The following is a 72,089-nucleotide window of genomic DNA, read 5'->3' as shown; positions in this document are numbered from 1 at the left end:
GAATTCCACTGGTCCACTATTAATATTTCATTGGTCCATCAACCAATATTTGGTTCGTCGCTCGACCATTATAGTCTTTCTTAGTCATTCGAAAACTCATGACGCAGACACATTCTCAACAACATTTTCTATCAACAAGTGCATGGTTGAGCAATCACATTGGACGCTCGTTGATTCAAGTTATCAAAACATCATTATTACCTCAACAAGTAAAGTGATATATCACAATTCATCAAGACTCAATATCTTTCCATTATTTTGTCTCAGCGGGCAGCTTATGCTCAATCCATGAGTCTCAAAGCATACTACATTCATTTATTATGCTCGACTCATCAAGGCTAAGACTCATATCTAGTCGAGTCAACAATTGACCAATTAAATACATGTCTTCCTTGCAGACCTCCCCGGCTATGATGTGGTCGGGCCACATCAATTTTATATGTGTCCCCTCTTCATTTTCTGACACCTATTTAACAAAACAACCTGCCCCCTCCAAATCCCCTTAACTGTTTCACTTTTTGAGAAAAAGTAGGAAGTTATGGAAAGAAAAAAGAAAAACAGTTAGGTAATAAAACTATTTTCCAAATTTTTTCTTACTTTATACGACGTGTCATCATTTAGAGAGGGGACACATACTTGAAGTATGTGGCCCGACCACATCGTAGCCACACCGCTTGCAGACTCCACATTTATGAGACATCAATCATGTCACATGGGGGGATATTCACTAGGGTTTTAGTTTGGAGGCCTAAATCATGTGTGTACACCCACGATGACAAATGTGAGTAAGTCGTGCAAGCAGTTGAAGGAGTTGGCAAAGTAATGGATGGACAATCAACCAATTCTTCCAAGCATGTGGAACTGATTTGACCACGATTTCCCACTCTTTCTCTTCAACAATTGTCATACTTACTGGGATCGGTGTGTTTACTATTCTTGCAATATAAATAAGTTCCCGGATCCACGATTGAACAACAACAATTTCGATCTACAAGAAATTATCACTCAATCGATCAGAACTTATCTCGTCCGAACTCAACAGTTCTCAAACTTGCAGAAACCTTCAACACATACACAATCCTCGATTATCATTGATTTCACACACTTCTAAGCTTCCCTCCTACAGAACGACCCTCATCCCTCTTTGTGACTGAATTGACTCTGGAACGACCATTGTCTTGGTTCAGGCCGGAGTCTTACAGATTGATCTCTCGAACTCACAGCACTCCCGTGCAGTGCATCTGTTTGCAAAAGGTTTAGGAAATTTTCTCGGTCGAGGAGTCTCCGCCCGTACGCTCGAGTCTCCACTTTCCAAAAAAAAAACAGTGAATCGTTTTCACCCATCAACAGATTGGCGACCACAGTAGGAGATTAATCTCTCGGTTGCAATCCCAATTTTCACAAAAAATGGTTGATTTTATTTCAGGTTCAGTTAAAAATCCTAACCCAAACAATGCTAGCACTAGCAACAGTAGTGGTACTCCAATTACTCCTCCCGTTTCCAACAGTGGTGCTACTGATACTACCCCTCCTCAAACTAACATCAGAAATAACCCTCACTTTGGCCGATCTCCTGAAGAAATCAGAGAAAATCCACCTACCATAATTGATCTCATAAAGATTCAGGATATTCTCTCCAAGAATCAAATAAAAATGGCTACAACCTAGAAAGAGTTATGCACTCATCTCAAGAATCTCATAAACAAGTTGTCGCCTGAACGAACTCAACCCGTTAGTCGGAGAAAGGAAAATCCAAGGAAATATCCTCGGCCGTTGATCCTGAAATCTCCCCAATCCATATTCCGGAAGATGATGAAGTCCGCTATGCTGCAGAAAACCAACCAGCGAAATAACCATCCAGTTTCATCACTCATGAAGATTTGGAGCGCCTCTTGGAGAATCGTGGAAAAGATAAGACATCCTCAGTCTATCGTCACCAACCTCCATACCCTACTTCCACACAGAGAATTCCTCTTCCGAATGGTTATACTTCTCCAACATTCACACTCTATGATGGAACGGGCAATACTCGAGAAGATGTTTCTCGATTCCTGGAATTATTGGGCGAACATGAACACAACCATGTTGTCCGTCTGAAGGAATTTTCAAAATCTCTGATAGGACGAGCATGAACCTGGTACAATAACATCACACCAGGAAGCATCGCCAGTTGGGGAGAAATGATTAACGCTTTCTACTAGAAATACTTCTTCGTCTCAAAAAAAATTACTCTCTCTGATCTGGAAAGGATATTTTAGAAGAATAATGAGCATCCGAACGACTATGTGAAAAAATTCAGAGTCCAAGCTTTCGATTGCCATGATCCAAATGTCACTAAACAACTTTTAGACTTGTGCATTAATGGAATGATCCCGGTCCATAGAGTTTTACTGGAGAATCTTCGATTTCAGAGCTTCATGAAGCAGCCAAACGGTCAGCAACTACTTCCCCAACCTTAGTGGAAAGGGAAAAAGCTATAAAGGTGGAGGAACCACGAGATACTCGAGGAAGCAGCAGACGCCTGATCAATAAGAAATACAACCTTCAACCTTCGACGAATGTTATTGCAGAAGGGAGCAAGAGAAAAGCCGAGACACAACAGCATAAAAAAGCTTCTCCAACGTCCCATGCTCCTCCAAAAGCATTAAGGAAGGACAACCAAACTCGAAATGCACAAGCACCTACTCAGCGTCGGCAAAACGATCAGGTAGACCCAGACTTTCCTTTTCCCATTGAAGAGGTGATTGAGTTATGCCCAAAAAGGATTCACCTTCTGGAAGAAGAACTTGACAATTCTAAGCAAAATTAAGCTCTCAACAAGTTTGCTTCAAGGAAAAAGAAAATACTCTTCTTTCTAATGTAAAGCAAGAGGAAATCCTTACCTCTTCTATTGATAAAAATAAATCATTAGAAGAAGAAATCACTATGTTAAGAAAAGTTACTGAGAGCACAAACAACTTATCCTCTTTGTTGGAAATAGGAAGAAGTCATGCGGATACACGTGGCTTGGGTTATGAAGCTTGCAATACCTTAGTTCATAACAATGAGATAAAGTTTTTCAAGTCCTCTTGTACACAAACAGAGGTCTATGAAGTCAATAATACTCATTGTTGCTTTGAAGAAACTAATAATGACAAACCAACGATTGATGATCAATCAAATCAGGAACTAAAGAAAAAGGCTTTTACAAAAAGGAAGAGATCAAAACGTCCAAATGTGCAGAAAAAGAAAGGAGCATGCCAAGAATATCCACAAAAAGGTAACAACAGAAATTGTAATTCTTTCAATTCTAAACATTGTTATTATTATGGTAATAAAGATCATCTACGTATAAAATGCAAGATTCGCAGGATGCAAAATGCTCTTCCTTTTGTGTCAAAAGAACTGGGAAAAACTTCTTTCTATGCAAAGAACTTTGATCCCCGTCTCACAACAAACAGACAAAGGAACTACTATGTTAATCCATGGTCTGTTCAGCATGCTCTAAAGTCATTTAAAAAGGATACAAAAAAAATGAGTTTAAAGGAGCAAGATCTGCTTTGCGTCCCTTAAAAGTAACGATTTTGGAAACAATTTCTGAATATGATGATGCTCCATATCTCAAGAAATGGAAGAGGAAAAACAGTCAAAAATAATGTACTGTTATAAGAACAATCTCTTCTCACCCAAACATTGTCTTGTGTTCCATTTGATTCAATCTTCTTTCATTTTTTTTATCTTCTCCGATAAAATTCTCGCTAAAATCGCTCTTATCCATATTTCGATCTCCTTTGACAACATCATCCAAAATCAAAAACCCCTCCTACCTTTTTCTTCTATTTTGATACCACTCAATTTGAAAGGATTTCCTTTTTAGATTTCCAATCTCATTACTGAGTCAAAGATCGATCCGATTCGTAGACATTCTCACTATTGCACTTGTATCATGTTGTTGAAGATGAAGTTTCTTTGCCCTACCTAAATTGGACGAATAATCCTTGGAATCTATAAAAAAAAATGTTTTTTTTCGACCGGTCATCAGACAAAAATCCTATTTGGGGGATTGTTATTTTTAGTTTTTGTACATAACTATTAATGGTGGGTTTATTTGTAGAATTCACAATTTCCAGGAATTTATAATCCCACGGGATTACAAATTCTGGGATTCATGTAAATCCCTCATATGTTTGGTAACTCAATTGAGATTCCTAGGGATTCATAAAATTTTCTTGTATTAGTCCATGTATTGTTTGGCATTGCATGAAGAATCTTACAATTGTACATATATGAGATTTGGAGTAAAAAGGTGGGTCCATAAATTCCCTCATAAATTTCCCAGCAAATCTTAGGGGGAGGGGTCGCACTCCATATGGAAGATTTGCTGGAATAGTAAATCCCGTCGGAAACGTAATTTCAGAAATTTGGACAACCAACCCCACCATAAGAGAAACGTAATTGTACCAAATCCTCTGAACCCATAAACCCCATCATTAAAACCCTACGTCCAACCCCACCATAAGAGAATCCACGATCTTATATGGGAAAAGCTAATCCTAAAATGGTACATATACCATTTGAAAGTAGCAATTTTGGTACATATATAACTATCCTATTTTGAGTGGATGATGAACTAGGATCACACCTAGAATTTAGGCGATGTTATGAACTGTGCTTGTGTTTTGGATGGGATTACACCTAGAATTTAGGCGATGTTATAAACTGTGCTTGTGTTTTATACCGGACGCCCATTTTTATACAAATTTTTGGTTTTGGTAGTTGCTAATGATATATGTCACCGTACCCACCTGGCTGTGCCTGTTTTGATTTTATTTTTTCTCCTTCAGTTTCTTTGGAACAATGTCCACACAGACTCGTACAAATGTGAGATCAAGTTAAAACTGATCCTATCAAGGGGAACAGCCTCAAAAAGTGCATTTTCCGTATTCCTCCATAATAACAGTCACCCACCACTGTTACTGTTACTATCCAGCAACAAACAAGAAAAACGTATCGAAAAGAAAATCATCAAAATCATCTACCCTTATTCCTGTTACTATCCAGCTAGAAGATGTCTAAACAGTTGTTTCTCAAGCAAGCTAGTATCTGAAAAATATGCATCTCAAGCAAGCTAGTATCTGAAACATATGCAGATTAAGAAAGAAAAAAGATACTGTGCTCCCACCTGAAGGCCAGTTTTGAACTATGAAATTCTAAAAGTAATCTGATACTGTCACGTTTTAACCATAATCACGCGTTCATACATATCCTAAGTTGCCATTCCATCTCTATCTATTCTCTCGCTCACTAAAAAATGAAAACACTAGACAAAACCAATGGAATTGATTTAAAACACTAGACAAAACCAATGGAATTGATTTAGCATCGGCATCTATCATTGAGGATTCAAAATATACTGTGCACAATGTACTGCTTTTTTCACATGTTGAATCTCTGGGGCACATTATCAAAGTCGTCCATTTCAAATCTCTGATTACGATGTCTCTCAGCCTGAAATAGCCAGCACCATCTATCAGTTATTCTCACTCAGTTCAAATGAAAATAGAAAATGATGGATTAATAAACCATAGTACATACCTTTCCTAGGTAAGCAGGGTCACATGATATAACTTCATGCACGGAATTCAGCTTCTTTGACAACAACATAATCCTGAAATCAAGTCCCAAAAACACATCAGCACAACCAGTACTAACTAAATTTTTCAAGTCCAATATGACCTAACATACAGTGTGGTAACTATTGTTCACTACTTTTCTTTGCAACAACTTAAAGCAGCGCATACCTCTGAATTGAGGTATCAATACTCTCAATCATCTCACAACTTCTATATTGTTCTGGATCCTCAAGGAAGCCGACCATTCCATCCTTCTGGTTTATGGTTGCAAATATCTCACCATCTTCAATCTAAGAAAATCATACACACGCTTATATATAAACAACTAGCATTCAAATTGCTATTATTAAAGATAATGTTGCAACTGTGTACATACAAAAACAGTATATTACCATTTGAAGAACACGCATCTCAGCCTCCTTTGGTGTATTCAGCTGGACAGTGTTGGCTATGTCTTGAAGAGACAGAGTTAGATATGTCTGAGTCAGCCTCTGGATGTTACGCTTGTACAGAGACGTTACAACCTGATTCACCAGTCCAAGATTGGTGTCCTGCAAAAAAGGTCCAGAAAGTTGTCAGACTACTTGAAAACTGAAGGAGCTCATTGTATTTGTTTAAATCTTAAATTCCCTCTTCACAGACTTGTGAATAATAAAGATGAAGAGATCGAAACTCACAGATTCAAACTTCTCCCTATGTGTTGCCACACAACTCTCTAACTCGGCAATTTTCCCAGTGCCATAACTGGTTGCCAAATCAAGGTAAGGCTGCAAAAGAAAGTGTTAGGGAAATTATTCACACAGAAAGTAATGACATTTCAGAACTGGCCCAAAAGAACTGAGGAGGTAACATCATATGCGCAAATCAATCTCGACATACTTGATCAAGTGAGACAAGAACAAAGAACTTGACAAGGGTCCCTCAGAAAACCAGTGAAAATCATACTGGACAAGCTCAAGTTACTAAATTACCTGACTGAAGTGTTTTAGACTCCTCTGCGCAGCTGAAGAAGCATACTTGGGGAAAGTAGCAGAAAACTGTCACACAAAGTTCTTACGCTTAATAAACCATAAAACATTCTCAAGTCAAACTTCTATATGCGAAGTTTTGGGACTAGTGAAGAATGATATAAACGCGAAATAGAAAAAGAAACAGCCCCTGAGGGCTACCTCAAATTAATTCTCATAGTAAGAAACAAAGCAATTTAACAAACGCTAATCAATCCTTAGACAGAAGGTGTTCAGTTCTCTATGTGAGTTTAAAAACGCAAGAATCAAGGAAGAGTGACCACTAAATTCCTATTTTATCATCATATGCAGAATTTGAGCAAGGAACTCTGTCATAGTAAAGAAAGCGGAAAAAGAATATAAAGTCATATAACAGGGTTAAGAACACAATCCACCATACCTGTCCGTTCTGAATGAGATTAACCAAAATGTACTTTTTGTATGCTTCAACAGCTATACAATTTAGAGATTGCATTGGTGCTGTAACGACCTACAGTAAGAAAGTGTTCAAATGTAAGAAATCATTATTCTCCTTCTCCACATAAGGTTAATGGACGCAAAGTATAGAATTTGCAGTATTTACATACACTGTGTAGGAGTTGAATGGCTCTGCGGAATTGCTTTTGGCCAATGCATATCATCCCCCTGTAAATACAAAATGCAAATATACTTCAATACACCATGAAGCAAAATTTAAGGCGATATACTATTGGTTTCTCCATAGAATCTGTTTTCAGAAGCTGGAAACAAGAGGCAATCCACCAACAAGTTTAAATTGAAGTGGCCTTTATAAATTATCATAGAGGGCAACAATTTCTTCGTTTACACTTATTTACCGATGCTATCCCAAGCTTCCATTCATCAAAAATATAAACACAGATAACCCACTCCATATAGAGAAAAGTGCAAACCTTAGAGCAATTCACAATTCAAATATGTAAAAGACAAAAATCTGTTGAGAAAAATCACCCATAATAACAGTAGAGGAAGAGGTTTCTTGGCTGATCAACCTCAAAGATATCGTCCTTCAATATGCTATAACCAGTTTTGTAGCACTTTGCGAGCAAGCAAACAAGAAGAAACTCTGAATGTAAAGCTGTTAAGTGTTCAGAAGAAGGCTGGAGCTTCCGAAGTGCAATTCGTAGGGGAGCTACCCCCATTATCGGCACTTGGCGCTGCACAACTACATCCGTGAAAGTCTTGCAAATGTGAGTAACTGCAAGTAAAAAAAAGCACAATGTTAATTATCATTTTAACTCGTAACCTACAAACAAAACTAAAAAGAAGATACAGTCTCCTTTATTATAAAACAGAAGAACAAGATACAGTTTCAGAAATACATTTTCTAGGTTCCAGTCGTATCTGCTCTGCCGTACAAGAATTGATAAACCGAGCAACAGATGGAATAAGCTCAGCTTGCTCTTTTGCTGCTGGAGTTGAAAGATATGCTTCCCTATAAAATAACAAAAACATAAAAAACAATTTAGTGCAACCAATAAACTGGATAACAGTATAGGGAAATCAGCTGAATGAGCTTGACGCCAATCATAATTAAGGATTTTCCACAAAATTAACTCATAATTACAACATGAAAAATTTGATTAGTTTTCCATAAAGATCCTAAGAAAAACCAATGATCCGTAACACAACGGATCTAACAAAAATCATTCCTCCACGACGGAAATCATCATACTCATAGTATCAACCAGCCCTTCATCCTCGTCCTCCACAACCTGCTCCTGCACCAACTCCAAAGGGGGCCACCTCCACAAGATCATAATAAACCATCCCCAACACCATTTCCACAATATACCGCAGCACTTGCACCACCTTAAACTGCTCGGCTGCCTCCCAGAGGTGGTGCTGGTGCAGGTGGAGGACTTGAAGAAATTGGAGGTGGTGCACGTTTTAGCATGTATAGATTTTGGTGTGGGTCTTGATAGCAGTGGTGGTGATAGCCAATAGAAACTGTCAACCAAAACCCACTTTTCTAACTCTATGACCAACTCAACATCATATTCAATTCTCAAAACCAACGGAACCAAAACCATTCTACTCCAAGATTAACCTCATCCGCAGGTAATCTCAACTAGGACCAAAAACCCTAATTCCCGAAACAAACATAAAACCATATATTACACAATAAACCAAACCCCTCTTTTCACAAACCCTAATCCCCAAGATAACACAAAACCACTGTACATAACAACTCAATAACAGTATCAAACCACAAAAAAAAATTCAAACGAAAAAGAAAGAAGAAATACTCACAGTAAGAATAGATAACCAAGAGAATGCTTCTCGGGATCTAGTTGATCGAAAGATTGACCTAACTGAGAAGCCATATTCTGAATAGAATCTTCAGATTGTTTCAATAGGGTATGAAGTTGTGTTGTTTTACCATCTGATAAACCTATTATATTCGCAACTAGGGCTTCAATCGATTCCATTCTAACTTGCTTAGGTCGTTGGTAATAATGTTGTTGATCACTTTCGCCTTCTTCGTCTCGTCGTTGTTGATGTTTATGTGATATTTCATCACCAAACAACATCAAACCAGGTTTATTATACTTGTTATCCCGGAACCTCCCCATCCTCGAGACCTAAAAAAGACTGTGTCTGTGTGGTTGGTTCGTACTGAAAATATTAAAATATTAGACAGGGCCGATTTATTTACTGAGGCGTTGTATTTATATATATCCCCACCAAATACAGAATTGACGAAAGGGTAGTTTTAGGAGTTTTTAAATAAAAAATAAAAATATTTCCCATATATAAACAAGAAAAAAAAAAGTAAGAACAATGTGAGGATAAATTTGTTAAATTTGGTAGAATTTTATTTTTTTTTTCTTTTTGATCGGTAAAGAAATTTGGTGTTAGAGAGTTCTTAAAATTTGGTGTTAGAAAAACTTTTCGGATCATTATGTAAGGGGAGTGGTTTCCATGTGAGATGGAGTTTTTAATCCATATGAGTTCTTTATATGCAAATTTGGTATATGTATCCTATCTTCCATCAATAGGCTTAAAAACTTTTATAATGTCAAAAGTTCATTCATTCTTTTATCAGTACATGCATATCGACATACGAAAGACTTAAATTTTGACAATACATGGGACAATCATAGTTTACGGACGCAAACACACATATCCCATAACAAATTGCAATATATAAAACCATAAAGATTAATACTGCAAAAATCATCTTCCAAACAAATTTTTAGAATTTAAACAAATAAACCTAAAAACATGAAGATGAAAAAGTTGGACATGGCTATGTGTAATCACAATAATTGCTATTCCAAACTCTAGTAATCCTTCTCAAAAACAAGAATAAATTCTCATAAGAAGTTTCCTAGGCATCAAGACAAACTCGTAATGCATATATAAGATGATTTGTCCTTAGAGGGTAGAATCAATCTTTATCGCCCGGATTTATACCAAGAATAGCTACCAAAGGCGTATAAAAAGTTTTTCTTAACAAAGAAGAACATACAAAGTCATTAACGACCATTCGTAGTTCACATAAAATGATTGTGAACATTCAAGAATCTCATAGTAATGTGTACTACTGCCCATTCTTGAATTTCCTTCTTTGTGATTCACCAACAACATTCTTGTAAAATCTACAAATGAGCTTAGAAGAGCAGTACTGCAAGAATCCAGGTGCCCAAGTACAAAACAAGTGGAACAAGTGCGACAAAACGGAGCAAAACACTCAAAAACAAGAGACAAGACAAATACCAATCTCAACTCATCCAAATTCGGGACTTCTCATCACCATTTTGAATAGAATACAAAGAGGAATAGAATGCAAAAAGAATGAGGTCATTCCGAGTTCGGACGAAGAAGTTACGACCAATTTTTTTTAGCGAATATCGACATCAAGTATGCGTACGGGTTTGCAAACAAATTTTCATATCCTGGAGCAGTATGCAGACGGGTATACGTACTTAAACCCCTGAATTTTGATTTTAAATGATGTTATGCATACTTGGTATGTGTACCATGTAGTCCAAATATCCCAAACTAGTATTTTCAAACGTAAACATTTAAGAACCTTAAACACAAATCAAATTAGGTAGAAATGAACGGTAAGAAAGGTATTGTATCATTATAAGTTCTCTAAGCAAATAAAAACACAAATCTTGCTCAAGTTTATAGACATACCTTTTTAGAAGAATCCAGTTGAATTCTACATCCTTACCGAACATAATCTGTGCGCCTCAATTTTCATGCTTCCCTCACCGTATACATAACAGGTGATTCCTTGGTGAGGATGCACTTACAACACACTCAAGTTGTGTTGAGGTGAACAATGTCTTTCTCACCACAAGTGACTTTTAGATTATCATGAAATAGATCGTTATTAAAACCTTTCACATCCAAATTCATCTTTCCAAAGAACTCTTTAAGTTCCAACATCATGGATACTGCCTTCTCCATAGTCATGGAAGTTTCTAGGAGATCATTTCTTTTCACACTCAAAGCGTCATTGACTTTCTTTGGAACCAACTTATGAGTTTCGTTTAGAGACAACCGAACCTTCTTCCCGTTACTCTCTTCGAGATTTCTCGAAAGAGAATTGGATTGATTATTCTTTTGCAAGTTAGTCTTTCTCCAATCGGGAGCATCGGATCTTGTGTTCGTCTTTACGAAGTTATCCTTTTGATATCCATTACGATTGTGAAAAGGATTCGTATGACGTTTATAGGCAAATCTAGGTTTATCCCAGCATTGATTCCTTTGCCTAAAGGTTGGACAGTTACAACCTGTAACGTTAAGGGGATTAATCTTAACATATGATCTTGGTTTCACAACTTCTTGTGATGCCCAAACAAGAACATCATGAAATTTCTCATTCCTTATACGGAAAAGACATCTCCTTTTCAAATGACCTTTATTTCCGCAATAGTGGCAAACATAAGGAATGTTCTTACCTCGATCTGTATGTGTTGTCTTTGGAGGTTGATATATATTGCTCTTTCGAACTTTAACTGTCGGTGAAGGTATTTCACTTTTGCCATCAGTGGAAACCTTTTGTTAAGAAGAATCACTAGCCTTGACAAATTTTATCTCTTTGTTAATACTTGGAGCATCTATTCCCTTATAGCCCAATCCTCGTGTATCACGATGATTTTTACTTGCTCCTAGCATAGTGGTTAACTTGCTTGAACTAGTATTGAACTTTTTCAAGTCATCTTCCAACATCTTGATTTTATCAAGAGCAGTAGCTAAATCAGCCTCAAGATGTTTTTCTCGAGCGAGAAAAGCGTTTTTTCTATCATCAAAACTAACTTGTTGAGAGTTAATCCTTGCTTCAGATTCTGCAAGTTTCTCTTCTAACAAAGAGTACTTTTGATAAAGATTATCACATTCAAGTGACTTCATACGTAGGTTTTCCTCAGAATCCTTGAGGATCGATTCGTTAAAACGATTCGAAACATAAACACCTGCATAACATCTTCTCAATTGCTTGTTTTTTCGACAGAGAGGAGTCAGAAGAGGTGTGACATGAGAAGTTGCCATCTTCTTCTTTTCCAACGAATTCAAAACCTTAACATACTCTGAGACTTCCTCATCAACCTCTCAATCAATATCTGAATCACCTTCATCAGAAAGTTCATCCAACTGTTCTTCGAGGAGTGTTTCCCAGTTATCAACAGTTTTTACATTAAGAGAATGTTTAGATATTGACATAAATGTGACAGTTCTCCCAGGTGAATCCAATCTTTGAAAAACATCTGGTAGTTTCTGACCTGGTACGTTATTAGAGATAGACTCTTCCATAACCAGATCGCCACAAACACAGACCTATAAGGTCTTTAATGTGTTTGCCTGCTCTGATACCAATTAAAAAAGCGGGGGTCTAACAACCACACTCAATATTTCGATTAACAATCTATATGGACTAACTCCAATATACTTTTAAGAGAATCAACTAGACAGTCAGACTCAATCTTAATAAAAGTATATCAAAGAGTTATATCTCACTTTCTCGATTCAATACTTACTCAAGCAAATAGAAACTGCGAGTCTAATTGAATACAAGAGAAATCACTTGAACGGTACCAAAGACCAATGTTCAAGGATCAATCAATTTCAATCAACAACCAAAGTTTGGATTTTCCAATTGATCGATTCAATGCACAACCTATGATATTTCAATTATATATAATGCGGAAAAGAAATAACATAGACACCAGAAGTTTTGTTAACGAGGAAACCGCAAATGCAAAAAAAAAACGGGACCTAGTCCAGATTGAACATACACTGTATTAAGACGCTACAGACACTAGCCTACTACAAACTAACTTCGGTCTGGTCTGTAGTTGAATCCCAATCAATCTCACACTGATCCAAGGTACAGTTGAGCTCCTACGTCTCTGATCCCAGCAGGATACTACGCACTTGATTCCCTTAGTTGATCTCACTCACAACTAAGAGTTGCTACGACCCAAAGTCGAAGACTTCAATAAACAAATTTTTTGTTTGAGGGTGAAAACAGTTTCTGCTGGTTTCGGTAATTTCGTTTGTTGTGGGTGAGAAACGAGTCTAAACCCTAAACAATGTACTGCAAGGGAGTACTTTAAATTCGAGAGATCAATCTGTACAAATCCGTCCTAAACCAAGAAATGGTCGTTCCAGACTTGCTTCGGTCACAAAGTGAAGGAGAAGGGTTGGTTTTGGGAGGGAAGCGAAGAGAGTGTTGAGACCAGAATAGTTGATTATGGAAGAGTGGTTGTTTGACTCGTATCAGAAAGTGAAAGCTAACAGATGGGAAATCTAGCAAGTGATTTCTGAGTATTGTATGCTCCTGAGCCAAAACTTCTGGTCTGGTGGAAAATAAGTAAGACCTATTTATACAAGTCGTAACATAACGTACTCTGGTCTCGTAAGAAATGGAAACGGGTGAGTAAAGTGGAATGAGGTGGTAACGGGTAACGCCTGGAATTGATGTTCCATAATAAAAGGAGCGTTTCACCATTATTCCTTGTATTTACTAACCGACTCATTCTTATGACACTTTCATGTAACGGGCCTAGTGTACTCCGCACGCTGTAAACCGCCAAACCAATACCCTTTATGAGCATCCCCCAGTTTGTGACATGTGTTAATGTCTCGAGTGTTTTCATGGAAAACGTGTAGCAGGTTGCTACGTGTGGCATGCCAGTAGTTGTGGCATAGCGACGTGCCAGTGGCTGTGGCATAGCGACGTGCTAGTAGTTGTGGCATGGTGGCATGCCAGTATCCGCGGCATAGCGACGTGCTAGCAGCTGTGGCATAGAGACGTGCTAGCAGATGTGGCATGGTGGCATGGCCAACATGCTCGCGCATATTTTAGGCGCGGCCAAATTAGGGGTTTTGGCATAAACCATGGAATTTGGCATTGCGACCAAAAGTTGCCATAAGTTTGGTGGCAAACTTGTACGGCTGAAATTTGCATCTCAAGAGGAGGGAGGCCGTTGATTGTTGCAGCCCTTCGTCTGGTAGCCAGCGGCATGGTTTAGGGACGGCATGGCATAGTGTGGGCGCGACCAAAATTAGGGTTTTGGTGCAAACCGTGATGTTTGGCTTTGGGCCGCAAGTTGCCATTTGTTAGGTGGCGAACTTGTGTGGTTGAGATTCGTATCTCAGCAGGAAGGGCAGCCGTTGATTGTTGCAACCCTTCGTTTTGGCACCAGCGTCGTGTATGGCTTAGGGTCGTCATGGCATAGTGTGGGTGTGGCCAAAATTAGGGTTTTGGTGCAAACCGTGATGTTTGGCTTTGGGCCGCAAGTTGCCATGTGTTTGGTGGCGAACTTGGACGGCTGAGATTCGTATCTCAGCAAGAAGGGTGGTCGTTGATTGTTTCAACCCTTCGTTTAGGCAGCCAGCGACATGAAGGAATGGCCGGCATGGATTTGGCACGGTTTAGGTGTGGCCAAGCTCGGATTTTGGCATAGTTTAGGTGCGGCCAAGAACTAGGGTTTTGGCATGGTTTAGGCGTGGCCAAGCTCGGATTTTGGCATAGTTTAGGCGCGGCCAAAAACTAGGATTCTGGCATAGTTTGGGCGCGGCCAAAACTAGGGTTTTGGCGTTGGGCCAAAGGTTGCCGCGCGTTAGCTGGCGACTTTGGATGGCTAAGATCTGCATCTTAAATGGAAGGGAGGCTGTTGATTGTCGCAGCCCTTCGTCTGGTAGCCAGCGACATGGTTTAGGGCCGACATGGCATGATGTGGCTGGCATGATTGGCATGCCTTGGCGCGGAGATGTGGCTGGCACGGCATGCCATTGGAACATGTGGTTCGACTGGCATGGTTGGCATGCCTTGGCGCGGAGATGTGGCTGGCACGACATGCCATTGGCACGTGTGGTGCGGCTGGCATGGTTGGCATGCCTTGGCACGGAGATGTGGCTGGCACGGCATGCCATTGGAACGTGTGGTGCGGCTGGCATGATTGGCATGCCTTGGCGCGGAGATGTGGCTGGCACGGCATGCCATTGGCACGTGCGGTGCGGCTGGCATGATTGACATGCCTTGGCGCAGAGATGTGGCTGGCACGGCATGCCACTGGCACATGTGGTGCGGCTGGCATGGTTGGCATGCCTTGACGCAGAGATGTGGCTGGCACGGCATGCCACTGGCACATGTGGTGCAGCTGGCATGCTTGGCATGCCTTGGCGCGGAGATGTGGCTGGCACGGCATGCCATTGGCACATGTGGTGCGGCTGACATGGTTGGCATGCCTTGGCGCGGAGATGTGGATGGAACGGCATGCCATTGGCACATGTGGTGCGGCTGGCATGGTTGGCATGCCTTGGCGCGGAGATGTGGCTGACACGGCATGCCATTGGCACGTGTGGTGCGGCTGGCATGGTTGGCATGCCTTGGCGCGGAGATGTGGCTGGCACGGCATGCCATTGGCACGTGTGGTGCGGCTGACATGGTTGGCATGCCTTAGCGCAGAGATGTGGCTGGAACGACATGTCATTGGCACATGTGGTGCAACTGGCATGGTTGGCATGCCTTGGGGCGAAGGTGTGGCTGGCACGGCATGCCATTGGCACATGTGGTGCGGCTGACATGGTTGGCATGCCTTGGAACGAAGATGTGTCTGGCACGTCATGCCATTGGCACATGTGGTACGGCTGGCATGATTGGCATGCCTTGGCGCGGAGATGTGGCTGGTACGGCATGTCATTGGCACATGAGGTGCGGATGGCATGATTGGCATGCTTTGGCGCAGAGATATGGCTGGCACGTCATGTCATTGGCACATGTGGTGCGGCTGGCATGATTGGCATGCCTTGGCGCGAAGATGTGGCTGGCATGGAATGTCATTGGCACATGTGGTGCAAGAATTATGGTTTGGTATATACGAAGATGTTTTCAGTCAAATACTAAGGGTTCTGCTGTGGAACATGACACATGTATATAAAAAAAAGGTACCCTGGTAATTCTTACGTAGGCATGCTGATTGATTCAAATAAATGCGATAGTGGTCATAGTGACGTCATGTCAGATGTACGGTTTTACGATTTTAACCTTAAGCTAAAAACCACCATCAACATTAAGTCCCCTGCTTAGCTCGGAACAGGAGCATTGTTGCGAGGTAAGCATAAGATGGTGACAGACAAGGGAAAAATCGAAACGGCGAGTCATAAAAGATGGCTTAGGAAGATTCGTCTAACCTTTTTGAGAGTGTTTTGAGGATCCGTGATTCTTGCGTTGGCGGCCTTGCATGAATTCTACTTGCATTTTTACTGGCTAGACCGTGAGGTGGTAGAGGCGGTTGCTGGTTGAGACGCAGGCTGTCAGCTTGGTTTGGTCACGCATTATCTTGGCTGCTAAGGAACGCGGGGGTGCTGTCTTAGCGAGTTGTTGGCGGTGGTCGGCTTGGAATAGGAGTCAGAGGCATTGTGCGGCTTGGAATGGAGCCACCAGCGTAGTATCGGCTTGGAACAGGGCCGTTAGCATAAACTTGGCGTGAAGGGAAGCTGCTAGCATTGGATTGGCTTGGAACGAGCCGTCACCATTGGTCGGCTTGGACTTGGAGCCGTTAGCAGTGGATTGACTTGGAAAAGAGCCGCCAGCATTGGTCGGCTTGGAGTGGAGCTAGCTTGAGTTCCGTGGAAGAATGACAACCCGCTTCAGTTCCGTGGAATGATAGCAACTTGCTTCAATTCCGTGGGAAGGTGACGACTGGCTTCGGGGAGATAACAACTTGCTTCAGTTCCGTGGGAAGGTAACAACTGGCTTCTGGAAGATAACTTGCTTTAGTTCCGCGGGAAGATGACGACTGGCTTCGGGAAGATAGCTTTCTTTAGTTCCGCGGGAAGGTGACGACTGGCTTCGGCAGATAACAACTTGCTTCAGTTCTGTGGGAAGGTGACGACTTTGTCTAAATTAGGGTTTGACATGGCGAAACCCTAATTAGCGCCCTTTGCTAGAATCGGTGTAGAATTCTAGTACGAACTCGGATTTTGACGGTCCGACCCTCCATTTTAATCTGAAAAGAATTTCCTATCTCCCCTCTCGAGAATATTTAGGTTTTGAGCTCGTTTAAGAGGTGAAAACGGCCCGACAGTGAAACTCATGAAGAATTCAGAAGGGATGTTGCGGGTCTGGGGTAACATAGTCGCGCCGAGTCATCTATTCCCGTTCATGGAGCAAGAAGGAAACTTTATTCTGGCAAACTCTAGAAACTCCGTTCGTATGAAAGGAGGTATTGACCTTCTTCTATTTTTTGTTACTCGTCTGGATCCGTGCTTTAGTCTGCAGTGTCTCTCCAATGGATTCCAAAATTTACCAAACTCCATTGCATTCTTGGGACGGATGGATGTGGTTGCGTTGTCGGTCCCTCCTTGATTTTAGGTTGTTCAGTGCCTGGACCTTCTGATCACGATGACAGTATGTTGTGGATACTTGTATGGTCGAAATCTTCCGGAGCCACTGGATGAAATAGATGAGTTGGGAGACGTTTCGTTACCGACGTGCTGCTATCAAGTCTTCTAGGACTTTGTTCCAAGAGACATCCTTCGAACCATCTTCTGAATCTTGGACTATCGTATGGAATGGGATGCGGTGAGAAGTCCCCAATTATATTTCTGTTAGATCTGACGGCACGGCCGAACATGTGAATCTATCTCTGTGGCGTGCTTTTGGAGTCTTCGATGCACATGTACGACTTCGTGTTGAGAAATTCCTACGGCTCGTAAAACTTCGACAGTGATGATGTTGAAATCAGAAATAACCTGGTTGAGAGGGTGAAAGCGCCCCGTGCTGGTAGTCCCCATGTGTAGCCTACTTTCATTGCATCGCCTTGAATCCACGTCCACAGGATTTGATATAAGCTTATTGTACTCTTCTGGATGCGACGCTGGGATGCTCAAAATATCACATGGATGAAATACTCTGGATAGTGGAGTGGTAAAAATGAGAGAGTTATGTTGTTTATCGTGGCTCCCTCTACTTCTTCAGGAAAATGTTTCAGCCGCGTCTCTGGGGTTATCTCATGAACTTTGATGGTCATCGGGATGGACTGCGATGAGCAGTCCCCTATCGCACTTTTCTTTAGTTTCTGAAGTTGTTTCTTCTGAGCAGGCTTGGGATTCACCGCGGCCTCGTAAAGTGTTGCAGGCGTTTTCTAGACAGAGAGGTGATGATATTCTTACGTTGCACCCTTGAAGAGTAAATGACCTCGTCGTGACTATGACCTTTTGGTTGACTGTGTATTCTGAACTTTGACAGTGAAGGGATTCCGTGTAGAACCTCAGTCCCCAAATATGGTTTACATATTTTCATCTTTGTAGTGATCGTGCTTTAGTGAAGCTCTCGCTGGTATCAACAAACGAGCGGCACCGGTTCTTGGCAGCAGATGTGATCAGAAGAGACTACATTGTCATGGGAACAAAGTAGGCTGGATGCGTAAGCGAGCAAACTGCCCATGACCACGAGCTTTGGCGGGAAGAAGGCGTTGAAGTGGCTTCGGTTCTTGGAGAGGACGTTGAAACTTATAGAGAAAAAACGCTAAAGCTTCGTCTTCGGATCCCGGAGCAGCTTATGGAGAGAACTTTGAAGCGGAGCGGCTGCTGGAACGAACGAAGCGAATGTTAAAGCGGAGGGGCTGCTGAAGCGAGCGTTGAAGCGGAGCCGCTGCTGGAGGACGTTGAAGAGGACAGGCTGCGTCAATCAGTGTGCTATCAAACTGGACACCCTTCAAGCGAACAGTGGTTAGGAGTCCCCAGTTCCATCTATCAATCGTGCTTTCCAAAAGAGGTTGGGAACGGCCTCCTGGCTGGAAAACAACTGCTTTCCTGATGCAGTGCGGTTGAGGGCTGCAAATATGTCTTGACGTTGCGCCTTGGGGAAATATAGAATCTCACATAAATGTTTCATCATAGACTGCACGAAGTCCCCAGAAATCATGCATCTCCTGACAGGAAAAGAGTCTTCGTGAACTCAGGGGGGTTGCTGATTTTCTTTGCTTCGATTTTTGAGAAGTCGTTCCTGATCTTTACGTTTGATGAAATTAGATTGCTGATTCCCTTCTACTGGGCGTTCAAGAGCAACGCTGGAAGGATGCAAGATGCTGGTGCTGGAAAGATACAAGATGTTAGCGCTAGATCGGCTTGGAATGGGCACTGGCTTGGCGTGGACGCTGGCTTGGCATGGAAGTTATCTTGGCGTGGACGCTGGCTTGGCATGGACGCTGGCTTGGCGTGGACGGTGGCTTGGCATGGACGCTGGCTTGGCGTGGACGCTAGCTTGGCATGGACACTGGCTTGGATTTGGTATGGTGCAGACTGTTGGCTAGGCATGGCGCGGACTGTAGGCTTGGCACGGCGCTGGCTTGGCGTGGCACGGACTTGTTCTTGCGGGCCCAGTTGCCTCTTTCCATACGTAGCTCAAATAGGAAATCCTTTCCCTATTCAAATTCCAAAAGTGTTATGCGTATGAAAGGGGTTGGCTCTCCTTTTTATCTCGTATCTTTGTTCTTACATCATGGTGTTAGCGGTATCAATAAAGTGGGCAAGCATATTCCAGCTATGTACTCCAGCGTTTCTCTTTCAATTTTTTTTTCTTGTTTTCTTGTGTTGGTGCAAACCCTAGCCATAGGTATGCCTTCCATAAATCTGTAGAAATATTGTTCTTCTGAACTGGTTTAAACCCAAGACGTGGGTATGCCTTTCATAAACTTGTAGAAATACTTCATCATAAATAATTCCTCTTCGAATATCACCGTAGTAACGTTGGCTACCTCATGAATAGTGACGGGTAATCATTATTATGCAAAGTAGGCACGTACGGGTAGGTGACCTTTTTTTTTTGAAAGGAAAACAAAGCTCCTGGTTTATGGTTTGATTTGAATTGATAGGTAATTGTTATCTATGAGGGTTTTGGATTATTCTTTTGTAATGAATTGTTTTAGAATAATGTTGTCTTGGTTACGATTGCAAGTGACGCAAACATCCCAGGAAAACCATGGAACCGTGAGTGTTGCGTGTCGGTAGAGAGCATGGAATGAAACATAACATGGATATCAGTTTTATCATTCCCGTGAAAGCTTGAAGTAGTAAACCATGTATTTTTTCTAGGAAAGACTTACTCGGTTTTTCTGGATCTCTTGACGAAAAATGAATCTTCCGGGTGTAAGTCCGATTTTTGTGGGAAGCACCGCCGTGATTGTGGAAAGTCCCCAGTCGTCCCTGAGTCACCTGATAACCGAGTCGTCGATCCCTGAGCAGATCGTTTGCTTCTACCATCTTGGAAGTCCCCAATCACCTCTTGTCGTGTCATGACTGGTAACTGAGTCGCCTGGTAACTGAGTCGTCGATCCCTGAGCGGATCGTTTGCTTCTACCACCTTGACGTTTGGGTTGAAGTATGAGATTGGGAGTTGGAAATCGATATTGCAACTGCTAGATTAATCTCCCACTGTGACCGCCAATTGTTTGAGGGTGAAAACAGTTTCTGCTGGTTTCGGTAATTTCGTGTGTTGTGGGTGAGAAACGAGTATAAACCCTAAACAATGTACTGCAAGGGAGTACTTTAGATTCGAGAGATCAATCTGTACAAATCCGGACTAAACCAAGAAATGGCCGTTCCAGACTTGCTTCGGTCACAAAGTGAAGGAGAAGGGTTGGTTTTGGGGAGGGAAGCGAAGAGAGTATTGAGACCAGAATAGTTGATTCTGAAGAGTGGTTGTTTGACTTGTATCAGAAAGTGAAAGCTAACAGATGGGAAAGCTAGCAAGTGATTTCTGAGTGTTGTATGCTCCTGACACAAAACTTCTGGTCTGGTGGAAAATAGGTAAGACCTATTTATACAAGTCGTAACATAACGTACTCTGGTCTCGTAAGAAATGGAAACGACTGAGTAAAGTAGAAGGAGGTGGTAACGGGTAACGCCTGGAATTGATGTTCCATAATGAAAGGAGCGTTTCACCATTATTCTTTGTATTTACTAACCGACTCATTCTTATGACACTTTCATGTAACGGGCGTAGTGTAAGCCGCACGTTGTAAACCGCCAAACCAATATCCTTTATGAGCATCCCCCAGTTTGTGACATGTGTTGATATCTCGAGTGCTTTCGTGGAAAACGTGTAGTAAGTTGCTACATGTGGCATGGTGGCATGCCAGTAGCTGTGGCATAGCGACGTGCTAGTAACTGTGGCATGGTGGCATGCCAGTAGCCGCGGCATAGCGACGTGCTAGCAGCTGTGGCATCGCGACGTGCTAGTAACTGTGACATGGTGGCATGCCAGTAGTTGTGGCATGATGGCATGCCAGTAATCGTGGCATAACGACGTGCTAGCGACTGTGGCATAGAGACGTGCTAGTAGCTGTGGCATGGTGGTATGACAATAGCCGCGGCATAGCGACGTGCTAGCAGATGTGGCATGGTGGCATGGACAACATGCTCGCGCATATTTTAGGCACGACCAAATTATGGGTTTTGGCATAAACCATGGAATTTGGCATTGCGACCAAAATTTGCCATAAGTTTGGTGGAAAACTTGTATGGCTGAGATTTGCATCTCAGGAGGAGGGAGGCCGTTGATTGTTGCAGCCCTTCGTCTGGTAGCCAGCGACATGGTTTAGGGCCGACATGGCATAGTATGGGCGCGGCCAAAATTAGGGTTTCGGTGAAAACCATGATGTTTGGATTTGGGCCGCAAGTTGCCATGTGTTAGGTGGCGAACTTGTGTGGATGAGATTCGTATCTCAGCAGGAAGGGCAGCCGTTGATTATTGCAACCCTTCGTTTTGGCAGCCAGGGTCGTGTATGGCTTAGGGCCGGCATAACATAATGTGGGTGTGGCCAAAATTAGGGTTTTGGTGCAAACCGTGATGTTTGGCTTTGGGCCGCAAGTTGCCATGTGTTTGGTGGCGAACTTGGACGGCTGAGATTCGTATCTCAGCAGGAAGGGTGGTCGTTTATTGTTGCAACCCTTCGTTTAGGCAGCCAACGGCATGAAGGAATGGCCTGCATGGCTTTGGCACGGTTTAGGCATGGCGAAGCTCGGATTTTGGCATAGTTTAGGCGCGGCCAAAAACTAGGGTTTTGGCATGGTTTAGGCGTGGCCAAGCTCGGATTTTGGCATAGTTTAGGCCCGGCCAAAAACTAGGGTTTTGGCATAGTTTGGGCGCGGCCAAAATTAAGGCTTGGCGTTGGTCTAGAGGTTACCGCACGTTAGCTGGTGACTTTGGATGGCTACGATCTGCATCTTAGATGAAAGGGAGGCCATTGATTGTTGCAGCCCTTCGTCTGGTAGCCAGCGGCATGGTTTAGGGCCGACATGGCATGGTGCGGCTGGCATGATTGGCGTGCCTTGGCGCGGAGATGTGGCTTGCACGGCATGCCATTGGCACATGTGGTGCGGCTGGCATGGTTGGAATGCCTTGGCGCGGAGATGTGGCTGGCACGGAATGCCATTGGCACATGCGGTGCGGCTGGAATGGTTGGCATGTCCTGGCGCGGAGATGTGGCTGGCACGGAATGCAATTGGCACGTGTGGTGCGGCTGGCATGGTTGGCATTCCTTGGCGCGAAGATGTGGCTGGCACGGCATGCCATTGGCACATGTGGTGCGGCTGGCATGATTGGCATGCCTTGGCGCGGAGATGTGGATGGCACGGCATGCCATTGGAACATGTGGTGTGGCTGGCATGATTAGCATGCCTTGGCGTGGAGATGTGTCTGGCACGGCATGCCATTGGCATATGTGGTGCGGCTGGCATGGTTGGCATGCCTTGGCGCGAAGATGTGGCTGGCACGACATGTCATTGGCACATGTGGTGCGGCTGGCATGGTTGGCATGCCTTGGCGCGAAGATGTGGCTGGCACGGCATGCCACTGGCACATGTGGTGCGAGAATTAGTTTTTGGTATATACGAAGATGTTGTCAGTCAAATACTAAGGGTTCTGCTGTGGAACATGACGCATGTATATAAAAAAAGGTACCCTGGTAATTCTTACGTAGGCATGATGATTGATTCAAATAAATGCGCTAGTGGTCATAGTGACGTCATGTCATATGTACAATTTTACGATTTTAACCTTAAGCTAAAAACCACCATTAACATCTGTATCACACAAAAAAAGTCTACGATAATAGATAAATCTGTCTCCCACAGAAATACCTACGAGTTTTGTTCCTCTTTTGATAAATCAAGGTGAATAGGAACCAATTGATAACCCGGACTTATATTCCCGAAGAACAGCCTAGTATTATCAATCACCTCACAATAATCTTAATCGACGCGGCGAAAGAAGATATTTTGGAATCACAAACGATGAGACGAAGATGTTTGTGATTACTTTTATATCTTGCCTATCGGAGATATCAATCTCAAGCCAATCGTTACGATTGTACTCAATATGATAGAAACAGCAAGATCAGATCACACAACTACAAGAAAGTAGTATCGGTCTGGCTTCACAATCCCAACGAAGTCTTCAAGTCGTTAACCTACAAGGTCTCGGTAGAAACCTAAGGTTAAAGGAGAATTGACTCCAGCTTATACAACTAGTATCATACAAGAGGTGTGGGGATTAGGTTTCCCAGTTTCTAGAGTTCTCCTTTATATAGTCTTTCAAATCAGGGTTTGCAATCAATGTTATCTTAGTAACAAAGCATTCAATATTCACCGTTAGATGAAAATTTGATTAGATTAAAGCTAATATCTTTCAGCCGTTAGATCGAAAACTTAGCTTGTTAAACACAAATGAAATCCACGTTTTAGATTTGTGTAACCGTACCCAAACATGTACATTTGTTGGTTCAACAATAGTTAACCAAATGGTTAGCCATATGAGCACTTTCATATCATCCATATTCTTGTTCACCATAACTAGTTCAAATGACTCAAATGAAATAGTTAGAGAGTTGTTCAATTGCTTAGATCTTATAGAAGTGTACAAGACACAACCGAAGCAAAAATGATTTGATTCACTCGAATCGATTCATGAACTTTATAGCCACGGTTTGCAAACTTGCATTCCTTAGTTTATATAAGTTTAAGTTCACGAATAATCTTTTTTAGAAAATAACCAACTTAAGTACGCGGACTTAAGTACCCGGAATAAGTTTGTAAACAGTTCACAAATTCCAGCAGATTTTCTCGGGAAGAGAACCTCCGACAGTACGCGGACTGGGTACGCGTAATGGGTTCGCGGACTCTGTTCCGATTTCCTGAGCAAAGAAGTACACAAACTTTTGTTCAAGGAATAAGGACCTATACATGTATGTGTTACCACATAATTCTTATATCCAACATCTAAACTCTCATTTCAATCATTGAAACATTCTTAGAGGACGTTATATTGTTGTTATTCACAAACCATTTTTCGTCAAAGCCATTTTCAAGTGATTGAAACATAACATGACTTTCCTCACTAAGTAAAGATGAACTTGGCCAAAGTGAAAGCTCACCAACACATATTTCGAGAAATAGATAAGCGAGATAAACTCGGCTCGAAATAGAAAATGTATAATCAAAGTCTATATAGCAAAACAACTTTTGTCTCAAGATATGAGATAGAGTAGATAGACTTTTGAGTGATAGATAAGTTCAAGTCTCCACATACCTTTTAGTCGATGAAGTTCCACCAGTTCCTTGAGTATTTCTTCGTCTTGTATGATGATCACCATGGAGTTCTTGAGCTCAACTACACTTTCTATCTTAGTCCGAAACTTAGCTATAGTATACTAGAAATCAAGACTTATAGTTTTGATCACTAACATTGACAAACATGCTTGAGATAGCAACGCATGCGAATTCGACTGAGCAGTGCTCTTGAAAAAGCGGGGGTCTAACAATACCACCCAATATTTCTTTTAGGCAATCTGTATGGACTAACTCCGGAATACTTTGCTAGAGAATCAACTAGACAGTCAGACTCAATCTAGAATAAAGTATCTCAAGGAGTTAATATCTCTCACTTGTTTTGATTAATACTCAAGCTAAAACAATAGCGAGTCTTTTTAATCAAACACAAGGAATAACTTGGATGGTACCAAAGACCAATATCCAAGGATCAATCAATATCAATCAACAACCAGAGGTTGGATTTCCAATTGATGATCTTAACGCACAACTTGTATTATTTCAATTATATAAAAATATAATGCACAAAAGAAATAACACGGACACCAGAAATTTTGTTAACGAGGAAACCGCAAATGCAGAAAAACCCCGGGACCTAGTCTAGATTGAATACACACTGTATTAAGCCGCTACAGACACTAGCCTACTGCAAACTAACTTCGGACTGGACTATAGTTGAACCCCTATCAATCTCCCACTGATATAAGGTACAGTTGTACTCCTACGCCTCTGATCCCAGCAGGATGCTACATACTTGATTCCCTTACCTGATCTTACCCACAACTAAGAGTTGCTACGACCCAAAATCACAGGCTTTGATAATAAACAAATCTGTCTCACACAGAAAAGTCTATCTGAAAGGATAAATCTGTATCCCACAGATAAACCTTAGGTTTTGTTCCGTCTTTAGATATAAAATCAAGGTAACATGAACCAATTGATAATCCTGTCTTATATTCACGAAGAACAGCCAAGATTAATCAATCACCTCTCAATAATCCTTCCTGACTACACAAGCGGATTATCGAGGAATCACAAACAGTGAGACGAAGATGTTTGTGACTTATTTATCTTTCCTATCAGAGATAATCAAATCTCAAGCCAATCGTTTCGATTGTACTCGTACGATAGAAAATGCAAGATCAGATTACACAACTGCGATAAAAGTAGTATCGGTCTGGATTCACAATACCAATGAAGTCTTTAAGTCGTTAACTCGATTTTAGAGAAAAAAATCAAAGGTTAATGGAGATCGACTCTAGCGAGCGCACTAGTATCACACAGACATGTGGGGATTAAGTTTTGCTGTAGCTAGAAGTCCCCTATATATAGCCTTTCAAATCAGGGTTTTGTCTTAGGAACAAAGAAATCCTTATTCGCCATTAGAAGAAAACCTGATTTAGATTCAAGCTAATATTTCTCAACCGTTAGATCGAAAAACAAAGCTTGTCATACACACTTGGTAAACATTTACTAGGTTTGTGAAACACATGCCCAAACGTGTACGCGTATGTTAATTCAACATAGTAACCAAAAGGTTAACCATATGAGCATCTCATATTAACCTGGTTCTTCTTCACCATAACTAGTTCAATTGACTTCAAATGAACTAGTTAAGAGTTGTTCAATTGCTATGAGATCTTATGTAACTACACAAGACACAATTGAAACAAAGATGATTCGATTCGATTGAATCGGATCATGAACATTATAGCCACGGTTTGAAAAAGCATTCCTTAGTAATTTAATGTATCATGTTCAGAGCACATCTTTAGATCATAACCACTTAAGCTCACAAAAAAGTTCGCGGACTTAAGTTCAATCGGTTGAGTTTTCCAAACTCAGCAGAAATTCTCGGTCGAGAACTTCCGCCACTTCGCGGACTGGGTTCGCGGACTTGGCACACAAACGACTTTTGGAAAATCCCAGCAGAAATTTTCGGCGTGAAAAAATTCCGTCAGTTCGCGGACTTGAATCTGCAAACTGAGTTCGCGGACTTGGCAAGGCCAATTCCACAATCCTGTCGATTTCTCTTGATCAACAAAGTTCGAAAACTTCAGTTCAAGGAATACATGGTTATGTAATCTAAACTTACATTCCAACCATTGAGACATTCTCAGAGGACGCTATGTAGACGTTATTCTTAGACCGATTCACGTCAGAGAAATTCTCAAAAGTGATTGAAACTTTTCATGACTTTCGTCACTAGGTGAAGATAAACCTGATCAAAGCGAAACGCTTTACCAACACATGATTTCGAGAAAAAGATAAGCATTGAATACTCAGCTCGAAATATCAAATGTGTATGATCTAGTCTATATAACATACGACTTTTGTCTCATAAGAAGTAGGAGATAGAATAGATAGACTTTTGAGTGATATATAAGTTCAAGTCTTCACATACCTTTTTGTTGATGAAGTTCCACGGTTCCTTGTGTAGATCTTCGTCATTGTCGTTGAATCGCCATGAAGTCCTTGAGCTCAACTACACTTTTCCTATCCTAGTCTTATCTAATAAGCTAGAAATCAAGACTTATAGTTTTGATCACTAACATTGACAAACATGCTTGATATAGCAACGCATGCGAGGTTGAACGAGATATGCTCTAACAATCTCCCCCTTTATCAATTTTAATGACAAAACTATTAATACATGTGGAATACAAAAAAGATAAACTTTAGTGGCTCCTATTCCATAGTCTAATCTTCAACGTTCCTTGAAATCTTCGTCCTTCCAAGTACTCCAATGATACCAAAGGTTGTAAGTTTAGCATCACCGTTGTTGAAGATCCGTAGCAATAACAATGAGAGAAATCGAGATTCTCGATCATTATTATACAGTGTCATAGTACTATTATGAAACATCAAAGTCCAATTGCATCACGACTTTAACAATAATACTATGGTGATATGTATCAATCCTCCTTAGTCAATACTCTATCTCGATCATGGAAACCACTCCCCCTTACACAATGATCCGAAAACCATATGTATTAGTAGTGTGAACTACAATATTTCTCCCCCTTTTTGTCAATAAAATTGGCAAAGGTAAAAGAACGGGTTCGTAATGAAATTTCCACAAGAGACATTTCATAGACCAAAAGAAAGAATACATATCATCTTAATTTAGATGCAATCTTATAGCAGAAGCTAATAACATTCATCAAGGATTTTAAAGATACAAGATAACCCCTTTAAAATTCCACAGCCGCACACCCCGAAAGATATTACCATTAAGCACAAGTTCAAAAGAAATCTCCCCCATTTGATGTCATTCCCGAGAGAAAAACAAGAGCGACCTTAATTTCAAGAGAAAAGAAGGATTTAAATGGACACCTAAAACCAAAGAATGATTTTCTATATCCAAAACTCAACCAAATTAATCACAAGTAAACCCATGATTAATTAAATTGGAATACGCAACTAAATCAAACCACGAAAGTGATTAATTTAATTGATTGTGCTCAACATAAGTAAACCTACGGAGCAACGACTAAGTTAGTCATATGGAGGTGACTAACTTAACCGTGCAAATACTCAACATAAGGAAAACCTTACGGAATATAAGAATACTCAACATAAGGAAAACCTTACGGAATATTCGAGACTACATTAACCACAAGAACATCATAGTGTAGCCATTCATATACTCAACACAAAGAATTGTGGAATATATGAAAACTCAACTAGATTAATTACAAGAGAACCTATGATTAATCTAATTGGAATACAAATAACCAAACTAATCAACGAAGTAATCAATTTAATTATTTTTGGGCTCAACATAAGAGAAATTATGGAACCTCGACTAAGTTTATCATAGAACATGACAACTTTAACCGTACATGTACTCAACATAAGAAAGAAGAAACTTATGGAGTACAAACTAAATAACCAAACTAGTTGATTAATTTAGTTCCTAATGCTCGACATATATCATCTTACGGAACAACCAACAAAGCCAATAAGAATCGACTTAGTCGTATCGTGCTCAACATAAGACACACAATGGAGCCTTCACGGTTATACAAAGGAAAGATCAATGAAGACCAAAACCGTGGATAAACATACAAGGATCTATTTTGTTTTCCATCATTATATGCATAACAATATAATAGATTTTATCCTTGTCAAACAAAAGATTTAATCCTATTTTCCATCAAACACATGACTGCATAGGCATAACTTTTGTATTTGTCAAAAGTCCATTCGTCTTAAACCAATAAACGAATACCGATCATGAACGACTTTACTTTTGACAACAATATGGGACCTTCAAGTTCACGTACGCAAACAATACATATCCCATAAGAATATTGCAATATATCAAACCAAAAGAATACTGCAATAATAATTATCCTCCAAATATTTTTAGAATAAACCAAAAACCTAAAAAATAACACAAGAAGATGAAACAAAAATAGCTATGTGTAGTCACAATCGTCGCTATTCAAAGCACTAGTTATTCTTCCAACTAATCCAAAAAGAAGACATCCTAGGCATACGTCATCTTTTCCAAATCTTCTTCAGAAAACTCCTTCTCATTATTGAAGAATTTATTGACAAAGGGATCATTCATCTCCTCCAAATCTTATGAAAACACTGTCAACTTACTAAGTTCTTTTTCTAATTTTTGAACAATGTTTGTAGATTGGTACATCATACGTTCATAGTGAATTATCTCTTCTAAGGATGCAGTAATCCGAGATTTTATGTTGTTTCTTTTGCTGATGAATTCTTTTACTAGATTCCTGAAATTTTCATTACTTTGATAAGAAGACAAGAACCAGTATGAGGAAGGATTTTTACCATTAGTAGCAACCTTCACTTTCTTCAGATTTGTGGAGGAGATTCCAGTGCATCGACAAACATTAGCTGCAAGGGCAGCATTCCTGCTTGTGCTGCATCTAGTAACAGGTGCCATAGAACAACATACTTGAGACGCACCGTTCGCGGACGACAAAAACCCTGGACAAACAAAAGATTTTGTATTTTTAGATATTTATATGGTTGTATATATAAATATAATTTTTTTTACTAAAAATATACTGCTTGAACCAAAAGACGCAAATCCCCATTTTCTCAAGATAAACATGGGGATGCGAATGTCACGAGTTAGGTAAAGACGATGGAACCAAAGGGTTCCCCTTGTTTAACCCATAGTGGATTTTTAACATAAGGGACATGAGCAGAGATTCTTCTTCTTTTGTCCCTGGAAGCGCTTATCACATAGGACTTGCAGCCCAACTTCTTCAACACGTGAGTGTTGAAAGCACCCGGAATATCCCGTAGTAACAATTATAACAATTATAAGAATGTATAAATCACCCGGAATATCCCGTAGTAACAAGCGTCTCTTTCAGCCCAACTTCTTCAACACGTGAGTGTCCTTGAGGAATGATCCTGAGATTATCTCCGAAACTGTTTAAATAATCCCCCTTATTTCTGGACACACAGTGAGAACCAATATTATAGACATTGGACATGCACGGAACAAGATTCCACACAGCTTGTCTATGAAGTTGTTTTAACTCATCATCCATTATCTTTCTCCAGGAGAAGTAGTTCAGAGGTAATACAATATCTTCTGATTCTTCTTGAGAGGAATAACAACTAAACGGAAGTTGTTGTTTTGTTGTAGTGTCTACTCCACTTTTAGAGGCAGTAGATAGTACACATAGTGGAGAATCGCCTATCACATGTAGAAAAGGACCACAACGACTGTCACACACCATTGAAGGGAAGAGTTATCACACAAAGCAAGATTACCCATATTATCAGTACTTTTATGTTTGGAATTTCCTGATAGAGTTGTATGTCCCTTTTGAGTAATACAAGGTTGTAAAGAATTCTTGCAAGGATTACTCGTAGACTCCAGACTCTTTAAAGCAGACATACATGCTTGTTGAGGATGATCGAATGAGCATCCATAAATGCCAGACTCTTGATATTTGTCTGAGTGGTTCCTAGTCACATCAGTTTTCTCAACAAGCGATCGTTAAACATTATCTTACTGGTGACAATCCTTTAGAAAGGAACTACTGGATTCTCTCAAAATCAACGAGAGACTCTTACTAGATATCAAATCCTTAAGGGTTGCAATTTCTGCAACAAGATCAGAATGGATCCGGATTTGTTCTTCCAATCTCCTTTGAAGAGTAACCAGTTTCACATACCTTTTCCTACAGTCGTTTTTTACACCTGGTGAAGCGTCAATTGAGACTTTATGGTCCATATAGTCAAATCGCTACAAACACAGACTTGTGAGGTCTTTACGTGTTTTCCTGCTCTGATACCAATTGAAAAAGCGGGGGTCTAACAACACCATCCAATAATTCGATTAGCAATCTGTATGGACTAACTTCGAAAGACTTTACTAGAGAATCAACTAGACAGTCAGACTCAATCTAGAATAAAGTATCTCAAGGAGTTAATATCTCTCACTTGTTTTGATTAATAATCAAGATAAAACAGTAGCGAGTCTTTTTAATCAAACACAAGGAATAACTTGGACGGTACCAAAGACCAATATACAAGGATCAATCAATATCAAACAACAACCAAAGGTTGGATTTCCGATTGATGATCTTAACACACAACCTGTATTATTTTAATTATATAAAATATAATGCGGAAAAGAAATAACACAAACACCAGAAATTTTGTTAACGAGGAAACCGCAAATGCAGAAAAACCCCGGGACCTAGTCCAGATTGAATACACACTGTATTAAGCCGCTACATACACTAGCCTACTGCAAACTAACTTCGGACTGGACTATAGTTGAACCCCTATCAATCTCCCACTGATACAAGGTACAGTTGTACTCCTACGCCTCTGATCCCAGCAGGATGCTACGTACTTGATTCCCTTAGCTGATCTTACCCACAACTAAGAGTTGCTACGACCCAAAATCGCAGGCTTTGATAATAAACAAATCTGTCTCACACAGAAAAGTCTATCAAAGGATAAATATGTCTCCCACAGATAAACCCTAGGTTTTGTTCCGTCTTTAGATATCAAATCAAGGTAACATGAACCAATTGATAATCCGGTCTTATATTCCCGAAGAACAACCTAGATTAATCAATCACCTCTCAATAATCCTTCTTGACTACACAAGCGGATTATCGAGGAATCACAAACAGTGAGACAGATATGTTTTTGAAATCTTCATCCTTCCAAGTACTCCAATGATCCCAAAGGTTGTAAGTTTAACATCACCGTTGTTGAAGATCCGTAACAATAATAATGAGAGAAATCGAGATTCTCGATCATTATTATACAGTGTCATAGTAATATTATGAAACATCAAAGTCCAATTGTATCACGATTTTAACAATAATACTATGGTGATATGTATCACTCCCCCTTAGTCAATACTATATCTCGATCATGGAAACCACTCCCCCTTACACCATGATCCGAAAACCATATGTATTAGTAGTATGAACTACAATATTTCTCCTCCTTTTTGTCAATAAAATTGGCAAAGGTAAAAGAACGGGTTCATAATGAAATCTCCACAAGAGACATTGCATAGACCAAAAGAAAGAATACACATCATCTTAATTTAGATGCAATCTTATAGCCGAAGCTAACAACATTCATCAAGGAGTTTTAAAGATACAAGATAACCCCTTTAAAATTCCACAGCCGCACACCCCGCAAGATATTACCATTAAGCACAAGTTCAAAAGAACTCTCCCCCATTTGATGTCATTCCCGAGAGAACAACAAGAGCGACCTTAATTTCGAAAGAAAAGAAGGATTTTTAATTGGACACCAAAAATCAAAGATATGATCTTTTATATCCATGACTCAACCAAATTAATCACAAGTAAACCCATGATTAATTCAATTGGAATACGCAACTAAATCAAATCACAAAAGTGATCAATTTAATTGATTGTGCTCAACATAAGTAAACCTACGGAGCTACAAGATACGACTAAGTTAATCATATGGAGGTGACTAACTTAACTGTTCAAATACTCAACATAAGGCAAACCTTACGGAATATTCGAGAATACTCAACATAAGGAATACCTTACGGAATATTGACACTACATTAACCAATAAAACATGATAGTATAGTCATTCATATACTCAACACAAGAGATTGTGGAATATATGAAAACTCAACTAGATTAATTACAAGAGAACCTATAATTAATCTAATTGGAATACAAATAACCAAACTAATCACCGAAGTAATCAATTTAATTATTTTTTGGCTCAACATAAGAGAGTTATGGAACCCCGACTAAGTTCATCAAGAATATGACAACCTTAACCGTACATGTACTCAACATAAGAAAGAAGAAACTTATGGAGTACAGACTAAATAACCAAACTAGTTGATTAATTTAGTTCCTAATGCTCGACATATAGCATCTTACGGAACAACCAACAAAGCCAATAAGAATAATCGACTTAGTTGTATCTTGCTCAACATAAGACACACAATGGAGCCTTCACGGTATACAAAGGATAGATCAATGAAGACCAAAACCGTGGATAACCATACAAGGATCTATTATATTTTCCATCATTATATGCATTGAAAAAGCGGGGGTCTAACAACACCACCCAATATTTCGATTAGCAATTTGTATGGACAATCTCCGAAACACTCTATTAGAGAATCAACTAGACAGTCAGACTCAATCTAGAATATAGTGTCTCAAGGAGTGATTACCTCTCTCTTATTTTTGATTTACTCAAGCTAAACAATAGCGAGTCTTTTATAATCAAACACAAGAAATAACTTGGACGGTATAAAAAACCAATATCCAAGTGTTAATCAATGAAATCAACAATCACAAGATTGGATCTCTAATTGATTAAGCTTCAACGCACAACCTGTATTATTTCAATTATATAAAATATAATGCGGAAAAGAAATAACACAGACACCATAAATTTTGTTAACGAGGAAACCGCAAATGCAGAAAAACCCCGGGACCTGGTCCAGATTAGATACACACTGTATTAAGCCGATACAGACACTAGCCTACTACCAATTAATTTCGGACTGGACTATAGTTGAACCCCTATCAGTCTCCCACTGATACAAGGTACAATTGCACCCCTACGCCTCTGATCCCCTGCAGGATACTACGCACTTGATTCCCTTTGCTGATCTCACCCACAACAAAGAGTTGCTACGACCCAAAATCGCAGGCTTTGATAATAAACAAATTTTTATCACATAGAAAAGTATATCAAAGGATAAATCTGTCTCCCACAGATAAACCCTAGTTTTTGTTCCGTTTTTTGATATGATCAAGGTAGCACATGAACCAATTGATTAATCCGGTCTTATATTCCAGAAGAACAGCCTAGATAAATCAATCACTTCTCAATACTCAATTCCTGAATACACAAGAAGAATATCGAGGATTCACGAACGGTGAGACGAAGAACGTTCGTGACTTCTTTATCTTACCTATCGGAGAACTCAAACGTTCTCAAGCCAATCAATCGATTGTACTCGTACGATAGAAAAGTAAGATTAGATCACACAACTACGATAAAAGTAGTATCGGTCTGGCTTCACAATCCCAATGAAGTCTTTAAGTCGTTAACCCGAGTTTAGAGAAGAAACTCAAGGGTTAATGGAGATCGACTCTAGCGAGCGCACTAATATAACACAAGAAAGGTGTGTGGGGATTAAGTTTTGCTCTAGCTAGATGTCTCCTTTATATAGCCTTTCAAATCAGGGTTTTTGCTTAAATATTAAGCAAACTCTATTCACCGTTAGATGAAACCTGATTTAGATTCAAGCTAATATTTCTCAACCGTTAGGTCGAAAAAACAAAGCTTTTCAAACACACTTGTGAACGTTTTCCAGGTTCATGAAAACCGGCCCAAACGTGTACGTTCATGTTGGTTCAATACAATGACCAAAGGGCAACCATATGAGCTTCTCATATTGACCTGGTTCCTCATTCATCATAAATAGTTCACTTTGCTTCAAACAAACTAGTTAGAGAGTCATTTAATTTCTATGAGATCTTATGTAACTACACAAGACACAATTGAACTCAAGATGATTTCGATTCGATTGAATCGGCTCAATGAACATTATAGACACAGTTTGCATTAAGCATTCCTTAGTAATTTAATGTTTATGTTCAGAGCACATCTTTATATCATAACCTCTTAAGTACACAAACAAGTTCGCGGACTTAAGCATCGGTTTGAGTTTTCCAAAACTCAGCAGAAATTCTCGGGTCGAGAACTTCCGCAAGTTCGCGGACTTGGTCACACAAACGAGTTTAGGAAATTCCAGCAGAAATTCTCGATCGAGAACTTCCGTCAGTTCACGGACTGAGTCTGCGGACTGGGTTCGAGGACTTGGCAAGCCAATTCCACAATCCTACCAATTTCTCTTGATCAACAAAGTTCAAAGAACTTCGGATCAAGGAATGCATGGTTATGTAATCTAACTCTCATTTCAATCATTGAGACTTTCTCAAAGGGCGCTATCCCAACCGTTATTCACAGATTGTCTTCACGTCAGAGCAATTCTCAACTTAGTGATTAGAAGATGAATATAAACCTGATCAAAGTAAAAAGCTTTACCAACACATGAATTTCGAGAAAAAGATAAGCATTGAATACTCAGCTCGAAATCTCAAATGTGTTTTATCTAGTCTATATAGCATACGACTTTTGTCTCATAAGAAGTAGGAGATAGAATAGATAGACTTTTGAGTGATATATAAGTTCAAGTCTTCACATACCTTTTTGTTGATGAAGTTCCACGGTTCCTTGTGTAGATATTCGTCGTTGTCGTTGAATCGCCATGAAGTCCTTGAGCTCAACTACACTTTTCCTATCCTAGTCCGAGACTTAGCTAATAGGCTAGAAATCAAGACTTTATAGTTTTGATCACTAATATTGACAAACATGCTTGATATAGCAACGCATGCGAGGTTGACCGATCTATGCTCTAACAATCTCCTCCTTTGTCAATTTTAGTGACAAAACTATTAATACATATGGAATACAAAAAAGATAAACTTTAGTGGCTCCTATTCCATAGTCTAATCTTCAACGTTCCTTGAAATCTTCGTCCTTCCAAGTACTCTAATGATCCCAAAGGTTGTAAGTTTAGCATCACCGTTGTTGAAGATCCATAGCATAAATAATGAGAGAAATCGAGAATCTCGATCATTATTAAACAGTGTCATAGTATTATTATGAAACATCAAAGTCCAACTGCATCACGACTTTAACAATAATACTATGGTGATATGTATCACTCCCCCTTAGTCAATGCTCTATCTCAATCATGGAAACCACTCCCCCTACACAATGATCCGAAAACCATATGAATTATGTAGTGTGAACTACAATATTTCTCCCCCTTTTTGTCAATAAAAATGGCAAAGGTAAAAGAACGGGTTCATAATGAAATTTCCACAAGAGACATTTCATTACCAAAAGAAAAGACACACATCATCTTAAATTTAGATGCAATCTTATAGCCGAAGCTAACAACATTCATCAAGGAGTTTAAAGATACAAGATAACCCTTAAAAAATTCCACAGCTGCACTCTCCGCAATATTACCATTAAGCACAAGTTCAAAAGAACTCTCCCCCATTTGATGTCATTCCCAAGAGAACAACATGAGCGACCTTAATTTCGAGAGAAAAGAAGGATTTTATTTGGACACCAAAACCACGCGAATGATTTTCTATATCCAATACTCAACCAAAATACTCACAAGTAAACCCATGAATATCTTAATTGAATAAGCAATTAAATCAAAACCACAAAAGTGATCAATTTAATTGAAAAGTGCTCAACATAAGTAAACTCACGGAGCAACGAGCTACGACTAAGTTAATCATACGGAGATGACCAACTTAACTGTTCAAATACTCAACATAAGGAGAACCTTACGGAATATTAGGATACTCAACATAAGGAAAACCTTACGGAATATATGACTACATAAACCAATAGAACATGATAGTGTAGCCGTTCATATACTCAACACAAGAACTTGTAGAATATATGAAAACTCAACTAGATTAATTACAAGAGAACCTATAATTAATCTAATTGGAATAAAAAGAAACCAATAACCAAACTAATCACCGAAGTAATCAATTTAATTATTTTGGGCTCAACACAAGAAAACTTATGGAACCCCGATTAAGGTATCAAAAGATTGACACACTTAACCGTACATGTACTCAACATAAGTAAAAAAGAAAAGAAGACTTATGGAGTACAAAACTAAATAACCAAAATAGTGATTAATTTAGTTTCATATGCTCAACATATAGTATCTCATGGAATAACCAACAAAGCCAACAAAATCGACTTAGTTGTAAGGTACTCGACATAAGACACATAATGGAGCCTTCACAGTTTTTCATAAGATACATCAATAAAGACCAAAACCGTGGATACACAAGGATCAATTCTATCTTTGCATCACAAAGTGACATAATAGACTCTATCCTTGTAAAACAAACATTCACATCCTATTTTTCATCAAATACATGATTACATAGGCTTAACGTTTGTAATTGTCAAAAGTCGATTCGTCCTTGAACCAGTACGAATACCGATTATAAACGACTTTACTTTTGACAACATATGGGACCTTCAAGTTCACGGCCGTAAATAATACATATCCCATAAAAAAATATTGCAATATACGAAACCAATAAAATATTGCAATAACAATCATCCACAAAATATTTTTAGAATTTTATAACCCAAAACCTAAAAAATAACAAAAGAGAATGAAACAAAAGATAGCTATGTGTAGTCACAATATTTGCTATCATAACACTAGTTATTCTTCCAACTAATCAAAAAGAAGACTTCCTAGGCAACTAAACCTCTTAAAGACACATCACTTACTTTGAAGAGTCTTCTCGTATTCCCTATATTCTTCAAGATCATCTTCGATTAGGTCAATCCTTGATTCAAGCCTATCCATTTTCTCTTCAAGTTTCTTAGAGGAAACTTCAAGTTCATTTTTTAAAGCACGAACTTGTTCCAAGACGAGATTCATGGTTAAAGATAGATTCTCAAATTGAGAGACAGTAGGGTTCTCATCAGAAGAAGAGACATGTTTTTCATAGCACATCTCATTGTCAGAAGAATCAAAGCGAAATCTTCTTTGAGGGAAACAGAACTGTCCATACATCACTTTCTTTACTTGAAAGACTAGAGGAGGACATGGTGGAGTAGATGAAATGAGAGTGCAACAGAGGTAGAGCTTATAAAAAGGAATACAGGTGAAGGAAACCCAGAAATACCCTTTTTCAAAAACCCCTAACAAGAGTTTGTTACCTGAAAAGCAGGAGCCGTTTGCGAACAAGACCTGGTACAAGCAAAAATAGGAAGCAACAAGGTTAAATCACAGTCCTCTTGTAGATCATGATTCTTAAGAGGGTAACACAAGAACCATTTTAAGACAAGATTACTGAGTACAAGGCCTCCAATCCAATATAGGACTGGGATAATCTTTGCAAAGAGAGAAACTATCCATTGGACTAGGTTTCTGCTTATTCATTTGAGAAGAGAAGTTGTGAAGAACCTTCTTATCCTTTGTAATCATAGTTTTAAAAAACTTGATTGTTGATCTTTGTAAATCCTGCACTGTTTTTGGAAACACCCTTTGACGAGGGGTAGACTTCTTTTTCTCTTTCAGTATACAACGGTTAGACATGTAGGACTGTTTTTGACTTGTCGTACTGAGATGATCCTGAGTTGAACAGAGATTTGGTAGACCCTTTTTCGAAAAACTCTTTGAGTTCAACACAAGAACAGGAGAGGTTTGCTGACTTGACATAGTTGAATATGTCATGAAAGAATCATGAGAATGATTTTCAGCAAAAAGATTATAAGATAAATTATAGATTTCCTCAGGACAGTAGTCGAGAGTATTCATCCATGCTTTTGTTATCTCTCTTACCTCCATTTCTGAATCTTCTGAAGTGACTTGAACACTTTTATAGCACGTGAGACCAGTTTCATTAGTACGGCTTTTCTGAGTATTCTTATTGACTAACGAAGAGTCTTTTTGAGACTTTCTTTTGCTACGTCTGAGTATTTTCTTTAGTTCATGTATAAACAGAGACAACGTAGACATAAAGCAATTCTCACTTTTCTCATTCGTCAATTTAGGATGACAAGTCTTACAATCAGGAGAAGTGACAAGATTGTTAGATGATAGATGGTCATCTCTTGATATGTATTCGCGATCGAAAATTCTAAGTTTTTCGACAAGAGTGTTTCGCGAAAGAGTGTTAAGGTTATTTCCTTCAACAATGGCATGTCTTTTAGATTCGTATCTGGATGGCAGCGATCGGAGGATTTTCATCACAATTTCCTTTTCAGGAATGGTCTTACCCAATGCACATGATGCATTAACAATTTCAGACATTTTGTGATAAAAGTCGTCAAACGAGTCTTCTTCTGCCATATAAAGGTCTTCCCATTCTGAAATAAGATTTTGAAGTCTAGCTTCTTTTTCACCGGGGTTACCTTAAAATACGCTTTCTAGAGTATCCCAAGATTCTTTAGACCTGGTGCACGATGCCACATAATGTCGAAGATTTGGGGTAATAGCATGCAAAATGGCATTCAACCCGTCGGAGTTTTGCCTTGTAGCAATTAACTCGACAACATTATACATAAAGAATTCTTTAGGTACAAGTTCGTCTCTTTCCATAACAACGGGAGTTGCATAGCCATTCACAACATATATCCATGATTGGAAGTCCCGCGACTGGAGAAATGTGCGCATAACAACTTTCCACCATAGATAGTTTGTGCCATCGAAGACTGGTGGTACGTTTATAGAGATAACACTTCTGTCCATAGAGTCAAATCTCTACAAACACAGACTTTTGAGGTCTTTAATGTGTTTTCCTGCTCTGATACCAATTGAAAAAGCGGGGGTCTAACAACACCACCCAATATTTTGATTAGCAATTTGTATGGACAATCTCCGAAACACTCTATTAGAGAATCAACTAGACAGTCAGACTCAATCTAGAATATAGTGTCTCAAGGAGTGATTACCTCTCTCTTATTTTTGATTTACTCAAGCTAAATAATAGCGAGTCTTTTATAATAAAACACAAGAAATAACTTGGACGGTATCAAAAACCAATATCCAAGTGTTAATCAATGAAATCAACAATCACAAGATTGGATCTCTAATTGATTAAGCTTCAACGCACAACCTGTATTATTTCAATTATATAAAATATAATGCGGAAAATAAATAACACAGACACCAGAAATTTTGTTAACGAGGAAACCGCAAATGCAGAAAAACCCCGGGACCTGGTCCAGATTAGATACACATTGTATTAAGCCGATACAGACACTAGCCTACTACCAATTAACTTCATACTGGACTATAGTTGAACCCCTATCAGTCTCCCACTGATACAAGGTACAGTTGCACCCCTACGCCTCTGATCCCAGCAGGATACTACGCACTTGATTCCCTTTGCTGATCTCACCCACAACAAAGAGTTGCTACGACCCAAAATCGCAGGCTTTGATAATAAACAAATCTTTATCACACAGAAAAGTATATCAAAGGATAAATCTGTCTCCCACAGATAAACCCTAGTTTTTGTTCCGTTTTTTGATATGATCAAGGTAGCACATGAACCAATTGATTGATCCGGTCTTATATTCCAGAAGAACAGCCTAGATAAATCAATCACTTCTCAATACTCAATTCCTGAATACACAAGAAGAATATCGAGGATTCACGAACCGTGAGACGAAGAACGTTCGTGACTTCTTTATCTTACCTATCGGAGAACTCAAACGTTCTCAAGCCAATCAATCGATTGTACTCGTACGATAGAAAAGTAAGATTAGATCACACAACTACGATAAAAGTAGTATCGGTCTGGCTTCACACTCCCAATGAAGTCTTTAAGTCGTTAACCCGAGTTTAGAGAAGAAACTCAAGGGTTAATGGATATCGACTCTAGCGAGCGCACTAGTATCACACAAGAAAGGTGTGTGGGGATTAAGTTTTGCTCTAGCTAGATGTCTCCTTTATATAGCCTTTCAAATCAGGGTTTTTGCTTAGATATTAAGAAAACTCTATTCATCGTTAGATGAAACCTGATTTAGATTCAAGCTAATATTTCTCAACCGTTAGATCGAAAAACAAAGATTTTCAAACACACTTGTGAACGTTTTCCAGGTTCATGAAAACCGGCCCAAACGTGTACGTTCATGTTGGTTCAATACAGTGACCAAAAGGAAACCATATGAGCTTCTCATATTGACCTGGTTCTACATTAATCATAACTAGTTCACTTGGCTTCAAACAAACTAGTTAGAGAGTCATTCAATTGCTATGAGATCTTATGTAACTACACAAGACACAATTGAACTCAAGATGATTTCGATTCGATTGAATCGGCTCAATGAACATTATAGACACAGTTTGCATTAAGTATTCCTTAGTAATTTAATGTTTATGTTAAGAGCACATTTTTAGATCATAACCTCTTAAGTACACAAACAAGTTCGCGGACTTTAGCATCGGTTTGAGTTTCCAAAACTCAACAGAAATTCTCGGGTCGAGAACTTCCGCCGGTTCGCGGACTTGGTCACACAAACGAGTTTAGGAAATCCCAGCAGAAATTCTCGGTCGAGAACTTCCGTCAGTTTGCGGACTGATTCTGCAGACTGGGTTCGCGGACTTGGCAAGCCAATTCCACAATCCTACCGATTTCTCTTGCTCAACAAAGTTCAAAGAACTTCGGATCAAGGAATACATGGTTATGTAATCTAACTCTCATTTGAATCATTGATACTTTCTCATAGGGCGCTATCCCAACCGTTATTCACAGATTGTCTTCACGTCAGAGCAACTCTCAACTTAGTGATTGAAAGATGAAGATAAACCTGATCAAAGCAAAAAGCTTTACCAACACATGAATTTCGAGAAAAAGATAAGCATTGAATACTCAGCTCGAAATCTCAAATGTGTTTGATCTAATCTATATAGCATACGACTTTTGTCTCATAAGAAGTAGGAGATAGAATAGATAGACTTTTGAGTGATAGATAAGTTCAAGTCTTCACATACCTTTTTGTTGATGAAGTTCCACGGTTCCTTGTGTAGATCTTCGTCGTTGTCGTTGAATCGCCATGAAGTCCTTGAGCTCAACTACACTTTTCCCATCCTAGTCCGAGACTTAGCTAATAGGCTAGAAATCAATTTATAGTTTTGATCACTAACATTGACAAACATGCTTGATATAGCAACGCATGCGAGGTTGGCAGAGCTATGCTCTAACAAAAGATTGCATAGGTATCACTTTTGTTTCTTTCAAAAGTCCATTCGTCCTTAAACCAATAAACGAATATCGATCATGAACGACTTTACTTTTGACAACAATATGGGACCTTCAAGTTCACGGACGCCAACAATACATATCCCATAAAAATATTGCAATATATCAAACCAAAAGAATACTGCAATAATAATCATCCTCCAAATATTTTTCGAATTTTTCAAACCCAAAAACCTAAAAAATAAACACAAGAAGATGAAACCAAAATAGCTATGTGTAGTCACAATCGTCGCTATTTAAAACACTAGTTATTCTTCCAACTAATCCAAAAAGAAGATATACTAGGCATATAAACCAAAAACTCAATTTTCCTTGATGATTTCATACCTCTGAAATGGTCCATAAAAGTAGGAGTCATTGATATCCTTAATCCTTTTGACTGTAGAGACACCGTGCTCAAAAGTTAGAATGTTGACCTTTCGATCAATAGTGCGAGCATAATGACGAGCCTTTGTGCAATTTTTTTTTTTTATAAGCAAAGGCCTTCAAGTAAGGCTAATGGTCACCCTCAACTGCTGGAGCTATCCAAGTAGGAGGCATAGACCAGTACATAGATGTTTTTTTTCCGTTTAGACCATTGAGCTAGCTCATGAGCAACAGTATTACATGTTCTAGGTTGGAAACTAAAAATATAGGTAACTAAAGAAGAAGCAAACAACTGAATGTCTTTGAAGATTGCATCTGTCCTGGAATCACCTTCAAAATGACCCAAAGAGAATTGTTCCACTAGCTTCTTAGCGTCACTTTCAATGATGATATGAGTCATCTTCTGTTCCACAACTTTCTTGAGAATTACCCTGATAGCTTTAGCTTCAACTTCCTCCGCTGACAAGACTTCAAAAACCATAGCAGCACAGAAAGAAGCTTTACTAGTGTAGTCTCTCATCACATATCATGCACCATTATCTCCAGATGTGTTATCAAAATCTCCATCTGTGTTATATTTGATCCATCCAACCAGGGGGCATCCATTTGTGATTTAGAACTATGGGACTAGAGAGGGTAGCTACATAAGTATTCTTCCTAGTTGAGAGCATATCTCTAGCTCTTTCTAAGACAGACTTATGATTTTCAGACAAGTTTTGAAAAACCAGGTTATTTCTACTGGTCCAAAGGGACCATAAGATAGCGACAAAAAGTTGTTGGTCAACATCAGAAAGTCTGGAGTTATGATCCAGTAACCAGAAAACAAGCCACTGTTAAAAAGTTTTTTTGAATAAAAAAGGAAGTATTTATGCAAAAACTAGACAGAAACCAGACCTTGGAAGCAAAAGGACACAAAACCAAAGTATGCATAATGTTTTCATGAGGATCCTTACATATAGCACATTCAACAGAATGCATGGGCATTCTGGTATGGATAACAGTTCTAGCAGGAAGGGCGTTTATAGCAGCTTTCCAAAGGAAGAGTTGAATTCTGTAAGGAACTCTAATCTTCCAAATATGTAACCAAAGATTTTTACAGGGAGAGGGGTTGAAACCTCTGAGACCCAAGTAAGCATATTTTGAAGAAAATTTTCCATTCTTCGAGAGGTCCCAAGCCCTCCTGTCAGGAGTGCAATGCTGGCTTAAGGGAATAGTGACGATCTTCTTAACAAAAGCATCATCAAAATGAGTAGTGAGTTTAGAAACATTCCAGGTTCTAGTGGAGTTATCAATAAAATAATCAACTCTTAGGTTAGGGTCCTGAGGGGTGAGAGGGCTAGGAGTGGCAAACCCCAGACTTGGAGTCCATTTATCACACCAAGGGTCGATAAATTTACCATCCCCAACAATCCAAGAGACAAAGGGTTTAATCAACTCCTTTATAGCATGGAGACATTTCCAAGTCCAAGAGCACTTGGCAGGACACTTAGCATTCAGGAAATCAGTCCTAGGAAAATATCTAACTTTTAAAATCTGAGCTAACATACAATCAGGATTTTCAATTATTTTCCAGGCATTTCTGGCTAACATAGCCAGGTTGTTTAGCTCAGCTTTACGAAATCCCATACCACCTTCGGATTTAAGGGAGCACAAAGTATCCCAACCCAAAAGATGTAGCTTTCTATCTTTTGGGTCTAGAGATTCTCCCCACCAGAATTTACAAAAGTTGGCATCCATCTGTCTACATAGATGCTTAGGAATTAAGAAAGCCCCCATTTGATACAAGGGAATGGCTTGACCAATGTGTTTCACTAGAGTATTTCTAGCGGCCTGAGAGAGGAGTTTATGAATCCAAATAGTTATTCTGGCATCCACAGCCTGCAAGATACTCATATGAGTTTGGATTTTAGAAACTTTGAAAATAGTTGGAGTGCCCAGGTATTTCTCGCCTAAATCCCTGTTATGGATATCCAGAATATTGGCTAAAATGGCTTTCCTATGTTCAGGGATTTTTCTACTAAAAAGAATACCAGACTTGTCAAAATTGATTTCCTGACCAGAGGCAAGATAATACTTTTGAAGATAGTTTTTTATGACAGTAAAATTTTCAGTAGTAGCAGAGGAGAAAAGGAGAGAATCATCAGCAAACAGAAAATGGGTCATTTCAGGAGCATTTTTACAAATTTTGATACCCTTGAGAGTTCCATTTCTTTGAAGACTATCCATGTAAGAAGATAAAGACTCAGCACAGATAATGTAAAGGTAAGGGGATAAGGGATCCCCTTTCCTTTGACCTCTCTCAGGTTGAAAAAAACCAGTAGGGCTACCATTAAGAAGGACAGAATAGGAAACAGTGGAAACACACTGATTTATGAGTTTGATCCAGTTTTCAGCTAACCCCATTTTTCTCAAAACTTTTTCTAAGAAGGACCATTCCAATTTATCATAAGCCTTTGACATATCAAGTTTGATGGCAGCAGTACCCTCAACTTTGTCATTATGATTAACAAAATATATGGCTTCATTTGCAAGGAGAATATTGTCAGAAATACTCCTCTTAGTTATGAAGGCACTTTGGTTTTGGGATATGATACTATTCATGAAAGGTTTGAGCCTGTTTGCAAGAGTTTTGGAAAGAATTTTGTAAATGAAATTGCATAAACCTATGGGTCTGTATTGGTTAACTAATTCATCTAAAGGAACTTTAGGGATCAGAGCAATACTGGTATGGTTGAAGACTTTAGCTATATGCCCAATTCTAAAACAAGTTTGGGTCATATCCACAACAGCTTCACCCACAATGTCCCAATATTTTTGGTAAAAAAAGCCCTGTAAAGCCATCTGTACCTGGGGATTTTTTACCTCCCATTTGAAAAACAACATTTTTTATTTCCGAAGCAGTGAGAGGAAGTTTTAGAGAATCATTATCCTCAGCAGAAAATTTCACAGGGAGCTCATTTAGAATTTCATCCTGAAATTGTTGGGGTTGAGAAGAGTAAAGATTTGTAAAGTAATCTAATAAAGAATTCCCAATGCTATCTCTATCAGTTAGGATAACATTAGTAGAATCCTTGATCCAACTGATGGCATTCCTCTTTCTTCTGAATATGGTGACTCTATGAAAGTAAGGTGTATTTCTATCACCTTCAATGAGCCAAACTTCTCTAGATTTATCTTTCCAATAAAGTTTCTCCAAAGTATAAAGGTACTCTAATCTGGCTTTAAGTCTAGCAGTAGCAGCAGTATCAGTAGGATCAAAAATCTGTAAATTTAACAAATCTTTCCTAATGATAGATATATCAGTTTGAATATTACCAAAAGAGGATTTGTTCCAGTCTCTAAGACCTTTTTTAGTACTAAGCAATTTAGCTTTTAGTTTATAAGCTGGGGAGCCTATAACATTGACAGACCAAGAGTTAGCTATAATGTCTCTGCAAGTAGGATCCTCAATCCACATAACCATAAAATGAAAAGGTCTAGGCATACAATTTTCCTCATAGTTGAAAACTATATGCATGGGACAATGATCAGAGGAATCTCTAGGGAGATTGTTAACACAGAATTTGGGACAAAGGTCCTCAGCAATTTGGTTTAGAAAACATCTGTCTAATCTTTCTAAGATTAGATCAGGACCTTGTTGCATATTGGACCAAGTGAATCTTGAACCAGAAAAACCAGGATCGTGCAAACTGAAGGTAGAACAAAAGTTTCTTAGATGTTCAAAATCAGATTCATTTACTTCTAGACCACCATTCTTATCTTCTGTTCCTAAAAGGGTATTGAAATCACCAATAACAAAAACAGGTTCATCTATGGGAGCAATAGTCTGTTGACATTGTTGTTCCCAAAAAGAGGGTCTGAGAGTACTATTAGGTTCACCATACATAAAATAAATATGACAAGTTTTAGAATGAATGATGTCAGTAGAAGTCACATAGATCCCCCTTAAGCTAGAAGATATAATGTTCATATGGATTTCTTTTTTCCAAGCCAACACCAGGCCACCACTTCTACCAACACTAGGAACATTGAAAGTGCAAGGAAAACCCATATTTTTTAGTTTCCTAGCAACCATATCTTTCCCCATTTTAGTCTCAGAGAGGAAAATGATATCAGGGTTAACATTCCTACATAGCATACTCGGTTCTTTATTGGCAGATTTTTTACCAAAGCCTCTAAGGTTCCATGCTATAAGATTTATGTTGTTCACAGGGAAATGGTTCAAAACAGGGTCTGTGCTATCAAGAATAGGATTGTTTGGGATAGAATTTACCTGAGAGGAAGAGTCGGATCCACCACCAAGAGAGATATTGGAACTTTCACCATTTTGAGTAGAACTTTGGGAGGAATTGAGACTAAAATTGGCAGCATTGAGAGGGGAATTATTGCAAACGTCATTGCTACCTGGAGTACTATCAACAGGAACGTTGAAGTTGCCAAAGGAGTTAAAGATTGCTTAGGTATTGAGGGAGCAGTTGGAAAGATCTAAATCAGGTAATTCACCCAGATTGGTAATTGGGGTACACAGCTGAGCATAGTCGGGTTCAGTAGAGGTTTGTTCTTCAGGGATAACAGCAAGACTAGTTGCATTAGAATTTTCTCTGGTGCGTTTTCTTAAGTCTGACCTTGGGTTGATTTTTCTTTTGAGATTGGCTATAGCTTCCTTTTCAGCAGAACCTCCAGATCCTCTAGTGGCAATAGGACTGGTATTTGGGAGAGCTGCAGTTTTGAATCTTCTTGAAGAGTTAGTGGTACGAATCGGTCCACTTGGGGAAGACTCTGAACCAGTGATTGAGGCAGCAACAGTAACATTTTTAGTAGTAACTTGCTTTAATATTATTGGCAAGCCGTTTTCCAACTGAGTTGGATGTTTTTGAACCAGACCAACATCAAAAATCTTTAGGCTAGTAGATCTATTGACAAAAGGACCCGTTTGGAAAGTATTGGACAGACTCTTCTGGGAAGTAGTTTCCATCCTTTGGTTAACAACTACAGATTTTCCTTTGGAGCTTACTTCAATGGCAGTCAAGCCCAATTGAGTATCTGGTACATCCTCAGGATTTTGCATATCGGTATCAGTAGTGTTAGCAGTTGGAGGAGTGGTTTCCTTGACAGTTGAAGGCATCATTAGCTTAGAGACACTCGGGAGAGTGTAACTGCTTCATCGAGGATCCAGATCTTTGATTTGCTTTTGCTTAAGCTTCCAAGCAGGGCAGTTTTGATATTTGTGATCAAGTATGCGACAAGAAGTACAGCAATATCTTGGGACTCTGATGTGTCTACACTCAATGAGAAAATGTTCATTCCTTCCATTTGTGAAAAAGCGGAATGCCGGTGGGAAGAGCTTTCTGGACTGGAATTCTAATACAGACTTTGACATTCTTCTTGTGGGGATGCTTTCCAAACAGATTATGAGTTTCTATGAGCTCTCTCATATCTAGAGTAAGAAGTTTTAGATCTGCGAATTCTGTGCATTCGATGGGGATGTTACACAAGATGAACCACATGATTTCTTCATCAAACAGGAGTTGATGATTTGGTGGCCAGCCTTCAACTGGAAAAACTTTCAGATTTGATAAATGACCATATATAAACCAAGGTTTCTGAGAATTGATTCTATTAAAATCCTCCTCTGAAAGAAAACGAATGAAAACTTGTTTCTTTGACCATTAAAGGTGGTAAGAGTAGGGTGTTAAGCCAATGTTCAATTGTGGCAAATGTAGTATCTGATTGAAGAGGTTGGGATCAAAGTTTCACAACAAACATAACCTGCCATGCACCATTTCCAGTTAGAATCAGCTTCTGCTAAGATTACTTTCTTGTCAATGAACACTGGTTTGGTAAGGGAAGATGGTAGATTTAGTTTATCAGACATCTGGATAGAGAGAGCTTGGATTTCAAGGTTAAGGTTATGGGAGTTCTCAAAAGAAGATGAGATTTCCATAATATAAGAGTAAAGGGTATATATGACTGTTATTTGATTGAGATCAGAATCCCAAGTAACTATTATAAAATAGAGGGCTAGAGAGAAGAATCTCTGATTGATATTGTGTTGGTATATGTAACAGGCAATGTGGAAGAGGGAGATGCTGGAGGGATTTGTTTTCTTTTGAATTTGAACTTTAAAAAAGGAACGGGAATTTTGTTGACTGTAGTCAGAGGAAACTTCAGTGGAGTTTTGGTGTAAGGTTATTGTAAAGGAGTTGCAATTTGTACTCTGGGTGAGAGGTTTGACATATGGTAAGTCACTATCAAACCCAGACTTTTGGGTTTGTTTGCTCGCCAAAGTATTCACGTGAATGTTATGGGGGGAGAGCCACAAAGGGGTTTGACAAATGATATTGTACTGGAAAATTTGAGACAGATTGGATTGGGGATAGGTAACATGGATATGCGTTGTTGAGTATTTATTGTGTTTGTCATTTTTCATGATGACGTCAAGGTGATGATGTAAACTGTCAAACATAATAATGGTAGAAAAAGGAGGGAAAAGAATTTTCCTGCAAGGGTAGTTGGGGGGGGGGGGGGGTTGTTTGCCCTAAGGTTGTGTTTTATGGGTACACTAGAACCGTTCCTGGTTAATATGCCCCAGACTGCAGTGATGCCTCCCAACTGGTGCTGCCATTTCCTAGTATGCATACAACAAAAAATGTAAATTAGACCCCAAAGGTAAAAATCAAAGTTAGGTGACCCACCAGATATTCCCTTAATGGCAGTTCTGTGAGGGGTAATAGACTTAATTAGGATTAGGTGTTGAAAATAGGTCTTGGTAGTGTAATTATGGTTTGAAAGGATGAAATCAGACGCATGGCTTTGAAGAGGCGTGGTAGGATCTTAAAGATGTAGAAAATAAGAGTAAAAGAAAGCCTACTTGTTAAACCGCAAGTGCACGGTGTCGGTTGTAGTTTGTGCAAGAACGGGTCGAATCCACAGGGACTTGTGTGTGTAGTTGAAGTTTCCTAAGCTAAGCAGTGATAGTAAGTGACACTGGCAGTGACAGTGGCAGTGACAGTTACAATGGCAATGAGCCAAAGGCAGTGAAGTATAGAATGAAGGTACTAGGGTCTTTGAATCTACTTCTTGATCCTAAACTAAGGCAGATCCTAATCAATCATGTTCTTGTTTCATCTCAGGGAAGATTGTGGATGATTTACTTAACTAATCTTACTAACTTACCCCTAGCATCAACTGTCTTCTCACAGTACAGCTGATCACAGGCTTGTTTGCTCAACCAGTCATCTAGCAATCCGCATTAGTGGAAGGTTAATCCCCTAAGTTCTCTAGTTCACCCCTAGCATTGAGTGTCTTCTTACAGCACACTCAATCACAGGTGCATTTGATCACTAAGTTTACTAACTTCCCTACTTCAATTAAGCATAGCCCTTCAAATGGACTGAATCCTTAGCTACTCTCACTCTTACACCCCTAGAATCAGCTGTCTTCTTACAGCACAGCTGATCACAGATGCATTCACTCAACTAGCTAATTATCAATCCTACTTAGTTTCAGCACTACAAGAACAGTGACAGGATTACTAACTATCTTAACATACAATCAAGAGTTTCATCTAAACCCTAGCACATGAAATTAGAACATGATAAACATAATTAACATTTGAAATTGAAATTATATTGACTTCAAAACATGAACTGAAAACAACTTGGAAGCACTGGATATTCCAGGCCCCTTGGGTGAAGCTCTGGCTAGCCCAGGCATACCCCCTTTCACACACATCACAACTCTATTTATAGTTACACCCAATTCTCAAAAATACCTAATTTACAAAATTAGGGTTTATCCAAAAAAAAATCCCAAAACAGTGAATTTAGGGTTTCGATTTCACCTAATTTGATGGGTCAAATCTTACCCACAACGCCGACCCAATCTTCCTCTGACTTCACTGCTTCATTCCCACACCTCAATTTCTTCTTTAGCTTCACCTAATTCATCAATCTCTAACCTAGGGTTTCAGAGATAGGAAAGGTGCGAGATTGATGAAGTAGGCGGCTAGAAAGATGGGGGAAATGATGGGTTTCGCTTTTAGGGTGGAGTAGAGTGGTTTGGTGGTGTCAGGGAATGGTGGTGATGATGGAGAAGGTGGTGACAGTGGAGTAGTTGCAGAGGGAGTGGGAGGAAGAAGATGGGTTCGATGGAAAGAAGGAGGGGAGTGTTTGGCGATGGGTATAGGTGTAGGTTGTTACAGTGTGAAGCGGGTGTAGCCAATTCGATGTCCAGCGAAGCTGAGCCGTGGGATGCGGAAATGATAGATAAATCTAACGGCTACAAGTGAAGAGGCTGGTATCGACCGTCGGATGCGTGATACAACGAAACTGACGGCTCAAGATGGAGTTAGGTGCTGTAGTGTTAGACAGGAGCTTCAGACTTTGATGTACTGGCGATGCTGCGACCATAGGATGCTGAGATGATCCAATCTGACGGCTAGAAAAGGAAACGTGTATGGATATATGAAATGGATTTGGGTGAGGGTTTTGGGCCTTGGGTATGCCAAGCCCATATCTTCTTTAAGAACAATTCTTCCTCTTCAAGCCCACTTCTAGCCTTTTGGTCTTGTGCACAACATTCTTCGCGGCTTCCTTGTGTAATTCCTCCCGGCTTTTCACTACTTTTCTGCTCTTTTCGCTCCGCTATTCATCCAAACTTTATTTATTACCTAAAAATGCAAAATTAGTTAATAAAAATATTTATTCTTGAAAACAAAGAAAATACAGAATATGGGATAAAATGTAGAATTAATGCACAAAAGATGAGTTAAATGCCAAGAAAAATATATAGAAATATGCACTTTTTAGCACTCATCAAATACCCCCAAACCTGAATTTTACTTGTCCTCAAGTAAAACAAAACTAAGGAAATCCTACCTATACCATTGTCGCTGGTCTCTCGAATGCATTTAGCGTATGCACTAAGCCTTTTAAACCACTAAGTGTCCCTAGTGGACGAGTGAAGTCTCGTGAAGGTTTGCTTAGAACGTACCTACAAAGTTCTAGGTCAAAATATAAGCTCAGATTCCATCAAATGTGACATGTGCAAGTCAGTTTAAGCTCACAGCAAAATGGAGATGTCAATCTAGCTATCAAAGGCACAATCCTAGCACTGATAACAAAAAAAGACATGTGATAAGAGTGTAAAGTGTATCTACACATGTGTCTAGAATGACCTGAAGTTATGACTACTAATCACCAAGAGATAGTTTTTAGGCTAAGAACCGAATTCTAAGCCAAGCTAGCTGTACGGCTTTACGAGAATTGTGAATGTTCACCCAATGAGTTGGTGATATTTCAGTTTACCCGCGTTATACATCGATGGCTGCACCCTCCTTTCTTATTACAAGACTATTTACAACAAAAAGATGACTCTTTACATGACTCTTATTTACATTGATTACTCTCTTTTATTTTTGGAACAAGAGAGAATATTGTCTTTAACATGACAAAACATGGAATAAATAAATACTTGATTGAATATATATATATATATTTTTTTTGTAAGAAATAACTTTGATCTTTACAACATAGTGACACTTTTGATACATGAACAAAAAGAAAAACATAATTACATGACTCTTAGCAAGAGATGGCCCTTATCGAATGCATCCGGTCAAATTCTATGGTTGCTTTTCTTAATGTATCCTCCAACTTCTATCCCAGCCAACCAAAGAACAAGCTAGTCAAGTTTCATTCAGTATTCTAAAGTGATTGGCAACCTAACTTCCTATCAAACACCTTGAAGATCGAGGCTATACATGTATTGGTAGATCGTGCGCGTGCAAGTTTCTTATCACATGTGAATTGTGCTAGAATCAGGGTGCCTAAATATCTAGACTAAGACTCCTAATAATTACATATTTGCACAAGAGTCAACATTTCAAGGTAAATGAGCTCCATTTTTTATGATTTTTTTAATTTTTTTTTTTAATTTTTTTTTTTTCATAAATTTTTTGGAATTTTTAAATTTTTTCAAAAAGAGTTCAAAAAGAAGGAGTTCTTGTTTTCAATTATGGCATGTGATCGTGGTATCTACTCTATACCCCCAAACCTAAACTAAACATTGTCCTCAATGTTTCAAAAGATAAACATGATTATAACACATACCATGAGAACGATGCTAAGTGTAGAAAAAGGAAAGAGATTACCGGATATTGGCGAAAGCAAGTTTTGAACTCCATTATTCAAGGCAAAAATCCAACATATGTCAGCCGAGATCATATTGGATTAGCACTATATATACAAAAGAAACAAAAGATTTAACTAAGAAACTATCTACAAGAAAATTTGGTTTTTAATGGGATTGGACTTTTGGGAAAAATTTGGTTTTGTCGGGAGACATTTGGTTTTGATGGGAAAAAGAAAAATTTTGGTTTTTAGGGAAACATTTGGAAAACTTTGGTTTTTATGGGAGAAAAACATTTGGTTTTTAATGGGATAAGGAGACCAAGCCCACTGTTGGGTTTTGCGAAGCCCAGCTACGTTTTTGAAAAACAGGCCCACTGCTGGCGAGTAAAGCTCACTGTTGGTTTTTGGAATTTTGAAATTTTGGCCCACTTGAACTTTGGTTCAGGCCCACAGTTCAGAAACAAGCCCAGGTAACAATTTGAAATTTGGGCTCTTAAATAGCCAAAGGTCGAGGCCCAACTGGGCTTTTGAAAACGTTTTCTGTTTTTTGGTCAAGCCCACAGTGTAAATGTTTTGTTTTCAAATGGATGTTAAGCCCACAGTCCCAGAAATTTAGTTGGGCTTTGGCTAGCTACTAACTAAAATATGAGGCCCAACTGGGCTTTCAAAAGTTCAGTTTCCTTTAATTTAAACAACATGCCCAAATCAATCTAAAACCATGCCCACAAGAAATTAAACAAACAAGCCCACAAGAAATTAATTACAAACCCAACAGAAAAATGGAAAAAATTATTACAAGCCCACAAATTAAAAATGGAAGCCCACAGGTTGGGTTCTCTTAATGGGTTTAGGCTTACTTGCTTAAGCACATCCCAGCTGCTCAGTTTGGTTGCAAAAGCCCAGTTGGGCTTTGGATCATCCTAAGCTTTGGCTTCAATACTCAAGGCCCAGTTGGGCTTGGCTTATGAATGGCAGCAGCACCACTTCAGGCTTAGCAGCAGGAGAAGCAGCTCAGCAGCAGCCTTGGCAGCAGCAGAGGCTGGCAGCAACAACAGGAAGAGCACCAGAGGCTCAGCACCAGCAGCAGCAAGCGCAGCAGAGCAGCAGCAAGCGCAGCAGAGCAGCACAACAGTAGTTGGCAACAGCAGCAGCAACAGGCAGCAGCAGCAACACAGTTCAGCAGCACCAAAAGATGGTACCTGGTGAACTCAACAACATTCAAAACAGTAAGTCAAAGCAGTAAATCAAAGATGCAGGAATGCAATATAAAAATGATGTAAATGCAATATGCAAGATATGCAAGTTACAACTAATGCTAACAACAGATGCAGTTGGGGATAAGATGCAAGAAAAACTTCAACAACACAGCACCAAGTCCCCGGCAGCGGCACCAAAAACTTGGTAGGCTCTTAAAGATGTAGAAAATAAGAGTAAAAGAAAGCCTACTTGTTAAACCGCAAGTGCACGGTGTCAGTTGTAGTTTGTGCAAGAACGGGTCGAATCCACAGGGACTTGTGTGTGTAGTTGAAGTTTCCTAAGCTAAGCAGTGACAGTAAGTGACACTGGCAGTGACAGTTACAATGGCAATGAGCCAAAGGCAGTGAAGTATAGAATGAAGGTACTAGGGTCTTTGAATCTACTTCTTGATCCTAAACTAAGGCAGATCCTAATCAATCATGTTCTTGTTTCATCTCAGGGAAGATTGTGGATGATTTACTTAACTAATCTTACTAACTTACCCCTAGCATCAACTGTCTTCTCACAGTACAGCTGATCACGTGCTTGTTTGCTCAACCAGTCATCTAGCAATCCGCATTAGTGGAAGGTTAATCCCCTAAGTTCTCTAGTTCACCCCTAGCATTGAGTGTATTCTTACAGCACACTCAATCACAGGTGCATTTGATCACTAAGTTTACTAACTTCCCTACTTCAATTAAGCATAGCCCTTCAAATGGACTGAATCCTTAGCTACTCTCACTCTTACACCCCTAGAATCAGCTGTCTTCTTACAGCACAGCTGATCACAGATGCATTCACTCAACTAGCTAATTATCAATCCTACTTAGTTTCAGCACTACAAGAACAGTGACATGATTACTAACTATCTTAACATACAATCAAGAGTTTCATCTAAACCCTAGCACATGAAATTAGAACATGATAAACATAATTAACATTTGAAATTGAAATTATATTGACTTCAAAACATGAACTGAAAACAACTTGGAAGCACTGGCTATTCCAGGCCCCTTGGGTGAAGCTCTGGCTAGCCCAGGCATACCCCCTTTCACACACATCACAACTCTATTTATAGTTACACCCAATTCTCAAAAATACCTAATTTACAAAATTAGGGTTTATCCAAAAAAAAATCCCAAAACAGTGAATTTAGGGTTTCGATTTCACCTAATTTGATGGGTCAAATCTTACCCACAACGTCGACCCAATCTTCCTCTGACTTCACTGCTTCATTCCCACACCTCAATTTCTTCTTTAGCTTCACCTAATTCATCAATCTCTAACCTAGGGTTTCAGAGATAGGAAAGGTGCGAGATTGATGAAGTAGGCGGCTAGAAAGATGGGGGAAATGATGGGTTTCGCTTTTAGGGTGGAGTAGAGTGGTTTGGTGGTGTCAGGGAATGGTGGTGATGATGGAGAAGGTGGTGACAGTGGAGTAGTTGTAGAGGGAGTGGGAGTGGGAGGAAGAAGATGGGTTCGATGGAAAGAAGGAGGGGAGTGTTTGGAGATGGGTATAGGTGTAGGTTGTTACAGTGTGAAGCGGGTGTAGCCAATTCGATGTCCAGCGAAGCTGAGCCGTGGGATGCGGAAATGATAGATAAATCTAACGGCTACAAGTGAAGAGGCTGGTATCGACCGTCGGATGCGTGATACAACGAAACTGACGGCTCAAGATGGAGTTAGGTGCTGTAGTGTTAGACAGGAGCTTCCGACTTTGATGTACTGGCGATGCTGCGACCATATGATGCTGAGATGATCCAATCTGACGGCTAGAAAAGGAAACAGGTATGGATATATGAAATGGATTTGGGTGAGGGTTTTGGGCCTTGGGTATGCCAAGCCCATATCTTCTTTAAGAACAATTCTTCCTCTTCAAGCCCACTTCTAGCCTTTTGGTCTTGTGCAAAACATTCTTCGCGGCTTCCTTGTGTAATTCCTCCCGGCTTTTCACTACTTTTCTGCTCTTTTCGCTCCGCTATTCATCCAAACTTTATTTATTACCTAAAAATACAAAATTAGTTAATAAAAATATTTATTCTTGAAAACAAAGAAAATACAGAATATGGGATAAAATGTAGAATTAATGCACAAAAGATGAGTTAAATGCCAAGAAAAATATATAGAAATATGCACTTTTTAGCACTCATCAAGGCGTGGTAAACAAAGCGACATGACGCTTAACCAAGAGCCTTAAATGGCAATGAATAGGTGTGTTGAGGGCTTTTAAAGGTAGGTTTTGGAGGTAATTAGCATTTACAGAACCAAAAATTAACTTTCTTTCACCAGAAGAGGAAAGTTTTAGGGAGGATTTAGAAAGTTTAAAGAATGGCTGGAAGTTCATCACAGAGTAACGGAATCCCTGTAGAATCTTCATTACCATTTTCTGCTGCATCTCCTGATTCGTCTGAGTATGCACAAGCCAAATCACTTCTTCCATTGCTAGGAATTTCAGAGTTACAGAAACTGCAAGATGATGTGCGATCAGAAATTGATCGTCATATACGGCTCCAGATCCAGAAACGGGAGGAAGAGAAGGCTGCTCGAGAACGAGAGAGAGAAGGATGGAGAAGTTGTATGATATGTGGTTGCCAAAGTATTTTGAGCGTCGAGAGAGAAAGGATGAAGAATGGGAGGAGAAACAAGCGGAGAAGAAAGCCAAAGCACCCAAGTATGGGAGTGTGACTGAGAGTGACTCTGATTCAAAAGATGGGTTTGAGGCTGAGGGAGAGATGGAGACCAGTGATTTGGACTCGGATGCTGATGAGAGTGATGAGGAGAGCAATCATGGAAGAATAGTTTCTGATAAGCAGCATTTAAGGAGCCGTTTTGAGTATTTGCCAATCCCAAGATCTTCTCGAGGACCATGAATGAGGGTGAATCAGTGAGATTGAGCATAAGTTTGAGGGTGCCTGATTCTGAGGATGAAGATGAGGATGAGGAGGGAGGGGATAATGATTCAGATACCAGTGGCACTTCACCTACTCCATCAGATAGTGAAGACAGTGAAAGATGTGAAGGTGATGAATGGGATGGAATGTGGTGAACTCAGCAGAGGCCAGTTTTTCAGGCTGAGCATAAAGCCTAAAAACGATTAACAAGTTTTTTTTGAAAAGGCTCTTCTGGTAACTCCCTTTTGTCCTGTACTCCTTGAATCTGTTGTTGCTGGTGATGGTAAGTCTCTTGTTGCTTCTCAATGTTGATCGGTCGGCTTTGTTTGCTGTTCTTTTTATTTGTGTGTTTGTGTAATTAGTACTGTTAAGGATGATGTCGGAGGTAGTATTACTATTTTTCTTGTGAACACTGGGTGAATCAGTGTTAACTGGTGTTGAAGTAACGGTATCTTGGTGATTGTAATATGTTTTTGAATATTGTGGGTTTGGGTATTCAGGGTTATGGAACTTTAAAGGCTTGTAATGGTTTATGGAACTTTGATAGGGTTTAATGTTGAATTTTGTACTCTGATATCTGGAATTGTGGATATTGCTATGAATATTACTCTTGGTTTGCTTACTAAGATCAAATTCCTGGAGTTTGGGAGTTTGTAAGCAACTGCTCAGATGAGATTTAGCTTTGTGGTACTGGGTAGAAATGTTTAGACTTTTTTCCTTGTACCAAGACCTGGGGTTTGAGATGGTGATGAAATTACACAGAGAGATGAATAAACTGATGATGAAACTGATAATAGATTCGATGCGACTAACAGATTTAGTACTAGAATTAGCAGTGATACCTGAGTGACTAGCAAATTGCATCTGAAGAACGAACAGAATTAGGCCTGGTGCGTCAAGGTGACGTTGCAGACACTCTCTCTCTTAATTTAGAAACTTAACATTTCAATACCTCCACGATCTAAATCCGGCATTGCCGTTCTAGTATTACCGAGTTTACCTCTCTTTCTCACCCCGAACCTTTGCGCAATTGATAAGCACGTCAGTGCGACACATTTAGATCCATAATTATATTTTCTAGGACTCTCTATCGAACTAATGATGTTGTTTTAAGCAATTTATAGGAATTACAAGCAAATCCAATCACCGGTGAAATATAGGCTCATTTGCAAGCTAAAATGACATTTGTCACTTTGCGGTACCAAAAAGGGACACTGCTACATTAACCATAGGGCAGCATGTTATTTATTTAATATTGGTCAAGAGCACCTGATTGATTGTGTCATTTCTCGGACATAAGACAGTATAGTGGAAACAAAGGAATTGCCTTTGTATTTTTCAAGCAGCTGTAACCCACTAGTGATGATGAGGCTAGTAGTGGGTTCTTGAGAGTTAAAACTATTCAACTTCTTATGGGTCCTACTTTAGTTTTTAATATGGCAAGTGATTTGGTGGAAGGAATACAGTATCGCAACATCATGAGTACGTTTTTTTTTTGAAGCATATTGTGAACACAAAGATCATTGTCATCTGAGTGTTCACAAATAATGCGCGCAGACTCATGACAATATAGTAAAAAGCTGCGCCTGAGGGGGATGAATTGGTTATGTCGAGTCCTTGACTCAGATTCCTAACACTCTTCCTCGTCTCATCAACTACAATCATTGTTCTTAGCTCGCATAATAAGATAAATAATGGATGAAGTATAAAACGTACGAACATGATGTACCATAAATATCGAATCGAACATGTAAAGTATAAATGCATGAATGATTCATCACTCAGATCTCTGTCTGCGGGTTTGGGTTTTTGATTATATGTATGATGGTTACAGAAATAGTCGAATAACTTTGAGATCAACACAAGCCTGCGTAGCAGGAGGAACTTCACTTACACTTTCTCTATCTCTTTGTCTCTCTCCTATTCTCCTCTCAATGTTTTCGGATCCCCCTCTTCACTTGGGAGAGAGGGGTATTTATAGGGAGGTTACGTGGGGTCCACTTCTGAAGCCCGTTATAACCTTATCCTCTTATGTCTTGTGCCGCTTACGCAGAAGTCTTCGTATTCTCGGATTTATCTGCGTGTTCTGTTTGAATACGCAGTGCTATCTGCGCTTCCTACACAGTCTGAATGAAACGTATGATGTTTGAGGGTATTTAATGCGGGTAGTTGAGATGTCTGTCCGCGGTAGACAGCTGTCCTCTGCCCCTGTCTTGTCTTCGTCAGTCGGACTATCCCCAGCCGTAGATCTTAGATCTTTCTGGGGATAGGATAAAGTGACTCTTGGCTGTCCTCGTGTGATATCATATCTTGATGCTCTTAGCCGCATGTCCTCCACGTGTGTCTTTTTGGACACGTGGCGGAAGACGAAATGCGTACCTACACATATCATGAGTACGTAAATGGGAGACATAGTTTCGAAGAGTATTAATGTATTGGAAATGACACGTGGCACATTATTATTGGGAGTTGTTTCATTAACACATGGCAATTTTCAATTGGGAATGATGATGTGGTGCAGAAAATGAAAAATAAAACGAGTCACTCGGAGGTCATATACCGGGTCACGTTTGGAGACGGAGGGGAGGCCGGTTTTTGGAGTGGAAGCTACAGACGCCGCAGACTGGAACAGCAGTTTGAACAGCCGTGAAGGCAAGAAGTGAAACACAAGATATTGAAGGGTAAGGAGACGATTCAGTGACAAGGATTTACTTTTTCCTCTATTTTTCTCGTAATTATTTTTATGGGTTTTGAGAAACCCATTGCTATGTTCTAATCCATTTGTAACTAGGGTTTCATGGAGGAAATTACTTTAAGCATTAGACAAATTGAAATGAAACTATTTTGGTATGAGGCTATGAAAATGAATCTTGAAGTCTATAATTATGTCTATCGGTTTTATTAGAATATGAGTTGTTGCACACAAGCTTTGTATGGTACATTAGCCTCTATTCATAAATTCATATAGTTTGCAATTGCATTTGTTGGTATCTGATAATTCATGCTTAGGTTAAATATTTTGATGGGTTATGCTTAGACGATGCAAATGAAAATTGTGAATCTATAAATTATGTTTTCGATAATTGTCTCGTCATTATAATTTGATAGGTCATGCTTAGATAATTTGATGGGTTATACTTAGGAGATGCGATTTTATGATCAAAAACATATATCAATAATAGGTGTGGCAATAGAACAAATACGTATACATAAATTTGGGTTTGAATTCTTTTCGGTGCGAAATATAAATAGTAGTGGAATCCATAGACCCTGGTTACCGTTTCTATTCTTATATATTGATTTGTTTAGCTATTATTTTCTTCTTTGAAATCATTTTTCTAAAACCCATAAATTTTCTTCTTGGTTAGTTTTATTAGAGATATTGATTACAGTATTTCCACTGCTCCTCGTGGGAACGACCCGTACTTGCCTCTGTCTACTAGTTGGACACCGTGCGATTGCAGTTATCACATACAGGTATCTCCGGATCCTATCAAGGATAACTTTCTTCTGATTCCCGATTAAGATATTCTGAGTACCAAGTTTTTTTGCATGTCCTTCAATGAGTTGGTTTATCTGCAATTGAAGGTTAGAAAGTTCGTTCTTGACTTCAGCCTGAACGCGAATCAGATCCTTGACAGATTCTCCCATCCAAGAGTTATACTCTTTTCTTTCATGCAACTTCTTCAGAATAAACTCTTGACCGGAATCACATCCTTTGAGATCATCCTCAACCATAGGGTTACCTTCTTCTTTGGGAACAGTTTCCATGGAGCTCCTTTCTGACCAAAAATGAAACACATATAAGAGTTATATATGTTTGAAAAATCTCTGGTGAGAAACCCTAGAGAACCTTGAGGAGACGTGGACGTTCGTGGGACGAGATAAATGGCCTCCAAGATATAATGCTCATAGTGCAGCAAAAATCCTCCATCAAAGTGACAAACAAGAATGAAGCTAGAGAAGAGCATTACAACAAGATATATACACACTAGAGAAAATATAGCATAGTACTTGAGTACCCTAAAATCTTCATCCTTGTGTCTCTCAAGTTAGACACAAGGATATACCATTCTTCTGCTAGGTAGCAGAGGGAGAGATAGTCTCACCATAGGTTTTGAGAGAGTAGCTGTAATTTCCTCCAGGATATCTTGTTACAACATTTCTTGTTCTTTCACTGCAGCTTCCAGAAAAAGTGCGTCTTGTAGTTCTTTTGGGAAACACCGGTGAGAAACCTCTCTGATAACAAAGTCTAGGACCTCTAGAAATAGGTTCTAGGGGATTTTTCGAAATTCGTCTCCAAACACTAGACTTAGGTTTACCAGACTTGTTCTTATAAGAACAAGACATACTTTCATTGGTAGCTCGAGAATTTACAAATGTCCTGTAATGATTTCTAGAAGAGAGATCATTTTTATAAGATGTCTGGTTTCCTGTGAAAGGAACTTTTACTGCAGCAGTCATCTGACTATTTACTCCATTGTCCGTCGAGAAAAGCAACTTGTGAAGTTTAGAAACACGTTCCTTTCTAGCAAAACAATGGATTGCATAGTGATTTCCTTTTCCACAGAAGGTACATATTCGTGGAGGAGAAGCAACAATTGGAACTTGTTTAAACTTCATATCCACCAGAGAAGATTGTAATTTATGAGAACTTTTCTTGACACAATCTTCATCTGGAGAAAATTTCTTTCTGTACAGTAACCCATGAGAATTAGTTTGTGCAGAAGAATTTTTCAGAGTTTTCCATTTCCAAGGATTTACACTATCTTTGGGATAAAACAAGTGAGGCTTCAAGTTTTTCTTTCTCAACACGAAGTCTGTCTCGATCGGGTGAATGTGTCTTTATCAAACATTTTTCTCTAATTGAGCATTCTTTAGTCAGCTTTTCAAGATCACATATGTTATTACGCTGTAGATTGTTTTCTTGAAGAAGTTTCTCAATTTCCTTAGAGAAGGACCCTATAATGTCATAGAGCACTTGTTCAAGATCAATAGACATTTCAAATTCATCAATGAGTTTAACATGATCCTGTAGATCAATACACTCAGTAGAATTTTTTGCAATTCTGGTGAGCTCCATCTCAGCTTCAGCAATTATGTCCAATGTCTCATTGGAGGAAGACTGATCAACACAATAAGGAACAATCTTCTTACCTCGGGGTTCGGAAGAATCAACTAAGGAGTGATCATTTGAGGTATTTCCGAGACGCTTGACAAAGTTGACAGCTTTAGGATGCATATTGGTATGCATATGAGATTCTGTCCACAGATTCAGATTGCTACAAACACAGACTTGTAAGGTCTTGAACGTGTTTGCCTGCTCTGATACCAATTGAAAAGCGGGGGTCTAACAACACCACCCAATATTTCGTTTAGGCGATCTGTATGGACTAACTCCGAAATACTTTGCTAAAGAATCAACTAGACAATCATACTAAATCTAGAATAAAGTATCTCAAGGAGTTAATATCTCTCACTTGTTTTGATTAATACTCAAGCTAAAACAATAACGAGTCTTTTTAATCAAACACAAGGAATAACTTGGATGGTACCAAAGACCAATATCCAAGGATCAATCAATATCAATAAACAACCAAAGGTTGGATTTCCAATTGATGATCTTAACGGACAACCTGTATTATTTCAATTATATAAAAATATAATGCGAAAAAGAAATAACACAGACACCAGAAATTTTGTTAACGAGGAAACCGCAAATGCAGAAAAACCCCGGGACTTAGTCCAGATTGAATACACATTGTATTAAGCCGCTACAGACACTAGCCTACTGCAAACTAACTTCGGACTGGACTATAGTTGAAGCCCTATCAATCTCCCACCGATACAAGGTACAGTTGTACTCCTACGCCTCTGATCCCAACAGGATGCTACGTACTTGATTCCCTTAGCTGATCTTACCCACAACTAAGAGTTGCTACGACCCAAAATCGCAGGCTTTGATAGTAAACAAATCTGTCTCACACAAAAAAGTCTATCAAAGGATAAATCTGTCACCCACAGATAAACCCTAGGTTTTGTTCCGTATTTAGATATAAAATCAAGGTAACATGAACCAATTGATAATCCGATCTTATATTCCTGAAGAACAGCCTAGATTAATCAATCACCTCTCAATAATCCTTCTTGACTACACAAGCGGATTATCGAGGAATCACAAACAGTGAAACGAAGATGTTTGTGACTTCTTTACCTTGCCTATCAGAGATAATCAAATCTCAAGCCAATCGTTTCTATTGTACTCGTACGATATAAAATGCAAGATCATATCACACAACTACGATAAAAATAGTATCGGTCTGGCTTCACAATCCCAATGAAGTTTTTAAGTCATTAACCTGATTTTAGAGAAGAAAATCAAAGGTTAATGGACATCGACTCTAGCGAGCGCACTAGTATCACACAGACGTGTGGGGATTAAGTTTTTCTCTAGCTAGAAGTCCCCTATATATAGTCTTTCAAATCAAGGTTTTGCCTTAGGAACAAAGCAATCCTTATTCACTGTTAGATGAAAACCTGATTTAGATTCAAGATAATATTTCTCAACCGTTAGATCGAAAAACAAAGCTTGTCATACACACTTGGTAAACGTTTACTGGGTTTGTGAAACACATGCCCAAATGTGTACCCGTATTTTGGTTCAACATAGTAACCAAAAGGTTAACCATATGAGCATCTCATATTAAACTGGTTCTTCTTCACCATAACTAGTTCAATTGACTTCAAATGAACTAGTTAAGAGTTGTTCAATTGCTATGAGATCTTATGTAACTACACAAGACATAATGAAACAAAGATGATTCGATTCGATTGAATCGACTCATGAACATTATAGCCACGGTTTGCAAAATCATTCCTTAGTAATTTAATGTATCATGTTCAGAGCACATCTTTAGGAAATCACTTAGAAAACAACATATCACCCTCCTTGTCCCTGTGGACTTTCCCCTACTTGCACACTAGCTTCATCAAGACCCTGTATACTTGTAGGTAAAACATAAGTTGTAGTTTTAGGTATTATTTGCCCAGCTACCAAAGCTCAGTGGAGCTTTGATACCCAAGGCCTCACCGCTATCACAAGGCGGCGCAGTCACGCATTAAACTCACAGAAACCATCATGAACTTCGAGGTGTGCTTAAGAAAGTAACCAATATCCTGCGAAAATTTTTCCTGATAAGCGCGATACCCTATCGGTCTCGTTCTAGTCAAGTTTTAAGCTTGGGTTCGCGTTAGGTTTTGTTCTCCTAAAGCGGGCAAGAAGGGAGCGGTGATGAAATCCGAACCCTTATCTTGTTTAGGCCAGGCCTTGCCCTTTACTAGGAAAATAAAGACAGTCCAAATTCGTCCTCAATCAAGGATCACCTTAAGGAATACAGTAACTCGCTTACAGCAGATTCGCGAGTGTTTCGATTGGACTTACCTCCCGTACCAGACGAGGGATGAACCGTTGTCGTCGACTCGGGCCACGACTCCTATTCCGTGTGCGAACCCGAGGGGCCGAGGTGATATTGTAATCACCGTCCTTCCCTGCACACAGTTTGTATTTAACTACCCTTCCGTAGGGTTTTAAAAAAATAATAATAATAAAGTCCAAGAGTCCAGTCCAAAGTCCAAATAAAGTAAAGTGCAAAAGAAAAAGAAAAATAACCTAAAAAAAAATATATAAAAATCTCTCTTTTTTTTCTCTCTTTTCTATATATAAAACAAAGAAAAATTCCTCTTTCGCTCCTTTCGCTTTAAGCTTTTCCTTCCAAGGTCCTTAGTACTCCACTTAGAACCTGCAAATAAAAGACAAAAAGAAACGTAAAAAGGAAAAATAAAATAATAAACCTAAAAAAAAAAATTCTACGTAAGCACAGGTCCGCGTCGGCGGCGCCAAAATGATTATGATTTTTTGATGGGTTGTAATAATGAAGGTTCGAACTCTAAGACTTGTGAAGGTGAAGGATTTTTAGATTTATAAAAATTATATACAAAAATATTGACAAATTGGTAGAGAGGTACCGGGACTAATGATTCGGCCAATTTTCATAACATAGGGCTCAATGATTTATTCTCAACAATAATCGCTCAAAACATAAATTATATGGACTCTTATTTTGCCAAAGTAGATTCTCAAAACATTGATTGTAAATGTTAAGCATGGAACATCAAATCACCTAAGCTAAACACGACCCATCTAATCAAATAACAACCAATTTAATTAAATCATATTTCAATTAATTTTTAATGCAAAAGTCTTAAAAAGAATTAACAAAATTACCCATGTATGAAGCTCGTCCTCCTCCGTCGTCCCAGTGATGGGTTCTAACTCCGCATATTGGAAACACGCTCAAAGGAATTTTTCATTGCTCAAAAGAGGTGTACAAATGATGAAATGAAGATAATAATGAAAATCGAGTGTTTGCAACGTTTATAATTGTTGCAAACACCGTTACAAAGAACGATAAATGAAAAGTGTTGTAGTAAACAAAATACTACGACCCTCAAGTGACAGTCGTTGTTACTGTAGTATGAACGACTGTTTCTGGTTGTCTAATGTTCTTCGTGTTCTTGAGTTGCAGCAGCAGAAATGGTGGCTCTGCAACTCGATTTTTCTTCACTTTGTAGCCTCCAAAGCTTCCCCAAACTCTCGACAACCTTCGCTAGGATACCTCAGCAACTATTTATAAGCCAACAACACCGAAATATCTCGCCATAACTTCATACAATCCTCCATTACTCGGCATTGATGAAGAAAATATTCTCGGAAATATTTCTTCCAAATTTCGCTCTTCACGCGTCTGTTGGTTGTAAAACTTCCTAAGATAGAGCAACAATCAAAGACAAGATATTCTCTAACTAATTGGCCACGTAAATTCCAAGTTAGAATCAAACAGAATCGATATTATCTTCTCTTCCCTGTTTAGCTTTATCTTCATCCCACGGCTTTGCTGGCCCATTTTGCTCGATCAAATTGACCATACTAATCCGGTCTAGTGTATTCAGGCCCAGCCCAATCATTTACAACGTTTGAATCTCGTTAAAACAGCCCGAGAATTCAACTCCAAAATCTGCAGCGTCTGCATGAAATATTCCCACAAAAATCGTTTCAAATGGGAAAGAAACTGGTAGCCCCCTATCCAGAGTAGGGGTGCGAATATCAGCTTCCTTGGGGGTGACGTGGGGGTGTCCCTTAGTAATTAGGTTACCCCTTATCCAAAAGCGAGAGTCCGAATAACACTTGTCCTCCAGGTGCCAAAATCAACTTTTCGAGCCGAATTTTCCAAAAATGTTTATTTCCTAAAAATACATAAAAACACAATATTAGTACAAAAATAGAGTTCCAACAATACGGACATTGAGGACAAATTAGACACAAAAATGTGTCTATCAAATACCCCCAAACTTATTATTTGCTAGTCCTCGAGCAAAACTAATAAAAAATAAATAAAACCGAGTTAATCTCGGGAGGGTTTACCAGAGGTGTGTCCACAAAACCATTACTCCAGACCCTAGCTATCTACGCAGAACCTTGGAAGGCACTAAAGAATCTCCTTGGTTGGCATACAATCATTGACTATAGGAGGAAGTACCCTGATGCGAAATTCCAATTGTTGTACACGAGTTTGCACTCAAGCATACTAAAATTCATATAAAGTGACAGAGCTCTACTCAGATAGTTGCACTATGGACATCATATTCGGAGTCAAACTAATCATATGGATAGAAAAAGGAGATGGAAATAGAAAAATGTAGATGTTTTTGATGTTAACCAAATGATTGATGTTTCACATATCTGTCTGAAGGCCACTGCCAGAATGAACCTATCCTAATGGACTGAGATACCGGTCTGACTAATATCAACACAACTGGCAAATACAAGGGAACCAGTGGTCAATAACCTAAATCTAGATCAACAAATTGGCAAATACAAGGGAACCAGAAGTTGAATACACAGAACAATAACCATTTTTTTTTAACTTAACAGCATGAATAAATCTTTTTGATCCAAGCGCATGCTTCTTGTCAGCAGATTACACGATGGTTCCCACGGGTTCTGCATTCCACGCTTGATTAGGCGACGGAAACAGGGAGAACACACGCATATTGCTATCCAAGTGTTAATACTTATTCCGATTGGTCTAATTGGTCCGGTCTTTTTTTTTAGTAACTCAGACACTCTAATTCACCTTAGCAGTGGTAACAACTTGAATCGTGTGCCCCACCTAATCACTTAGAGAAATATAGTTTAAAATGAATAAAATAAAAAAAAAATGAAAAGGACTCAACGAGATATGGTGCAACTATCATGTTATTTCTAACACCTGAGCTCTGTGCTTTTATGAATAGACTCTATAGATGTTTCCATCTAATCAGATTGGTTCCTCAACTCCTAAAACCAAGATGCTTCCATCCACTTAGATTAGTTAGTGCAATCCTCAATAAGCATAAATTTCTAGTCTCTGGAGCTTATTTATTGCAACTAAAGTTTTTCTCCCATACCCCCAAACTTAAATCTAACATTGTCCTCAATGTTCTAAAGATGAAATTAAAAGCATGAACAAGGAGAAACGGTTACTATTTGAAGAAAAAGAGTTAAGGAAGGATATTACCGGGTTGCATGAGATTGGGTTACCTCCCAAGAAGTGCTAAGTTTATAGTCTTCAGCCAGACTAAGAAAGGTTTAATCACCTCGAATCATATAGCAATAGCCGAAATAATTGTGGGTTATCGAAACCAAAAAGAGCTATCACAAGTAAAAGGAATCTGCAACAAGCCAAGAAAATGAACATGTAATGCATACCCTTATCTAGTTTCCTGATTAAGATACCTATGTCCCATTGTGGTTCAGGTTCAGGTTCTATGAAAGGATCTTGATAGAATATTTTCATTGGATGCACTTCCTCATAGCTAAGATCCAATAGTTCAGGTTTAAAAGTCTGGAAAAACTCAATTAAAAATAATAACAACCTGAATAACTGGGGATCCTTAAAGTCAATCATATTTGACTTACACAGCTGACCACAAAGAGAGTGGTGGTCTTCCTTAAACAGATGTGTCGACCCTAATCTCCTAAAGTAATTAGGTTTAGTCTCAAAACTTAATAATTGACACATCTGAAATTTATATGTTCCCACAATTGGTAGAAAATTTTTTGGTGGGAAAACAAAGTAAATCTTGGTATTATTGCCTGGGCTATCCTCATCAACCAGAGGATGGGTTTCTAACAGTTGAGACTCGTGTTGAATATTATTAAGTTCGGGAAAACGAGTACGAAGATAGTCTTGTAAGATGGTTGAGGCATTGATGTCAAGTCCCACGTGAGGGATTTTTGTAAGAGTTAAAGAACATGGAGAATGATAATCACCCCCAAACTTAGAGTTTTCGGCGTCTCTAGGTAGACTGGTCATAATCTCCCTAATTTCTAGGTCATCAGATTCCTGAAAGTGGACGATTGATTTTTCTAAGTCAGGTTCATCCCCGCTAATCTCTACGAGTTCATCTAAGACTATTGTTTCTAAATCGTTTGACTCGAAAACAGTACTCTCAAGATAAACTGGTTCCTCTAAACCATCATCGGTTTCGTAATCATCGTCTAAAACGGGGGTATTTCTAGTCAAATCCTCGTCCTTTTGAATAGGTAAATAATTATTAAAAATATTTGGATTTGAACTAGAAATATCATTATAATCATCATCACCATCCTCCTCCTCATCATCATCACAATATAATTTTTGATATTCACGAATTCTCAAGCTTTGTTCCCAACTACATGGTCTATGTTTATAATGTTTCTCATAGATCGTTAGAGGTGATTCCTCAATAAAAGTTGGAGTATCCATATATCGCTGCACACGCATATATTCACCAAGAGTCATTTCCGAAGACGTCTCTTGATAACGAGAATTTCTAGACATATATTCTCGTAACGTCATCTCAAGTGGCGTCTCCTGAAAAGGATTCATCATCGAGGAAACACAAACTACAAAGGAATTCTACACAATCACAAACAAGGCTGACTCGACCAAATCAAACCTATAAATTCTAACAAACAAAAAGCATGATGGCTCCACTTAGATTGTTTCTAGACTTGCTTCTATCTCTCGAAGGGGAATTCGTTACAATTTAAGCAAACCCCTCTGGAATCAATCCGAGTCAAAGTAAGTTGAATTGAGGCGAGGGAAGCTTGATGAGTGCTAAAAAGTGCATATTTCTATATATTTTTCTTGGCATTTAACTCATCTTTTGTGCACTAACGCTCCATTTTATCCCATATTATGTGTTTTCGTTGTTTTCAAGAATAAATATTTTTATTAATTAATTTTGCATTTTTAGGTTGTAAATAAAGTTTGGATGAATTACGGAGCAAAAAGAGCAGAAAATTGGTGGAAGCCAAGAGGAATCACACAAGGAAGCCGCGAAGAATGTTGTGCGCAAGACCAAAAGGCTAGAACTGGGCTTGAAGAGGAAGAATTGTTCTTAAAGAAGATATGGGCTTGGCATACCCAAGGCCCAAACCCCTCACCCAAACCCATTTCCAATATCCATACCCGCCTTCATCTTCAATCGTCAGATTGGATCATCTCAGCATCCCACGGTCGCCTCATCGTCGTGCATCAAAATCTGAAGATCCTGCTTCACACTACAACACCTAACTCTAATCTGCGCCGTTAATTTTGATGTGTTATACATCCAACGGTCGCTACAAGCTCCCTTGTATCTCGCCGCCAGATTGATCTATCAATTCCACATCCAACGGCTGAGCTTCGCAAATCATCAAGCTTCCTATCCCCGCCACACACCCAAGCACCTAATACCTATACCCATCAACCAAACACTCCCCTCCTTCTTATCCATCGACTTCACCTCCCTCACCCTCGTCTGCAGAACCACTCCCCATCGCCTGCACCACCATCATCACCTCCACCACCTTTCTCAACCACTCCACAACCAAACCAACTACAACCCATCTCCTTTCCCATCATTTCCCTACCTCTCTACCTATCTATTTCATCAATCTCTCTTCTTTTCTTTCTCTGAAATCCTAGGAGATAAATTAATGAATTAGGTCGAGTTAGAAAAGCAATTGGAAGGCATGGAGAGGAGAAGGAGAGTCAGAAGAAGAATGGGTCGACGCATGGAGTAGTTATCATTCCATCAAATTAGGTAAATCAGTAACCCTAATTTCTCTGATTTGGGGGAAAATTATTGTAACCCTAATTGAGTGCTTGTAACTATAAATAGATGTTGTAGGTGTGTGTAAAAGATATGCCTGGGCTATCCAGAGATTTACCCAAGAGGACTGGACTAGCCAGTTCCTCAACTGTGTTATTTTCAATTGTTTTGCACAATGTTTATTATGTTCTGATTTCATGTCTAGGGTTCAGATGAAACCCCAATTCTGATGTTAAGTTGTTCATATTCTAGACAGTGTTCTTGTTGTGATATAATGTTGTGGACAAATATAATCTAAACATGTCAGCAGTTTACTTTCACAATGTATGCCTTGTATCCATTGTAGTCAGGTTATTTCTATGTTGAATGTGTTGCAACTCATGCTTAACAGATTGTTGTTCATAACTTTGACTAATTGTACTTTAATCAGACAGTTAGTACTTTGTAGGAACACCTTAGTTGCGATTAGAATATCCTTCAGGATTGTTTAGCTATCTAAGAGGTTAATCCATAGTTAGTTGCATTGTGAGAAGGCAGCTAGAACTAGGATTAGGATCATCTTAGAGACACTGAACCATTCTCCTAAGACCATCCTTTGATGAGCAGCAGGCATAAAACCTCAACTGCCATCTAGATAGTTAGATGAGGCTAGAACTTCACTAATATCTATACAAGTAACAAGACTCTATTAGAACTAGGAGGACTTAGCTTAGGAAAAGGGTGGATTCAAGATCCTAGTCCCTCTCATATCACTGCCATTTAGAATTCTTTAGGAAATCACTTAGAAAATAACATATCACCCTCCTTGTCCCTGTGGACTTTCCCCTACTTGCACACTAGCTTCATCAAGACCCTGTATACTTGTAGGTAAAACATAGGTTGTAGTTTTAGGTACTCTTTTCCCAGCTACCAAGTTTTTGGCGCCGCTGCAGGGTACTTGGCGTTGTGTGGTTGTTGTTCTTTTTATCTTACTTTGCTGTTTTTTTTTTGTGTAACTTAGCTGCTGTGTAGTGTAACTTAGGGTAACTTAGCTGCATTGCATACTGTCATGTCATACTTGCATATCATTGCATAATTTGCATAACTTAGGAGCATATTCATCTTGCATTTGTATATTCATCCTGCATCATCTGTTTTCTTGCATCTTAGTAGCTCTGTAACCTGCTGTGTAGTGCAAGCATCTCTGGCCATGTTTATCTTGTAGTAGTTTCATATCTTGCTCTCAAGTTATTGAAACTTCTGGAACTAAGAACTTGGTTGAGTGACAGGTACTGCTGAACCTGTGCTGCTGCTGGTGCTGCTACTAATTGGTGCTGAGCCTCTGGTGCTCTTGCTGTTGTTGCTGCAGCTGTGCTGCTACTTTCTTCTTCTCCCTGCTGCTGCTGCTACTTCTTCCTGCTGCTGCTGGTGCTTGGGCCATTGCTACAGCCAACCTCTGATGCTGCTGCTGTTTTCCTTCTGCTATTGTTGAGTTGCTGGTCTGAGCTTGTTGCTGAGAACCAAGCCCAACTGGGCTGTGCAACCAAAATCAGAGCAGCTGGGCTGTGCTTAAAGAGTAATCCTAAACCCATTAAGAGAACCCAAATTGTGGGCTTCCATTTTCTATTGGGTTTTTAATTTGAACTGAACTGTGGGCTTGACCCAACAAAAATTTGAAAAACGTTTTTAGGCCCAAGTGGGCCTCGTATTTTGGCTAACTGAGAGCCCAAAAATCAAATACCCAGCTGGGCCTCGTGCATTCCTGGGCTTGGTTCGCTGAACTCGTTAGTTGGGCCGTGTACTCAAATCTCTAGGCCGTTCGCTGGGCTTGTCCCACAGAAAATTTGAACCAGTTAGCTGGGCCTCATCCCATTAAAACCAAAAGGAGTTTTCAAATCCTATAAAAACCAAATGTTTTTCATTCCCATCAAAACCAAAATTTTCCCATAAAAAACCAAAATTTTGAAAACCCATTAAAACCAAATAGTGGGCTTTGTGTCTTTTCAATATGGGCCAACCTCGTGCTCTCCATGAATACATGTATCCCACAATAAAAATTCCATTATCATGTATTGTCTTACCTCAAACCAATAACCCTTTTAAAATAAATGCAAGCATGATACAAATACTTCCTATATTTCGAGGGTTCGATTCTGAGAACCCCTATACTCATGTAAGAGAGTTTGAACTAATTTTTCGGACTATGCAACCT

At 39.3% G+C, this 72,089-nt stretch overlaps 2 protein-coding genes across 3 annotated transcripts; both read right to left on the bottom strand.

The window, feature by feature from the left end:
* Nucleotides 1-5,079: 5,079 nt before the first annotated feature.
* Nucleotides 5,080-9,250, bottom strand: LOC113298144 (COP9 signalosome complex subunit 3-like). Of its 2 annotated transcripts, XR_003334021.1 has the most exons (12): nt 8,891-9,250; nt 7,960-8,072; nt 7,589-7,835; nt 7,207-7,264; nt 7,020-7,109; nt 6,584-6,649; nt 6,290-6,379; nt 6,005-6,163; nt 5,781-5,902; nt 5,575-5,647; nt 5,343-5,487; nt 5,080-5,310 (listed from the first exon to the last, which is right to left on the bottom strand). XR_003334021.1 is itself a non-coding variant. In XM_026546830.1 (11 exons), the coding sequence occupies exons 1-11, from the start codon at nt 9,211-9,213 to the stop codon at nt 5,416-5,418; spliced, it is 1,413 nt and encodes a 470-aa protein (XP_026402615.1). In that variant the 5' UTR covers nt 9,214-9,250; the 3' UTR covers nt 5,080-5,415. The 2 variants fall into 2 exon arrangements, 1 of the variants encoding a protein (XP_026402615.1); XM_026546830.1 differs by having other exon boundaries at nt 5,080-5,487.
* Nucleotides 9,251-42,601: 33,351 nt separating this feature from the next.
* On the bottom strand, nt 42,602-47,584 carry LOC113295080. The gene is made up of 4 exons (XM_026543436.1): nt 46,963-47,584; nt 45,322-46,863; nt 43,413-44,978; nt 42,602-42,927 (listed from the first exon to the last, which is right to left on the bottom strand). The coding sequence occupies exons 1-4, from the start codon at nt 47,582-47,584 to the stop codon at nt 42,602-42,604; spliced, it is 4,056 nt and encodes a 1,351-aa protein (XP_026399221.1).
* Between the last annotated feature and the right edge of the window lie 24,505 nt (nt 47,585-72,089).

This window comes from Papaver somniferum, chromosome 7 (genome assembly GCF_003573695.1).
Source record: "Papaver somniferum cultivar HN1 chromosome 7, ASM357369v1, whole genome shotgun sequence".
NCBI classification, from domain to species: domain Eukaryota; kingdom Viridiplantae; phylum Streptophyta; class Magnoliopsida; order Ranunculales; family Papaveraceae; genus Papaver; species Papaver somniferum.
The sequence above is the reverse complement of the archived record's forward strand: the minus strand, read 5'-3'. Positions and strand labels throughout refer to the sequence as shown.

Bases quoted from the DNA above. Each gene is read 5' to 3' on its own strand.
- LOC113298144 (XM_026546830.1), bottom strand. From the start codon at position 9,213: ATGGGGAGGTTCCGGGATAACAAGTATAATAAACCTGGTTTGATGTTG. The intron at 7,110-7,206 runs GTATGTAAATAC...TTCTTACTGTAG, and splicing joins CCATTCAACTCCTACACAGT to GTCGTTACAGCACCAATGCA. The intron at 5,648-5,780 runs GTATGCGCTGCT...ACTTGATTTCAG, and splicing joins ATTGATACCTCAATTCAGAG to GATTATGTTGTTGTCAAAGA.
- LOC113295080 (XM_026543436.1), bottom strand. From the start codon at position 47,584: ATGCCTTCAACTGTCAAGGAAACCACTCCTCCAACTGCTAACACTACT. The intron at 44,979-45,321 runs GTAAAAAATCCC...TTGCAAATGAAG, and splicing joins TGTTGTTTTTCAAATGGGAG to CCATATATTTTGTTAATCAT. The intron at 42,928-43,412 runs GTAAGGATCCTC...TGGTTTTTGAAG, and splicing joins TTCTGTTGAATGTGCTATAT to TCTTGTCAGCGGAGGAAGTT.